The sequence below is a fragment of the Emys orbicularis genome, chromosome 9, assembly GCF_028017835.1.
Source record: "Emys orbicularis isolate rEmyOrb1 chromosome 9, rEmyOrb1.hap1, whole genome shotgun sequence".
In the NCBI taxonomy this organism is placed as follows: domain Eukaryota; kingdom Metazoa; phylum Chordata; order Testudines; family Emydidae; genus Emys; species Emys orbicularis.
In genome coordinates this window covers 68,720,530-68,779,796 of record NC_088691.1, presented here as the reverse complement: position 1 = coordinate 68,779,796, position 59,267 = coordinate 68,720,530, and the positions used below count along the sequence as shown (strand labels likewise).

Genomic DNA, 59,267 nt, shown 5'->3' with positions numbered 1-59,267 from the left:
CAATCCCCCTTTATCATTACTTAGAAAGTCACAGGGTTGCAGGCTAGCACAATAGCTGTAACATTCATTAGGGGGTTGGGGGAGACCCTTCATTATAAGTGGTCTGCTGAGAAGCAGGGGTTAGTGGTTTACATAGATACATTTCACACTGATTTGGGGGTTATATTTGTTCAAGGTACAGCTCACATGCCTGGAAACTCCGCCTTTTGACTCTGACTGGGGTGAGCATCACTTTAACAACCCGGTACAAGCCTTTAGTCTCCTCCCCCACAAGTCACTAGCGCCCAGCACAGTCACAGGGCGCTTTAGCGGGTGCAAGGACTGCAAGACCGGGCCCACAAGTGGCACAATCAGGGCTGGGAAGGGCGACCCGGTGCCATTCCCAGGGGGGCTGCAGTGCTTTGTCTGCTACGGTGCCCCAGCCCCTATAACGCGCCCCCTCCCGCACCAGGGCGCTGACTAGCCCGGGGGAACGTCCCACACGCCACCATTTGGGGTGGAAGCGTCACGTTTCGATCTACCCAAAGCCCTGTCGCCCAGCAGAGCCCTGAGCTCAGCGGCCCCGAGCCAGAGCGTGGGTGGGAGGGAGCCACCCCTCCCGGGCCCGGAGCCGCTGAGTAAGGCGCGCGGGATCGCCGGGGAGAGGGCCTGGCCCTGCACAGGCGGGCGGCAGCCGCTACCCCAGGGCCCTACACGCTGTCCGTTCACCAGCCGGAGCCGACTCGGCCGAACCGACCCGGCTGACGTATCGTCCTGCGTCCATAGGTGTCGTGGCTCTGCCTGATCTCACACCACTCACATCCTTTCTTTCGTTCCGCTCGCACGCCGCGGATCCCGCACGGGGAGAGCGTGTGCGAGCCGGCCACCGGGGCAGCGTGAGATGGGGAGGGCAGCAGTGCTGGTACAGGAGCAGAGGGAGACTCGGAAGATCAGGCGATGCTTTTGGTCAGCCCCAGCGCCTGGTTAGTTCGGCGGAGTCGGGGTCCTTCCAGCGGGCGTGTGCGGGAGGCGCATGCGCAGTGTGGCTATAGCTCAGCCTTCTGACATGCCGACGGTCAGTGTGAAGCGGGAGCTGCTCTTCCAGGCGCTGGGCAGGCGCTATAGTGAGTGCGGGCGGCCGCCGTGCTGGAGCGGGGGCTGGGCAGGAGCGGGTGGGGCCTGGCGAGCGAGGGGGGCTCTCTGCTGCTCTGGCTTGTCACCAGCTTTCAGGTCACTGCCACCTGGGGACTTAGTTGCCCCCCACCGAGCCCTAGCTCCGGTGACTGTCTCTGCCCTTGCTCGGCGCTTTCCCAGTTAGCAGCAAGATGCTGCCGATCCGGTGTCCTGACTGTAATAGCGGCCAGCAGTGAAACTGACAAGACTCTGGGTCGATTTCTCTGGGGAAGTCTGTAAGGAGCAGTATGTGCCGTGTGGAGTTGGCTGTAGGTAGGCTTAGACGTCACTGCAATAACTTACACTTAATGCCCATGTGGAAGTGTGTTTGCACAGCCATAAGGGCTAAAAACGCTTTTAATCAAAGCTTGGGTTCTTCAGAAGTTCATAGGATTTGCTTGGGAAAGCTTCTTGCTTGCCGTGGCTTGGTGGATTTTTCGGGTTCTGTGTGCACATACATGCTATTTGAGTCCCACTTACTGATAAAATATAGGTATACACTTAAAAATTACAGTCTAATTTTAAAACAGCATATTGGAGAAAGCAGTTTTTAAATTGCTTGGCTTCTGAACCCTGAGTTCTGGATTCTTTTTTTCATTGTAATAGTTAATGGATTCTGAAATACATTTTTAAAAAATTAGGGAAGATAGGTAGACCTGGCAGATAAAACATCTTAGCCAAATTACCTTTTCCCACAGCCCTTCCTTTTCCCCAATTTCTCTGGCAGACTAGACCTCTCCATAAGTCATAAGATGAGTTATGCGTCCTAATTTATACCCAGCTGACTGAATGAGAAGGTAATTGTTGATGCTAGTGCACTGCTTCTCATGGGCTTGTCTGTTCTTTTGCTGATGTGATGTGTTCCGGTTCTGTTATTGTTAGGGTTCCTTCCCCACTTTGAACTCTGGGGTACAGATGTGGGGACCTGCATGGAAGACCCCCTAAGCTTATTTTTACCAGCTTAGGTTAAAAACTTTCCCAAGACACAATTTTTTTTCTTGCCTTAGTATCGCTGCCACCACCAAGTGATTTAAACAAACATTCAGGGAGGGCCACTTGGAGCCCTACCTTCCCCAAATATCCCCACAAGCCTCTACACCCCCTTTCCTGGGGAGGCTTGAGAATAATATCCTCACCAGTTGGTACAGGTGAACACAGACCCAAACCCTTGGATTTTAAGAACAATGAGAAAGGGGCCCTCCAGGTTATCTGAGCTTCTTAACCCTTTACAGGTAAAAGAGAAATTAACCCTTTACAGGATAAAGAGGGATTTTATGCTACCCTTAGCTGTATGTTTATGACAGTTATACGGTGTGGAGACTAACCTGAAAAAAAGCTAATGGTACAACCAATTGTTCTCAATACTAACTCTGATATATTGTGTTCTAAATCTTTTGCTATGAATTTCACAAATCAATAAATACAATACGTATAGCAGAAATTGTTACTAAAATAAAAATAAAGATATAATTCAATATTCTTCCCCCCCCCTCCGAGCCCCCTTGCAAATAGCATTTAGTATTCTATTCAGTGCTTTTTTTCTGAGTTGTCTTCAGAAGTCTGAGGTCTGTTTATTGGAAACCAGAATTAACCAGAGTGTTTTTCTTTCTTCCTAGCTGATGAAGAAGTTGATGAACTTTGCTTTGAGTTTGGTCTGGAGCTTGATGAAATTGTAAGTAATATGTTGTCATTTATCACATTTACATTTGTCTTTAGCCCTTTGGCTGTGGGGGATTGATTGCAGTTCTGTTTTGATAGAGGGGACCAGTCTGCTGGGTCTTCGGCAGTTTAGCTGCCCTCCACCAGTAAAACAGCCTTCTCTCTGAACATCATAAGTAGTGTATAAGACACTACTGTTCTGCTGTATGGACCAAGAACTTCCAATGTTGGTAGCTCTGTGTTGCAAATACTTTACAAACTCTACTTTGGATTTATTTTTTTTATGCAAGGTTGTACAACTTCCACAAAAACTTAGTGTTTTGGGCATTTTATATAGTGACTGAAAAGTAGTGGTTGAGGTCTTGATCCTGCATCAGAATTTTCTAGTATTGGCACCCACATCTTTGCAGAGTCAAACTGAATCTGATATTGTGTTGGTGTTTTTTTTAATTTCTGGTTTAGTCTGAAGTGATTGTTAATCTTCTAATCAGATCATTTATATGTATTCAAAGGTTCTTTTCTTGTATGCTCTATTTCAGAATAGACTTCAGACATTACTGATGGGATACTGATTTACAGCCAAAATGGAAGAAATAATAAGGCCTAGTTCTGTACTGGGGTCTACTAGCCTAGCCACTTGTGCCTGGGCTAGTCTTTGTTTCCAATAATAAACAAATATTCCTTTGGGTTATTGTATTAAGACTTCTGAATCTGAGAGGTAGTACAATTAAGTACTTCAATTTGTACAGTTTCTGATGCTTTTAGCACCCATTTCACATATAAACCCACATTATGCCCTTTAAACCACATTTGTTAATGAATACTATTTATTTTTTTACATTTAAAATTATGCTATTTTCTAAGCACCTTCAATGCTCATTTATGCCATTATTAGTGACTCAGTTTTCGTTTAATTGTAGACGTCTGAGAAGGACATAATAAGCAAAGAACAAGGTGATGGAAAGGCAGAGGGTGCATCAGATATCATTCTCTATAAAATCGATGTTCCTGCTAACCGATATGATCTTCTTTGTCTGGAAGGATTGGTCCGAGGGCTTCAGGTCTTTAAAGAAAGGTACTCTAGCACTGTGAGGTTTTTATATTTCAGTATTTGATTAGACTAAACTCATACATTGCTTATTAACGTTAAGCAGCTGATTAATAAAAGTGCTATTTGCTTGGCCTGTGAGGGATCTCTGATCTATAACTTCACTGTAATTGCCAAAATGTTTTCTACACTCCAGCAAATTTTGTTCAGGGAGGCTCACAGCAGTACTCTTTCACAGAGTAGAAGGCAACTGTGTGTGATATGCATAGTCTGAGAATGACAGTGATGATTCCTTCTCCTAATTTCCTAAAGGAGGTCTTTAAGATTGTTGTTATTATTTATTTATTTATTTATTTGTTGATATTGTTATTGAAATAATATATAATGTTATCAAAATTTTCTCTTTTCTCAATTCTCGATTTCTCTGAAATTTTCTGTGTAAGTAATTACCATTAACATTAATGATTGATCTGGTTAGACAACCTGGGATTGATCCTGCAAGGTGCTAAGTGCCCTCACCTCTGCTTGAAGATAGTGGAAGTTGAGGGTGCTCAGGATCGAATTCCCTGTGACAGAACCAGTTTTCTACAGGTGTGTTCTTGTTTTCTTTAAGTCTGAGTTTTTTTTAGGAATCTTTGACTGCAGTGGAGTTGTCTTTTTGAGCATATATATTTCATAGTACACTATACTTAAGTTAGTAGGAAACTTTACATATATGTTAACAGTTTTTACAGAATTTTAAATACTAATAAAATTGATAACATTTTCACCATAAAGCGCATTGACACTTTTCTAATGTTTCCTCCTTGTGCTCTTTTTGGAAGAATGTTTCACCCTCAGTTGTAAACTTTTTATTTCCATTTTTGTTTTAGGATAAAGGCCCCTAGATACAAAAGGATTATGCCAGCGAATAGTGACGTTCAAAGGCTGATTATTACTGAAGAGGTGAAATTATTTGCTGATTCTTTGTCCGTATCTTGAAAGCTTCATCACCATCAAACATACTCTGTAATAACTGAGTATCCGAGGGGAGCCGTGTTAATCTGGATCTGTAAAAAGCAACAAAGAGTCCTGTGGCACCTTATAGACTAACAGATGTATTGGAGCATAAGCTTTCGTGGGTGAATACTCTCTTCATCAGATGCATGGCGGGCCGGGCCAGTTTGTTTACCTGCCGCGTCGGCAGGTTCGGCCGATCGCGGCTCCCACTGGCCGCGGTTCGCCGCTCCAGGCCAATGGGGGCTGTGGGAAGCCGCGGCCAACACATCCCTCGGCCCGTGCCGCTTCCCGTAGCCCCCATTGGCCTGGAGCGGCGAACCGCGGCCAGTGGGAGCCGCGATTGGCCAAACCTGCCGATGCGGCAGGTAAACAAACTGGCCCAGCCCGCCATCTTTATAAGCAAGTGTTAAGCACTTCAAAAAGTTCAAGATGCACATTGTTTCAATGTCAGAATTTAATTTTATAAATTCTGCATATATGAAATTTTTATCATTTGTAACTGTACCGCTCTTATAAATTGTAGACTGCCCAAGTTCGTCCTCATGCTGTAGCTGCGGTCCTTCGTAACATAACTTTTTCCAAGGATCGCTATGATAGTTTCATTGACCTACAAGAAAAACTACATCAGAACATCTGCAGGTTAGTTTTTAAATCCAGTGAGAATAAAGCATATGGTACATCACCATTTAGGTTGGCTTAATATTTTTTTATTGTGAAATATTTAATTTTATTCTTGATGTGGACTGCTGTTCACTTTTCCAAAGAGATGTTATGTTTACACTCATGCTTAGATAAATATTTTTCAGCAGTGCTCTTTGACATTCTTCATTTGTCTTGCTTGATACTAGCAATTCTCAATGCATTTCGCCATAAGGGGGTGACATCTGCTAGATAAGTAGTGGAAGAAGCCTCTTGGGTAAACTCTCTGCCACAGTCCCATTAGATTTACATTTGACTGTTGTGTGTGTTGTTACAAAGCCAATGTACCATGCATACTGGAGTCAGAATGCTACTACCTCTATGTGCTTCCACACTTGTAAAAATTGCTATTCTGCTTCAACAATTAGCTATGTGCATGTTTGAGACTGTACTGCCTCAGAGGACATGACCTCAAATGAACTCCAAATACCTATAGAAAAGTCATTGTTGTTTTGCCTTGTTTCCTTTGTAGGAAAAGAGCGTTAGTAGCGATTGGTACCCATGACCTGGACACAATCTCTGGTCCATTTACTTATACAGCTAGACCTCCTTCAGAAATTAGATTCAAGCCCCTGAATCAGTCCAAGGAGTATACTGCTTCTGAAATTATGGATCTATATAGGGTAGGTGTCCTTTCCAAACTCTTCACATGCAGTGCTGAAATCTCAATTTCTAGAGGGATTGCAAGATTTGGGATTGGCACCTCTGCAGATCTTGCCAATAGTGGTGGTAATTTTATGTTGTGGCCAACTCTCCACTAGGAACTGGAACTAGACCACAAGTTCATTTTATGCAGAGCACCAAACAGACATATGAAAAGGTAACTTTTGTTTACTGCTGATGTGAGATCACAGTCTAATGTACACAGAGCTAAATGTGAAATGGTGTACTAGCTAAAAGGCTCCATACCCAGTTATCTCAGTCCTGGAGATGGTTGTATGAAATATGACAAATATTTGATTTGAAGGATTATAACTGGTGTATTCAGCTGCCTTTTTTTTAGTTCCGCCTTAATATGCTCCATTTGTTTTCATGGAACAAAATAGAGGTCCTCCAGTTGTCACAAAAATACCTTAAAATTCCTATGTGTGCTCACCAAAATATAGTGAACAAAGTATCAGCCTCATATGTTGGTGGAACTGGTTTTAAACTTTGTTGGGATAGAAATTGTAATAAAAATACAATGAGGGTGTTTGTTTTTTTTAATTCAGTGTGATGAATTCTTATCACTAATAGAACATATCTGGATTTTACCTTTTTAAAAAACAAACCCTGAGAATAGTACATCTTTTTACTGTTGTGATGTATAATACAGCGTGATTGACTGATAGGCTAAATTATTTCAATCATTCTCCATTTGACTCCTTACAGTTGTTTTGAATTGAGCAACTTACGTTTCTTTCATATTTATTTGACATTACTCACCTAATTTCTGCAACTAGCTCTTAGGGTGAAATCCGGCCCCATTGAAGTCAATGGGAGTTTTGCAATTGAATCTAATGGAGCGAGCATTTCACCATTGGTCTTTGAATTGTTCATGAGCATTTGGTTGTATTTGATATTCAAAATTGTGCTGTGCTGTTCAGTTTTTATTACCCATATAAATCACATGGTATTGTTTTTTGGATAAACATAACTCTTGGAATCAGGCTTCTGATGCAAATAGTCACATTTATCAACACAAAGATTGCTTTCCATGAACATCTTGCCTTAATGCTCATGGTTCTGGAACATCCCATGAATATTCTAGGAATGAGCTTACTGACAGGAAACTGAACACATGAAGGGTGAACGCACAGCTGAAACAAATGCAGTTTTTTGGGGTTTTTTTTTTATTTGATCATGTATTTGCAGAAGATGTTGAAATATTCGCCTGGCTGTAGCAGGAGAGGGTGGCTATTTAAAGTGCTCAAGCTTAACAAGATGCCATTCTTGGCTCCCCTCCACAATTAAAAGAACCCCATGTGTGGGTCGATGATTAGTAGAAAGAAGTCATATCAAGTCTGTTTTTAAATAGTAACTTTTCTAATATGGAAGTGTTCAAAGTGTTGTCCTTTCTATAAAGCACCATGGGACACACAAGCTTTTCATAGCAAGTAAAGAGAGCCCCAATATGCTCTATCTAAACTGATGTGACAGGACACTGAAGGAGAGAACAAGCAAGGAGGAATAGAGAGGCTAGAAGGAATACACAGAAGAAAACTGCATTGTCTAGTAGAATATGTTTCATGTTCTGGCAACAGATGTTTATATTTAAAATAAAACACCCCCCCCCCCACCCTCCATATCATGGCTCTTTTAACATGAAATCATTTGGATCAGATGCTGGAGAGCATTTCAGTGTAAACCCATCAGTACTAAGAGACTAGAATATTTTCTTTTCTTTATTATTCTGCAGCTAACTTTTGCCACCTTTAAGACCAATTGCTGTAAAGCTGGGACACAGTTACTTTAGCATGCTTAGTGCTCTGTGCTTAGGACAAGAAATGGAAGTTCCTTTACGATGAACAATCATAGTGTTTGGCTTGAGTAAGATAGTGTGGCTGTGATCCTCCTACTCCTAGATTAAGAAGTAATATTTTGAAGTTAGTGTTAAAATGAGAAAATTATTTCTTGGCTTTCTTGCTTTTTTAAACAACTTTCTGTAGTGAAGTAATATCTGTGAGCCTAATCCTTTACTCAGGCAAAACTCCTGTTAATGCTACAGTTGAGGGATTATGTCATATGGTGATGGTTCGTGATTAAGATAATGTGAAATTCAACCTGTGCTTTATTTCTCCAGACTGACAGCCAACTTAAGCATTATTTACACATAATTGAAAACAAACCACTTTATCCAGTTATCTACGATAGCAACGGTGTCGTTCTTTCAATGCCACCAATCATCAATGGTAAGATTACATATTATTATTTTGTCACTATTATTTTTCTGATGGTGTAGCCAACAAACTTTTGAGTATATGTGGGTTGTTTCATTTTTCTTAAAATGGTGTCACGATTTTTTCATTTATTCTTCACTATAAATGCCATGTATGTTTCTGGTACCCTTGCCACTGGAAACTAAATGATGGACTTCTTTGGTGGGACTTTCATGAGCAACTATGAGATAAGCATAACAGGTACAGGCTTATTACTCATTGGTCATTTGGCTGAAGAGTTTTGTTCGAGGTGAATCTATAACTGGTAGAATTTGTATCTCTCGTATTGTAGGTAATAGGGGATGCTGATCCATTTGCCTGGGCGTGAATCCAGTGTAATTATCAGCACCGTGAATCAATTACTGTGAGAGCATTTGGTATACAAAAAATGAGTTCAGAAGGCTTTGATTAAATAAATAAATTTTGGGGGCTGGAATTTTTGTTGGCATGGTTTCTAACAAAGTGTTTCCTCTGAATATGAGAGGGACTCATGGATGATTTGGGGAAGGCATTTCTGGTGACTAGTGAAGTAGATCAATGATACTGGCAAGAATATTTCCTTAGACAAAAGTAGATATGTAGTTTCATTATGCCCATAATAAGAGTTTAGACCAAGAGTCAGTAACTCTTATGTAATCAGGATCTGACACTCAACAGTGACTGATCTGATGGCCAATGACATTCTCACTTTGGATGTGTTTCTCTAGTCATCCCTACAAATCTTAAACAGCTGACCTGAATCTTAAGAGGCAGTGTACTTTTATCTATCTCTGATGTTTGACAGCTGTTCCAAATTTGAATGTGTTGTCAGCCACAGTCTCTGATCCTTTTGGAAATGTTCTTGATTAGGCTCATTGCAGCTACAGATTATTCTAGCTCTAAACATTTCAGCTGCTTGCGTTTTAATAATTCAAAAGGCTGAATTAAATTTCATATATCTTGGCGTGTTTTAAGGCAGTGGTTCTCAAAGCCGGTCCGCCGCTTGTTCAGGGAAAGTCCCTGGCGGGCCGGGCCGGTTTGTTTACCTGCCGCATCCGCAGTTTCGGCCGATCGTGGCTCCCACTGGTCGCGGTTCACTGCTCCAGGCCAATGGGGGCTGCGGGAAGCGGCGCGGGCCGAGGGATGTGCTGGCCACCACTTCCTGCAGCCCCCATTGGCCTGGAGCGGCGAACCGCGGCCAGTGGAAGCCGCGATCGGCGGAACCTGCGGATGCGGCAGGTAAACAAACCAGCCCGGCCTGCCAGGGGCTTTCCCTGAACAAGCGGCGGACTGGCTTTGAGAACACTGTTTTAAGGGATGATGTTTCAGAGATGTTTCAAGGTTAAAGTTGATGCACCTTATAGTTCTTGAAATGCAAACATATGAATGCTCATTTTAGATTATTGTGGGAACATTAACTAGAGCTGGTCAGGAATTTTCCAACTAAACATTTTTTTGTTGGAAAATGTTGAAACAGAACTTTTTGCAAGTACATACCAGTTTCAACAAAACTTTTGTAAGAGAGGTTTCTCAGACCAAGGATGAATGGATGTGACTGGTGCTGAGGGGCAGAGAAAACAGAATAGCCAGTAGCCTGGTGGTTAGGGTACTCACCTGGGATGTGGGAGAAGCAGGTTCAAATTCCTGCTCTGTTATCCCAGGTGAGTGCCCTAGCAACTGGCTGTTGTAGGGTGGATTTCTCTCTGGTTTATCACAAAAAAAATTCAAAAGGTTTCAGGTTTATCCTGATATGGAATGGGAACATTTTTGAAATCTCAAAACTTTTTGTGGGATGGGAAAATTGTTTCCCACCCAGGTCTGATTGCAACGTGATATTATATTTGCCTTGAACTGATCCTAGAACAATTGAGTGTATTCAGTGTGCAGGGGGTATGACGGAGGCAATTTGGTAAAGGGATCACAAGATACACTGGTGTGTAACTCCTCAATCCTCCTCACTTCTTAACATGACCTCATTGTGAGGAATGGGGCCACACACACGACTTATAACTAACCATGGGACATCAGTTTTTCTGGAGTTTTGGTGCTGTTCCTGTAGTATTCACAAATAAAATTCATAGCCTTTCTGGGGAGAAATTGTGTGCTTTGGCCATGGCACTCTCTGCATTGTGGAAGCTTCAAATCCTTTATATCAGTCTGAGAGAGCTCCAAAATTTTACTTGCTCTTTTTTAGCTTTTGTGCTGCAAGTTGGGATCCTTCAAACAGTGAATTGGCCAAAAACAACAACAAACCCCCCTCAAAACCCCAGTAACCAATTCTTTCTTCTTGAAGCCTGTCTTGTCAGTGTTGTTCTGCTATCCATGTTATACAGCTCTCATTACCATTTTTACATATTTCTCCTCTCACCAGAGGTAGGTCAGTGCTATTCTCCACTCCTTCCCCCGAAGGGGAACTTAGACACAGACTTGACCAAGGTTACACAGGAAGTCTATAACAGAACAAGGAATTGAACCCAGGTTTTCCAAGTCCCAGGCTAGTGTTCTAACCAGTGGGCTATCCTTTCTCTCCACATGAGGCAGATAAATAAATATTGACCAATGTCTTTGGTTTAGATATGGGCTGTTTGTTTTCTCTCTCTTACTTTAAAGCAGGGAAGACTCTGTGTATCCCAATGTGCTTCCCATTAGGCTTTACCTAGGGCATGTCGAGAAAAAGCCCTCAGTTCTTCAGAGTAGTGACTTAGACCTTGCCTACACTTGTGGCGGCATGTTGGGTATGTGAAGCTACAAACCCCGGTGAAAGACCAGCTGCGTAGCTACACGTGGCAGTAAAAGGCTCCAGCAAGGCGGGGGAAAGGCTGTGGCAGCAGGTCGCTGCTGAGCCTTTCACCGCTGCCTCCTCACTGCCAGAGTTTTCCTCTGCTGCCAAAGTCTTTCACTGCAGCAGGGAAAGGCTCCAGCGGGGGAACTCTACACTGCTAAAAATAGCAGTGTACATGTGGGAAGCAGTGCTTGGTGTGTAGAGAACCATGAAGGGTCTATACGCTAGGGTTCAAGCTTGTCTCTGCTTGGTTCAGCCAAGCAATGCCTTACTGTCTACACTGCTCTTTACATCCATGTTAGCTGCGTGTGCAATTTCTGTACTCTACACGTCTCCACAAGTATAGACCTATCCTTAGGCTATTTGTCAATCTGAGTGATGTTTTAAAAATGTTCAGTCTCTTTATTCAGGGGTGCTTTCCTAACCCTGCAGCCTAATAAGCCACAATCATGATGTTGGCACTTGCTAGAGCAAGGAGAGCAAACCACATCCTCTGAGAGTGCAATGCTAGTTATGACCACGAGGTGGGCATTGTTTTGCTATTTTGCCTTCCCTGACTGGAGGCTGATATTGCCTTCATAGCACCCACAGACCCATGCAACCTCCCAGAAATGGGTTTCCCAAGTTCACTTTGGACCCCAATTTTCCACACAAGACAGTGTATCACTGCTATTATGCCTTCACTCTTGCCTCTTGATTTATGAGAGGAGACTCAAATTTTCTATTTAAGAGCTGTTGGTGCAGCAGGAAAAGTGATTTTCTGGCCAATGGAAGACAACAGCAATGTCACCGGATTATGAATAAGGTGAATCAATATGTGATGTTCTAAGAACTATGCTAACATCTTTTAATATGTGTGCGTGTATTTTTTTATTGTAGGAGACCATACAAAAATAAGCCTAAATACCAGAAATGTGTTTGTTGAATGCACAGCCACTGATATTACAAAGGTAAATGAAGCTTTACTGTCTTTGATATGCTGTCATATATGGTGTACATGTAGCTGTTTTCTTCTGGGGTAACAGGACCATCGTGCAAACAAATACTGTAGATTGGCATATGTTATACATTTTGGAGCAGGAAAAGTTGATGGGCCATTTGGGGAGTGTGTTAACCAGCTTCTCCTCATGCTTCATTTTTATTACTGCTCTGGGGATAACTTACATTTTTAAAACTGTTTCTAGTTCCATTTGTTCAGGGCCAGGCATATTTGTTCCTGCACGGATACTGAGTGTTCAATTTGAGAGTAATTCAGATTAAATACTCTTTCTTGTTGATAGTTGTTCTGTGTTTGAACAGCTCTGAAAAGTGAAAAATACCTTGATTATTATATATTAGCAGAGTTCTCTTTACAAAGAATCATTTTCCCCTTGACCTCTTAGCAATAAAACTTCTTGGGGATGCCTTTCTTCTTGATAATTCTATTCTAATTTGTTTAAAGAGAGAGAGAGAGCCATATGAAATTAAAGACCAAGTTTCCAAACATGAGTACACTTCTTAGTTAGGGGTACAGTTCTCACTGTGTCAACCCAAAGGCAGCCTTTCCCCACCAATTTTGGTAATTGCAAGTCCAAGCAACTTTTCTGGATGCACATTCACTCCTTTGAGAATTTTGGCAGAGTCTAACTTATGCTTTGTTAAAGCAAGAACACTTTTAAAATTAATCCATATACTGCAAGGGTTAAAATAGATTTTTGTGTGTTGGGAGGGCATTCTCAAGGCTGATAAATATAATTAACACATTGAGGGAGGCCTCATTTTTGGAAGATAGAATTAAGGAAGCTAATGAATCATCAGGTTGAAAACAGTGTGTTTGTGCTAAATAAGATAAGTGCATAGGTCAGCAGGCTAAGAAGACAGAATGTCTGAGCCAACTAAGACGAGGGAGAAGACCCATGGAACTATTTACTATGAACTAGATGACAAGGACAAAATAAGTTAGAAATGTGAAGATGAGGTAAAGAGGAAGTCGAACCATGGACAGTGCATGCTGCAAAGTAACCAAGCCAAGACAAAAACGTGTGATGCAATGTATAATAAATACAATGAGATGTGTAATGTATATAAAGGGAGAGGGTTTCTGTGCAACTTTGGAGCTGTGATGTATCCTGCATCCATCACCCCCTGCATTTGAGTCTGATCAACTCAGTCTAGCATTGCTGTATGACAAATAAAATTACCTGAGTGACAAAGTCTAGAATCGAACTGAGTTCTTGGGAAGTTGAGTGGAAAGAGGTCTTGGAGGGAATCCCAACAATAAACACCTTTATTGTGCTTTTTTTACTTCTTTACAACTTATGAACATTAAAATGGATGTTGTTCAGTATGTGTAAAGAAAATGTCTGCCTTAGGCTAGATAGGTATTTTGATGTCTCACAGAAACTGATTTGAATCTTATGACTCATTTGTTACACTAACTTCTCAAAATATCCTCCTCAAAAAACAGATTTTACAGTTTAAGTTGTTCTGATCCTGTTTTTTTACAGATAATGCACAGTCCTAGAGCTTATAAACTCTTTCTTCTTTTAACTTCACTGGGACTACTCATTAGAGTAAGTCTTTGCAAGATCCAGACCCATATTGTAATAATGGCTCTCATGTCTTTGGGAGCTGAAATTAGCTAAAATCTGAGTCTACTTCAGTGCCATCCAAAGCCTTCCATTTTTCATGTCTTTGAAGGGACTTCTTTGTTACAGAAGCCAAACATTTTTTTTCTTTTAATTGAATGTGACCCATGAGATGTAAAGCTGTATTTTGCATTCTAGATTTCCATTTTTTTGTTAAAGGAATAAACAGAGCAGTGTTCACTCTATTATAAGTTAAACATCTGAAGCATGACAAAGAAACTATGATATTTTGCGTCATTTAAAATAAATAGCAGAACCCATAGATTTTAATGTGGTTGTATTTCTTTATTCTTGTAGGCAAAAATTGTCCTCGATATCTTAGTCACGATGTTTAGTGAATATTGTGAGAAGCAATTCACGTGAGTAGTATAATCCTTTACTGTCAATGAGATCAGATTTGTTGGTCAAATCCCACATTTTACACACTTTGACTTTCCCCCCCCTCAGTGTTGAAGCAGCAGAAGTAACTTATCATAATGGAAAAACCTGCATCTATCCAGTAAGTATTCTAAAGATGACGGGGGGGAAATGGATTTCTATACCCATGAGGGTTTGGTAAAAGAGAGTGACACAGTCCTCATTTCCTGCAATCCCACTAGCCTTTTCCCTGTAAACATTCCATTTCTGTCAAAGCTAAAAATGTAGGACTGCTAAAGTAGTCTGATATCCCAAAAGAAGGGGAAGGTTTGAAATGGTTTGAGGTCACTGCTGTAGCTTAGAACCCATTTGAAATATATTATGCCTGATCCAGTAGTAAGTATAGCTACAATCAAGGCATGTAATCTAGGTCAAAAGCCCATAGAACTTGTTTTTTCCTGTAATCATTGCTTAGCTTGAAGTTTCCCCCCACAGCTGTCACCCACTATAAACTGATGGGCAATTGATATCATCCTCGGCTTAACTTTTTTGATTTATCAGATCTGGAAAGTTTTTGATGCCTTTCAGTTAAATAACTTTAATGTTGCTTTTTTGGTCCTTTGCTCTTGAAAGCTCCAATCATACAAGGAACTGCCCATGGGCAGATGCCCACCCATGGATGTCTCTGCAGGATTAGGGTGATAGCTAGTGCTTTTTTTTGCTTTGTTTAAAAATAAGCAGAATGGAAATGATCCCACGTTTTTCCTGAAAGCAGCTGTGGACAACTGGGGATCTAGTTAGGCTTAGCATAGATATCAAGCAAGTGAAATTTGGTTAATTGAGTTGAGAAGTGACTTTTATTTAGATTCAGACTTCTTATAGTGCTATATTGGTATCTTTTGTTTTGATGATGTCATTTTGACTCAGTGCAGTAAATGAACGGGGGTGGGGGGGAGGAGAACCCCCCCCCCAATCTCTCCCCTTCAAATTAAAGATCCAGTATCTACATCCCTGGGTCAGACTTCCAGCAAAATGGAGAAAGCCAGACATCATTCCAGATATTTCTAAAGCAGAACAAAAACCTTTAACCCCCAAAGTTTCCAGGCCTTTATACAGCAAAAAAAGAACTAACTCACCTTTTCCCTCTTGAGGCTACTGTTTAGGAGGGTTTGTTTTGTATTTAAACAATTTTACTAACAACTTTATCACAGGGTCTTGTTTTATTTTTTGGTTTGTGTGTGTGTTTTCCTGCTGTTTTCTGTGGCTGCAAGAGCTGCATTGAGTTTTACAGAAGCCTATGCCTGATCTGATTTATACATCTGGTAAAACAAGGAAGAGAGAATTCTGTCATCTCTTTGCTCTGCTCAAGGTGTCAGGAATTGCTACCTTCTTGGCAGTTTGATTTGCCCTACTCCCAGAAGCAGAATTCCAAAGTCAGTTCCAGGAACCTGAGCTCCCATGCATGACCATTAATTGTGTCAGTGCTTTGTTTTTGGTATTCTCTTTGTCAAATGTTCACTTGAAGACATTTCAAGGTGCCTATAAACTTGTATCTTAACTAAAAGTAACTTTATTCTAGCATATCAGGTTGTTGTTTGTTTAAAGTATATTACGGTTATTCTAAAATATTATGCCCAACCCCGCATTACAGACTTCTCTTCTGTGGCTGTCAGTGCTGTCAGAAGAAGTTGGATTAGAAAGATGTCACAGCTGGATCTTAGTAGACACAAATGTAACTTTCTGCGTAAACCTTTTTTTCCCCCTTGTAGGAACTGGCTTACCGAAGAGAAAAAGTGAAACCTGATTTAATGAACAAGAAAATTGGAATCAGGTATGTTATGCAAACCTATCTTTTATTAATTTAATTGAAATTAATGAGCTGTGGTAAAATACACCGGTTATTGTGATATTTTTATAACTTATATATTGTGTGTTCAGTTGAATTTTAGAATGCACTAAAAACTGGTATGCTAACTTGAGTAATTATATCAGCTACCTAAAGATGCCCTTCAACTAAGTGAGTGATTCTTCATTCCCTCCTATAATTATTGTGTAGTCTTGCTTGCTAGAGAATTGCTGTCATGTTTTATCTCAGAGGTGGCACTGATAGGTGATACATATGTATACAGTTTGAAAATACTTTGAGATTCGTTTGCATGGAAGGCACTGTGCAAATTAAAGGTAGTATCTTATTTAAAAGCTAATCAATGTGATGTAAAAGTCCCCAAATACTGACTCTGTTGTCTTGTTTTAGTGAAACGCCATCAAGTCTTGCAAAGCTGCTGACCAGGATGTGTTTGAAGTCACATGTCACAGGGAATGGGAACAGTATAGAAATTGAAATCCCTCCTACCAGAGCGGACATTATCCATGCATGTGATATCATAGAAGATGCAGCAATAGCTTATGGTTATAACAACATTCAGATGACTATTCCAAAAACATACACCATAGCCAATCAAGTAAGATTGTCCCCATAAATAAATCCTCTATATTGTCAGTAAATGACTAGTGTATGTCGGAAGGGTTTTGAGAAAAACAGAGCCAAAGAATTAAACAATATTTGGACATGCTTTGCTGTGAGGCATTTACCATGGATTGGATACAAAACATATGCCCAACTGATCTGAGTAGAGCCAAGACCAGTGGTGGTTGGTGCTTGGAAAAAAGACAGGGTTTAAGCATGGACCTGATATTAAATCTTTAATTGGGAGATTCATTTTCTCAGTCAGCTGGTTGATGCTTTTTGTTGTTGTTGTTGTTGTTTGTTTTTTAAAGCATGCAAGCAACCTTACTAGCAATATTCTTTGTAATGTAACATGCAGAATTATCCAGGAAAGCATCATAAATATTTTCAGTTTGAAGATGAAAACTGTCTTGTTTTCTTTTAGTTTCCTCTCAATAAGCTCACAGAACTTCTGAGACAGGACTTGGCAGCTGCTGGATTCACTGAAGCACTCACTTTTGCACTGGTACATTTTATTAACTTTGGGATTTTTTGGTTGTATGCTGAAACAATTAGGGAGCCAAATCAGAACATCATAGTCTTACAGTGTCCTGCAGTGTAAATGTTGTGATCTTGTTTTGGGACATGCTTGTTTGCTAATGTTTTGGTATTACAATATAATGTGTGTTGTGTGAGCTTGTGTCCACAGAGGAATTGAATTGCTGACTGGCATATATTTCAAAATATAGAGGTGAAATATGGATGCTGAAGTGGACTGTTTTAAGTTTCACTTAATATGAATAGTACCGAATTAGAAGACTGTCAGACTGTTTCCCAAGAGTGCCAGAGTTTAATAACAAACAAAATGTATTTGGTTACAATTTAATAATGTGGAAACAAAATGAATAGTGATACCCCATACATAACACTGCAGTTCAGAGTTCACAGCCATTCCATTCTGAACCCTTTCTTGGGTATTTTAACTTGTCTGAGAATGCCTGCTTGAGCTGTAATAGTGGTATGCAGAGCCTCAGTCAGCAAATTTTTTTTTTACAGATCTTTTAAAAGCATTTTTAAAAAGTATAAATTATGCATTAATTGTACTCTTATGTCCCCATACAACAGTCTCACTTCCAGCTTCCTGCGCAGATATAGACTGTTATAGTTGTTTATAGTAGTACTCAGACCCTTGCAAGGGATCAGGGTTTCACAGCAGAGAGTTACTTCTTACCACAGTTATGTCCGTAACTGCAGTTAGTGTAGTTTTGAAAACTGGAATTGTGCAGACAATTAGTTGATCATGCAGACTAATAAATGTTTTAAAAAAATATTAAATGTACATGACCATATTTAGTTTAGCAAATCAGATATCAATGCACAGCAACTCTTCAGAATAGATTTTAAAACAATTTTTAGTATGCTAAATAAGTTCTTGGGTGAACATAATGGCAGGTCCCCATGTGCTAATGTGGCCACAGAATTTGTACCAGATTGTGCCTTTGGATTTGAGTAGCTCTAGATGTAGAAAGGATTTTCAGAAATGCATGAGATTTATATAACTAATAGCTCACCCTGTATGTGGTGCAAAAAATACACACACTTGCACACACGCACCCTGAAAGTACACTCATCCTCCTTTCAGAGACTGTTATCTGATTCACAGTTAATATTTGGATAATATTTTCAAAATCATCTAAGTGGCTTATGACACTGACTTTCAATTGGATTTAGGCTCCTACAGCACTTAAGTGTCTTTGAAAATTTTACCCTTTGAAACCAAATACCATAATCCTAATGCAGAGGTGGGCAAACCTTTTGGCCCGAGGGCCACATCTGGGTGGGGAAATTGCATGCAGGGCTGGGGCAGTGGGTTGGGGTGCGGGAGGGAGTGCGGGGTGCAGGAAGGGGCTTAAGGTAAGGGATTGGGACAGAGGAGGGATGCGGGATGTATGAGGGGGCTCAGGTTGGGGGGTAGGGGTGCCGAGTGCAGGAGGGGGCTCAGGGCAGGGGTGCAGGGAGGGGTGTGGATTGTGGGAGGGAGCTCAGGACACAGGGTTGGGGTGCAGAAGGTGTGGCAGGGGGTTGGGGTACAGGAGGGGTGTGGCAGGGGGCTCAGGGCAGGGAGTTGGGGTGCAGGAGGGGTGCGGGCTCCAGGCCGGCGCCGCTTACCTGGAGCGGGTCCGGGGTGGCAGCGGCGCGCACTGGGGCCAGGGCAGGCTCCCTGCCTGCCCGCCCTGGCCCCGCGCCGCCCCCGGAAGCGGCCGGAACCACGTCCCTGGGGTGGGACAGAGAGCTCCACGTGCTGCCCTTGCCTGTGGGTGCCTCCTCCGAAGCTCCCGTTGGCTGCGGTCCCCTGTTCCCGGCCAATGGGAGCTGCAGGGGGTGGTGTCTGTAGGCGAGGGCAGTGCACGGAGCCCTCGCGCCCCCTCCCCCCCCCCCCCACACACACACTGGGGCCGCAGGGACGTCGTGCCAGCCACTTTTGGGAGCGGTGCGGGGCCCGCAGCACCACAGGGGTGGCAATCCCGCGGGCTGGATCCAAAGCCCTGAGGGGCTGGATCCAGCCCGCAGGCCGTAGTTTGCCCACCCCGTCCTAATGTAATGGGATAATGTAAAACTATAAAATTGGCTTCAAACTTCTCTTCAGACTTCTTGTCTCCTGACTTCCAGGAGGTTCAGATGTGATTTTTTTCAACTTTGGCCCATCTAACTAGTCCACAATCCCAGTGGACTATCCAGGATAATAGGTACCAGTTATTTCTCACTATGCCAATATGCAATGTAGTAAGATTATCTGTAGTAGTACAATGATAGGGGCCAGGGCCGGCTCCAGGGTTTTGGCCGCCCCAAGCAGCCAAAAAAAAAAGGCAGCGATCGCGATCTGCGGCGGCAATTTGGCGGGAGGTCCTTTGCTCCGAGGCGGAGTGAGGGACCGTCCGCCGAATACCTGGACGTGCCGCCCCCCTCCGGAGCGGCCGCCCCAAGCACCTGCTTGACAAGCTGGTACCTGGAGCCGGCCCTGATAGGGGCAGTACAATATGTGTTTCTGTGTTCAAAGCTTTCACAGATTTTGTTCATGTATTAATTCAATGAATGTCTCTTCAGTGTTCTCAACATCAAATAACTGGGATGCTCAAAATGCTGAATTTATATGCATCCAAGCAGTACATGTTATCTGATCTTTATGAATTGCAGCATCGTGTCATGCGTGTTGCACATCTGTGTTTCTGCTGTGGCATTGATAACTGAGCTCTGGCACATCACTGCCAGGTTCTTAAAACACAGATATGAAACACACCTATCGTTTCAGTATCATACATGCTGCACCATTCCGCAACCTCATGTTACATTTTGGATGAGATGTCCATTAGTCATTCTCACATGTAATCCATTCTTTGGTTTGAGCCCAAAACGATAGCTTCAAAAGAGTAACATTGAGTTCTGTATGATTTAGCAAGTGTGTAATCAGTCATGTCATAGTCAGCTAACAGTTTAGCTAGACATCTGAAAACACCTGATCATAAAAAATTCCTGCTAAGGCCAGCAATAATTGAAGATCACTTTTTTTTCCATTCAGAAGCCCACTCTTTCCAATAGTGTCAGCTGCTAATTTTGCTCACATTTGATCAATCAGCACCCCTTTTGAAGCACTGCCAACACAAATAGAACACTCGGGAGGATAGCAGAATACTGGCAAATCCTCAATTACAAGCAGTGTTCATGTATCAGTTTCCTAATGCATTAGTTGAGCTATAAATTCTGGAAATCTGGACTGTGAATCTTAGGCCATGTCTACACTAGCATTTATGTCTGCAAAACTTTTATTGCTCAGGGGGTGTGAAAAAACACATCCCGAGCGACATAAGTTTTGTCGGCATAAGCGCTTGTTGGTGGGAGAGTCTCCTGCTGACATAGCTACCGCCGCTTGATGAGCTGGTTTTATTATGTTGACGGAAGAGCTCTCTCCTGTCGACGTAACACGGCTACTGGAGTGTTCTTATAGCAGCACAGCTGTATTGGTACAGCTGTGCTGCTGTAAGCTTGTAAGTGTAGGCATGGCCTTAATGGTAGTTTCTGTCACTCAGTGTGCACAGATGATCAGTGAGCTCAATAGGTCACTTGTACTATTTTAGTAACTAGCTTTTTAAAGATACCTTGAGAGCCTAATGGAGCCATGATAGTTTAACGCTTATCAATGCACAGTAGTACCTTATTCTGCAAGTACTATAGTCCCAGTGGGATTGTTTTCTCTGTTCGAAGGCTCAGTGTAGGACTGATTCCACTGGGACTACTTGCACAGGAAGTTACTATTCAATGGAAATCAGAGTGGAAGAATTTGTCCTCTTATTTTTAAAATAGCTTTTATCATGGGTAATTATCTAACACACTCTTGCCTTTTCCTGTTAATCTAGCATTATTTTAGTTAGTAATTGATGCATAAATAAGCCAGCCCACTTAGATATAAGGCTGAGGCTTCATTCCTCACTTTCTTTTATGCTTACAAGTGAGTATTGCCGATCAGAGGGTCATGTTAAGGGGCAGCAGAGCTATTGCTGATCTTGCATTGTTTGTTCTTGATATCAAGTTCTATCATGGTTCTCTGTATATTTTAACTATTTAACTGTTGTTGGTGTTGTTGTTGTTGTTTTCTCCCCTCAGTGTTCCCAAGAAGATATTGCTGATAAACTTGGTGTGGACATCTCTTCAACGAAAGCAGTACACATAGCTAATCCCAAAACAGCAGAATTTCAGGTGAGTAGTTTAATTTCAGGTCTAATTGTTGCACTACCAGCTTCCCTAAACATCTGAGAGGGTAGTTACCAATCAGCAAGATAACATTACAAAAATCACATTTAAAGCCTGCAATTTGGGAGGGAACTTAAATATCAAAAGGAAAGAAAATACATAAAATGTGGTGGCCACTTTTAATGCAGTTAGAAGTCAATAGAGAGATTATGCACATGTAAAATACAGTTGCTTGCAGTTTCTTCGGAGGGCCCAATTCTATCCCCCTTATACTTAGTTTAAAATATTACTATTTAAATTTAGTGGAATGAGGTACTACCCAATGGGATTAGGGGCGACAAAATTGGGCCCTGTTTTGTTACAGTAATTTCCACCTTTAAATCCTAAATCTCTAAATGTCCATTTGTATCAGCAGAATCTAGAGTAGTTGCAGAATCCAAAATTCAGCAGAGAGATCGAGTTTCACTCAAAATATAGGTTAGTAAAGTCAGGCTTTAAGTGTTTCCATGATTTGTAAATTCCAGTGGAAAGTCTAGTCCCACTGAGCCAATCTGAAAACTGGGGCACTTTATTAAGACGGCATTTGAAGGCAGGGCACAGTAAATGTGGGTGAATTGCATTTGAAAAAACACTAATGTGAGTACGTGATGTTTGTTTCTTTGTGTATCTATCCTAGGTATTTCTGGCTGTCCATTACTGAGGTCTCTTCACATATTTTAAGCATATTACAGTGCAGTATCTTACAATATCACCTGTTCTATTGATAGTCCCAGCAGGCCTATGGATGCCTGTTCAGAAGTCACCTTAGTATTTACCTTCTGTATCAACAGGAATTGTCTTTATACGTTTAAACTTCATATATTTATGCCCTCATCAGTTTAAACTCAATTTTGAAATTTGAATTTAAACACGTATTTTAACTTCCCTGCGTACCTGGCTGCCACCTTGCCAGGTCTCTTGGCTGCTGCTTTTGCACCACTCATCAGTCATCTGGCTGCTGATTTTGAATTTTTAAGGTTGGTTCACAGCTGGCTCACAAATAAATAGCTTTCAGTTGTCCATTATATATCCACTACTGCAAAGCAAAGGAGCTGCTGAGCTCCTAGCCACTAGATCCTCTACTCTGGAGCAAGAATCCCTGGAGCTCACACCACTGACAATGAGAAGTAGAGGAAGCATCCCATCCCTTAGCTGTTCTCTTGCTTAAAAATTCACAAGGACCCTTGCAACATGATGACACGTTGCTTGAAAGTGTAACTGATGATACATGTCACTTTGCATCAGAAATATGTATGAATTGTTTTAGTTCCTTAGAGAATTTCTCAATCTATGTATTTGGAAGCAGCGTTACCTTGTAGTTAGAGCTGGGGACAGGGAATGAGAAGTCCTGGGTTTTTTTCCCTTCCTGTGTCATGGATGTGCTGTACAAACTCAGAAGTGCTCTGTGCCTCGGTTTCCCCTGCAAAATGTGGATATGAATGTTCATGCACATTCATAAGATACTTTGAGATCCTTGGGCAGTAAGTGCATGATATCTACATTTTCAGGTTTAATCATTCTAAAATAGAGAGCGATAAACATCTGAAATTACTGCATTATTTCACCTGGCTATTTTAAAACTAATTCCAAATAAGCAAACCCAGAAAAGATAAGGCACCTAAGCAATCTGCCAGGTTGTTTAACACATGCAATTTCATGTTTGACCTGTAGGTGGCACGCACCAGCCTCTTGCCTGGCCTCCTGAAGACCATTGCTGCTAATAGAAAGATGCCTTTGCCTCTGAAACTTTTTGAAATCTCTGACATTGTTGTAAAAGATTCCACCAAAGGTAAGAGAACCCCATTGAGCACACAAGAGTTTTTAATATCCTCTGTGCAAGGATTCATGATTATCTGAAAGAACCCTTGCCTGCTCTATTTTAAGTTGCTCCGTTTTAAGAGGTGCTACTTTTATAACTGTTTTTCTCTTTCTATGAAAACAGGTCCTACAGTGTTAGTGATTTTAATTTTTATAATGTCCAACCCATTAGCTGTTTTAACCTATGTCCTTCAGGGAATCTCTACTGTACCCAACTTCATGGGCAAGTGCCTCTCAAGAAATGCTTATTTACTTGATAAATAGTAATAGTGGGTAAATCTCTGCTCATCAAAAATATTTCGCTACAGAATTCATTCTCACTTAGCTCATGCTCACAGCACCAGGGTGGAACTCCCTTGCTCCAAAGGCCAGATTTTTAATGGTATTTAGGCAGCATGCAGATAGGTGCCTAACATGCACTGAAATCAATGGGCGTTAGGTTCCTGTGCACTTTTGAAAAGCTCACTAGGCACCTAAATCAAGTGATTCCAAAGTCTTGACTTGTCCCCCATAGAGACTAAGTAGGTCAGAGATCTATAAGAGAAGCTCAACTCATAGCCTTCTTGCCCCAGGGCAGGATCCAGGGCATAGTAAGTTTGCCAGTGAGAATTTGTCACTCATCACTCGACAGCTCAGACCATGCTACAGAAGTTGGGTTTGATGATTGCAATAGTATTTTTAAATCTCTATTGCACATCTCTACCTGGGACAGCCTTTGTTGGTGCTGAGATCCCGGTGGGAGGCGGGGAGATGTCACGTGCTGAACTACCATATCTGAGGCCCAGGTGGACCTGTACTGAGAGCATGAGACATAGGAGAGAATCCTATAGGATAATACCATCAAATCTGCAGAATTATAAGTAACTTTTTTTCCTTTTAGGAGCTTAGTAAAAAGTGATTATCTGACTTGACAGATTTGTATGTTTAAGTACTCTTCATTTTGTGACACCTCCCTCACTCAATAGCTAATGGCTCCTTTACCATTGTAATAGATCTGTAACCTATATTAGATCAATACTGGGCCTGTGCACACCCTCCCCTTGCAAGTGAATTGCTGTTTCTTGGTGAAGACTGGGGCAAGTCCATGTGCAAAAAAAAAAAAAAAATTCTTGGTGTTATAAAATTCCCACACATCTATCAGATCATCTTCTTGAGAGTATGTTCCCATTTTATGCAACGTGCTGAGATAAACATATCTCCTTTAGTATCAAGCTGCAGTCTTAGTTCGGTTATATTTTAAATAGACAAAGCAGACACTTCATGTTTCAAGGATTTTAATGGGATTCTGCCTGGTTGTAGGGGTCTGACTCCAGGATCGGGGCCTAAAACAGCATAATTTTTATTTGGAAAATATATAAAAGTGCAGTAAGGGGGGAAAAAAACTAAACTGTAAAAAAAAAAAAAAAGAGAGAGAGAAAAAAAAACCTAACACATGTTACTGAATCAGTTTTTCTTCACATGGTGGCTTGGTGCGGAAGAGTGTGTATATAGATCTATTTCTCTGCTGGCAAGACCTTGTGTGCTGAGTTGCAACCCTGGAGCAAATTTCTGCCCCTTCATAATGAAAAATGCTGACACTACCTTAAATACAGTAGCAGAAGTGAGTGCTGCTGTGTTATCTGGTTTCAGCTTTTAATGCTGTGCTTAACTTATTTGGTGTCTATGAAACAAAGGTTTACATAAGACGTAAACAAAACAGCAAGTAAATTGCTTTGTTGATGGACTTAATTTGTGGATTACTTTAAAAAAATTGCCAGGAAAAATAAGCAATTTTAGCAAAGCATGCAGACTCTTTATTAAATGCAGACAGTTTGGTGATCCAAGCTCATTACTTGTTGGGCAGGGAGGCTGCCAGCATGCACAAAACATGGTACAGATGGCAGAATAGCTTTAGCATTCTTCATAACTGGTGTAGGGGTTATTTATGTTGGAGGGAAGAGAGCATTCCTTCTGGCTGCATGAAATGTACTAGTTAAATAAATTACTGTTATTTCATGGGTTCTCACTGTAGATTTTTTTTTAAGCTTCCACTTAACAGTGTTATAAAAGCCTACTCTTACAGTGTACTTCAAGTTTAGCAGTAACCATTGCTGTAGACTAAAGATAAGTTCTTTGAGATAAGGGCTTTGTATTCCTATGTAATTTGCACAGTGCCCAGTACAGTTTGAGAATTACCAGAATACAAATAAAAAAATTGTTTTTTGGTATATATATTTTCAGTAAATCTGCTAAATGTCTTTCCCAGATTAATTTTTGGGCCTTAAATCTAAATGTGCCGAAATTCATAGTTTCAAAGGAAAAAAGGAATGAGAAACCAGCAACAGTTCTTTAGACATTAAACAATATGGGGTTGTCCTGTTTTCACATATGGAATGAGATTCCCTGTAGGACGCTTACGTTATCTTTCTGACTAACTTAATTTTACTATTTCATATTTTTGGCATGCAAAATTTCCAAGTAATTTAAAAAGTATGGATCAGAAGAGCACTGACACTCACCGAATGTGAAGTTGTCATTTGTATGTGAATGAATATAGCAGTATAAATGCATTGTTCTTTAATAAAAATATTTTTGCACACATTTCACCTTTACTAAGGTGAACAAAACATGCTTCTTTTCCTCACATATCAGACATAGATTTTGACTTATTAAATTTGGAAAATGCATGCCAGATTTAATAAAAATAAATCCAAATCTGACTCAAAAGTTTCCTTCTCAAAGGATGAGAGAGAGAGAGAATACAGGGTTGGAGTATGTGTCGCACAGGGCTGTGCACCCTCTGTAGAGTTGCATAGAATATTGGCTTGCGGGTTGGTCTTATTGTTAGGTTGGTAAAGTGTTCTCTAGTGCTATTACTGTGTTATTGCAACCTAGAAATCAGGTTAGACCAGTCACAGAAACCTCACATCCTCCCTAACCATGATGAAAATATACATTTTACCCTCTCAAAAAGTTCTCTGACCAATGACCTAGTAGAATTTTGCAAGTATGCAGTAGTCTGCCTCTAACATGGTTGAGAGAAATTGTGAATGCAGTTGAAGTTGTTTCTGTGCATTTTCTTGCAGGCCTTACTGTAATTATATAAAAAATGCAGATTTCTGTGAAATTGATTGATTGTGAGACTAGTGTTTAACTGAGCAGGGGTACTTTTTCAAAATCCCATCTTTTCTAAACCCCTTTAAGTTACTAGGGGGCAGCATGCACCACTGTTCTATCTTTCATTATGTTGTTTTGGCTTGCAGAGTCCTAGCCAGCTGCCCATACTTTAAGTTATTTTAGAGCAGCATCTCCAGGCAGTGCTTTGAAGTCGGTGAAATACATATATAATTTAGGCTGACATATTTGGCAGGCCCACAGAATTGTTTCATGGCATGACACAAGTGCTCTCTTAAATGATTTACAAAGAACTGAGGCATTTCCAACAAACCCCAGCTTTGGCATAAAGTTCCGAATACTTTTTTCCCCGTATCGTGCAGTGAATGCATTTCCTGTGATGTAATGTATTGACTCTCTGAAAGACTGAGCGTTACAGCACTTACAAAACTTGGAAGGGTTGAGTGAACACAAAATATACTCATTAGTTAAGATTTGTAGTGATTTTGAAAATTTGAAGTATTTTTATCATGACCACCTTTTTGTTCGGGATAACGATCTGAGGAAGTCATAAGTTACCTGAGTAATTGTGAAGTAAAATTCAACCTAACTTTTGTTGCTGTGGTTTCTAATAGCACCTACAATATGCTAAGCACTGTACAAAAAGGTATCTCCAAAAAGCTTGCATTCCCAAAGGACATAACAGACCAAGGGAATAGGAAATAGTAAACAAGGTTTTCTTCTTATCAGTTGTTTATATATGGCATATGTATGTACAAATTATCCTACAACCATGATGTTATAGTTACTTATAGGCATCAGGGAGAGGTGGGATACAAATGAAGAAAGTATTGGGTTGGAATGGCAAACCTTGGATACCCAGAGAAGAAATATTAGATGTATCAGGCATTAGATCTGTTTTGTCTAGGTTTGCCATTCCCACATTGGGATTTAACCCTAGTGAAACCACAGTTACTTATTACAAGCTGAAAGTGACAATTCTGGTATTTAAAAGCTTCTTGGATAACAGAGTACCCTTCACTGAAGGCAGTGTCTGCAGAGGCCTGCATGTCTAGCTTGTAGCAGTAGTGACTGGGGCGCAGGTTGAGAGCCACTGTTATAGAGTCTAGCAAACATGGTACTAGATTATCTGCCTTCTGCTTTGTAAATATCTTCTGAAGACATGAATGACTTTTGGTCTGCAAGGATGAGCTTTGATCTTGCCTGTGAGCTTTTACTCCTGTACTTTGTATTCCTCTTTAATGCAGTACATTAGCCACCTAGTAACTGATGGTTTTAAATGCCTTTTTTGTTGTTCACTGGGAGATGGTACAGTAGGTGTAGGTTTGCTATATGCCTGAGTTCTTGCCTTGTCGATATTAACCACTCTGAGTATGTCCAACATGTGGCAGAGTTTCTCTTTTGTTGTGTTTAGGCTTGGTGTAGAATAAGGAAAGAAGTCTCGTGAGATCTGTGGAGTACAGCTCAGATACTCTGCATGCAGATGTGATAGCTACCAGATTTGCTACTTTGTATTAGAAGAAGAATGACACTGAAGAAACAGGTTCAAATAGTGGTTTGATAATTTGTACCAGGATCAAACCAAAATCCAAGGGACCTACTTCGAATTTCCTGAGGATTTATCAGTGATGTTGTCCTCATGAATCACTTAACGTGAGTGAGATGAAATCCACCTGGGTTCTACTCCTATTATTGAGGAGACCGCTGACAAATATTTCCTGAAAAAAACTTAGTCATACCCAAACTGTAGGTATTCCAAGATTTGAATAATTTTTAGCCTTCTTCACTCTACTTGTTCTGTACTATTAAGTACTTGAGCTCAGTAGAGATCTTGGAGCATTCTGAGCTTGGAAACTTTTCCTGAGCCCATCAGGACTCTTGGAGAATAGCTGATTTTTTTTTTTAATTTTATTTTAATTGCTCAACCTCCAGCCGTTAGGGGATTTTTCAAGCTTCCCTTCATCTAAGTGCTTAAGGGGGCCTTGACACAGATGATCTTCACATTCCAAGAGATGAAATAGGATTGTAGGGGACAGCTCCTTCATGCCAGACAGCCCGGGCCTCTGGGGCTGGTAAGATGGTGTTAAAATTAGTCTCCAACTGAATTGTCTCCACTGAGGTAAGGGTAGAAAGGGATGGAAAAGGCTGACAGGCTTCATCTGGGTTCTAGTGTGGAGGCTGCTGCTCCTTGATCCCAACATCTGGTGAAGAGACATGAACTTCTAGTATTCTGTCTAGGCTTGGCAAGCCGGTCAATTGATCACACATTATTTGTCCATGGTCAAGTGTCATCAAGAATGCCCTGTTGTAGGCGGTGGCCTACCTTTTTGATTGTGGTATGGTCATGTCTGTTAGCAAGCCTACAGAAATGTCTTAAATCATTAACTTTGCTATACATTCATGTCACCGGTTGGGGAAAAAGATAAACTGATTGAAAGTTGAGCATCTTGATTGTCCTAGAAGATTCCAGCCAAACACTGTATATGTCTTTATTTGTATACCACGCCATCAATGCAAAGATATAGATGAAGCAGTTGAAGCTGATAAAGAAAAAGAAGATAATGAAAAGCAGGATGCTTGAAGGGTTGGCCTGCTGCCTACCTAGCATAACTGCATTTAAAAATAACTTTTTTCTTTTCTAGTTGCTATGGGTTTCTTCTATTTGTTTAATTTTTCTTTTTTTGTAACTCTTCAGCCTTGAATAACATTGACATTTAAATGCTAATCTAACATTGCTAAAAAAGATAATTATTCTTTCATTTTGTAGAACTTCGTTTCATTGTGTTTTACATTTTTCTGAGTTAAAATAACTCAGTTAAGTAACTAGGTTTTTGTTATTAGACATGAGTATCTACCTTACCCCTCAGGAGACCATAATGTCTTAGTCTTTTCTGTTACTGTTGTCACTGTTCTAATTAGTGTTTTTAAAATATTTGACCATTTTGGACATTATTTGACCAAATTTGCTGAATTGACCAATTATTTTTGGAGCAGTCGAAGGCCCAATCCTAATTCTGTCGGACAGGGGTTCCAAATCTCTTTACGAATGCACCTGGCATTTGAACGGCAGCCATTGTAGAGAGTGGAGCGGGTCAACCCAGTATACAGAAGTATGCACTAATCAAATTTAGAAATGATAAATATGTGAATCACTGCTGCTAGGTCTGCATCAGAGAAAAATGGACAGAGTTGTCTGGTCAGTGGATGGGGCTTAGGGGAATAGAGAATACAGTTCTGCCTACTGCTGCTATTTGGGCATCCAGGTGCAAAAATATTTTACCTATGGTAACCCTACCTGCTCTTCTTCTTCTTTCAGGCTTTGTTTCATATTGAGAACTCTGTCGTCCATGTTTGTTAGAAAACAGGCTCAGATCCTGATGTTCTGTGATTCCTCTGAAGTCTCTAGCGTCTCATGATCTCTCCCATTGGCTACACACAGATGTTGAATGAAAGGCACGAGGGGAAAAGCATGAAATATATTTTGCAGTAAAATGAGTCATCTTCATAAATAACTGTAACTTTAATTTTGGAGGCTTATAAAAACATGGATCAGAACGTATTTTCTCCAAAAGGAGGAGAATTAAGGGAACCCTCTTCTCCCACTTCAAGGGAGAAGAGATGGACTCGGAGGGGAGCAAAACCTAATCGGTAGGCTAAATGTTGGAGGACCCTCTACAGTCTGAAAAAATCCATACATCTTGTGTGGTGCTGTACAAATGATCAGGCTCTGGCTGGTATTTTGTTGGGAGCAAATTCTATTCTAGAAGAAAGGGACTGCCAATGAGGGAGAGTCTACACTACAGCACTACATTGGTGCAGCTGCACCAATGCAGCAGCGCCTCTGTAGCACATCTGGTGAAGATATGCTATGCCAACAGGAGAGAGCTCTCCCATCGGCATAATGATTCCACCTCTGCAAGAGAGTGGATATCATTATCAAGGCAGCTGAAGGTAAGAGAGGAGCTTTGTTGGCGGGAGAGCGTCTCCTGTCCACACAGAGCTGGTGTGGACGTGCTTAGGTCGCTGTAACTTGTGTCACTCAGGGGGGTGTCTTTTTTCACACCCCTGAGGGATGTAAGTTAGGTCAACTTAAGCAATAGTGTAGACCAGCCCACAGAGAGCCCTTCCTGACTTCTGCAAGGCCCACCTTTGTCACAGCCAACCAGCAAGCCCAGGGGTTTCTGCTGAATGCACCATAAGGGGAGAAGTCACTTCTGAGAACTGGGCTATAGATAGGCTTGGGAGGATTAGATTTTCATTAATAAATGCTGGTAAATGTTGATTTCACCAGACACACAGAAATTGACGAAAAAATATTTCTATCGATGATTGATTGAAATTTCAGACAGACAAAGTAAGGAAGATGCAGTGTGAGAAGTTATTTGTTTGATTTAAGGACATTTACTCTGCATATCTCAAAGTTTGAGATTGACAGTTTGTATTTTAATGGTTATAAAGCTTTAACTTTTTGAATCTCAACATCTACTGTCATTAAATGATTATGTCCCCTATATTGTCAATCCCCCCATAATTTCCCATAACTGAAAGTTTTAATTGATGAAGATAAAAAAGCTTAAAACCCATTTTACATAACTGAAAATTGCAATCAATAAAAAATAGGGGAAATGCTTAAAAATAAACATTGATATCTGTTGAAAATATATTTAAAGGAAAAAAAAAAAGTCTACCAAGCCTAAATATAGACAACTTAGCAGGGTGTTGTTATACTAACCAGTACCTTGAATTTCACCATAAGTGAATTGACAGATGGTGAGAACGCATGTATTATCCTTTTCCTCTCAAAAAATTAAAAAGCAGGATTCTGCATTAGTTGAATCTTCTGAGTAACCTTTGACAGGCCCAGGCAGAGTGCACTGCCCTGGTCTAGTCTGGAGAGACACAGGAATATAATGATACTGTAATACACTTGTGTGTCTAAAATGTATCCATGTGACATGAAAATGACAAATTATTCTGGTGAAATGAGTAGTCTAAGCAAAACTAATTTAAAGTAAGGGGGGGAGGCTGCTGTAGTTTTAGTGCTTTGTGTGAACACATGATATATGGTAATTAATTTTGGAAATTACGAAGCTTTTTAAAATATACATTTGAGCTCTTGTGAGGTGTTTGATTTGACAGTCTGAGACTGATATCCATAAAACAGGTGCACCACACGTAACTATAGTGTCTCTGCTCCACCAATATTTCAATCCTGTCCTCAAAGCTGATGTGAAAATACAGTGCACTCTCATCTGATCTTTGGTGGTTCTAGGACTACCAAAGAAGGTATCAATTGTGTGGGTGGCTTCTGTGATGTGGAAACCTGTCTGCTTGGAGTTAGACTTAGACTAAGATCTCTCTTCACACAGAGCCCCAAACATCTATGAGAGTATAACTATCTTTGGCTACTTACAGAAGTGGGCTTGTTTTGTACTGGTAAAAGGCTCTGTCTCCCCGTTTTATAAATAATCTACTTTCACCACCAGCGTTAAATTGTAAATGTTAAAAATAATAGATTCTAAGTATCAGGATCTTGTTGATTCTTTTTGAATATACATATTTTGGTTAATCTGCTTTTTAATTCCTTTAACCTTTTAATAACATGTTGGAAATATACTGAGTTCTGCTGTTTACTTGGCAAGATATTTCTCCTTACCACATTTCTTCTCCTTTTTCATCCTAATAAAGTACAGTATTTAAAATCTATGCAACATGATTTTTTCCAAATGATGGGAGACCTATGAGTTAAAGCGCTAGTGCCTATAATCAACTCTGCAGAGTTTGGGATGGATGTCTGTGAGAGAGGCCATTCTGCATTCTCAATTTCTCCCTGAGGTACAGATATCTCAGTGCACAACTGTAAAAACTGATGCAAAGGGGAAGGATAAACACGTGACAAAACCCAGAAGTACAAATGTTTGTTTCTTCTGCAGATGTAGGTGCAAGGAACCAGAGGAATCTCTGTGCCATTTACTACAACAAGAACCCCGGGTTTGAGGTCATCCATGGGTTGCTGGATAGAGTCATGCAGCTGCTGGCTGTGCCACCAAGCAAAGAGAGTGGATATCTAATCAAGGCAGCTGAAGGTAAGAGAGGAGTAGCGTGGAGAGGGACCTGTAAAGGAATCCTACAATCTCATTACTATGTGGATTTAATTTTATATTGTCATTAACTGTTGGCACTTCTGTACAAGAGTTGTTCTGAATGTGTGTTAGCATGCTGCAAAATACTGTGGGGCAAATGGGACTTTGTATTCTCATTGCCTCTTACACATTAGGGAATGGAATTGGACTTTTTTTCTTCTGGTCTCAGTATTTTTAGCCAGCTTCTGTGGTGGCGATCTTTACATAAGAGAGAATCTTAGTACAGTGGATATTTCTTACATGAGTAAGCTTCATGTGTATAGGAATGTGCTCTTCACAATGAGTTAATCTAGCAATTTAAGGGTTAGATGTCAGTTTATGAATGAGTTTTAATTAACACCAGGTATCTGCTACTTTCCTATTGCTAGACGTGCCTGGAAACAGACGAAAGATGACTTGTTACTCCTAAATATTGTAGCCTGAAACTTTACCTACTTACGGTGTAGCTAGAGCTGCTGCACAAGAGTGCTGTCTTCTAGACTAATGAACCTGCTGCTGTATTAGTAATATTTCTATAACAGGCCTCATGGTTCTTTATGCCAGGTTAGTTACATATAGGGGATGGGACATGAAATCCTTATTTACTCTTTATTCTTTGTGTATGTGTGTGTGTGCGCACGCGCAAGGGGGGGAGGTGTGCTGGCCCACCAGCAGAAGTGGCTGGGCTGTAGCCCCTTTAAAGAAATATTGCTGGAGACCCTCTCTAGGGGAGGGCTGTCCATCCACAGCCCCCTAGCTTCTACTCCAGCACCTGACCTCCCACTTCTGTGCTGCCCTTTGGCCGTGCATTTCCTGCAGGAACTGTACTGGCCAAGGCTCCTGAAGAGTCTTTAGTTGCCCTCAGTTAAGTGCACAGTTGCAAGTCTCCATCTGTTATGAAATAGAAACCTCTAAAGTCAGATATTACTCCTAGATCCATGTTCCTCAGTTGCTTGGCTCTGGTGCATGCATTGGAAGGGTTTTTCAAAGCTTCCAGAAAGTTTCCAGTTCAGGAAGAAATTATGAATTGTATGGAGAATTCTGTGTCAATTTCTAACTACTATAACCATCTCTCCCCCTCCCTCGTCTTCTACCTTGTCTTCCATGTGTTAGAGGAGGCGCTGTACACTCAGTGCCTAGCTGTCTACTCATTCTGATTCCACCCAGTTACCAGAATCCTCCAACCTTACAACCCCTTTTATTTATTTATTTTGTCTTTCTTTTAACACTAAGGAGCAGTTTAATTCCTATACAGAGAATCCTTGGTTGACAAAATTAGAGAATGTACCTCAGCCCCCCAAACCTTTCATAAATATATCTTTAAGGAGAACTTTACTCAAAACTTTCTCCTTGATCGGTACCATCAAACTTGCAAAACTCTGATGTGGGAGAGAGGGTTTAATTAAATAGGTGAGCAAAGATTCATCCTGTACATCTGCACCGAAGCAATTCATAAACCATCTTGAACTTGCAACAAGGCTGTCTCAATGCCGAAAATTTGAGAATTTTTTTTTTTAATGAAAGAGGTCATATCCCAAAGATAGCACTGTATAGCTCAGGGAAAGTGGGGATTGCAGCATTCCCGGGGCAATGTTGCTTTTGGGACTGGTATCCCATATTCAGCCCTTGTTCCAACATACTTTTATTAGCTGGAAACATGTTTGCTATCTAAATGACTTTCTGGTCTAGGAAAAGGCCTAGAATAGACTGAGATCTCTGCCTGTTGTATATTCTTTCCCACAAGAATTGGACTCTACTTGTTCCTCAATTTCTTGCCTAGGAAATTTACAGTGGAACTTTAGATCAGAAATTTGTTACTTGAGGATGATGGTGACTTATCTCCACTCCCACCTCTCTTTTCTGGTTTGTTGCATGAGTGTTTTTTTGTTTTTGTTTGTGGGAGGTTTAAAGGGGCCCAGGGACCAAAAAAATCCTGGTAGTTCTTGAGATTAGTCCTGAAGCAAGGGCTAGCTGTCTTCCAAAAAAAAAAAAAAAAAAAAAAAAACCAGGAATCTGTACAAAAGAACAAGAATAGGCAAGTCATCCATTCTGTTCCTTAAAATAATGACAAAATCAATATGAGAGAGAAAAACAAGACTCTGGGGATAGCAGCAGCTATTTTGTCTACTCACCATTCATTAGTATACAAGTATGTGAGAGAAATTATGACCTCTGTCCTGCTTGAGAAGTCTTAGCTCTGCATTTACTGTAACTAGAAACCCTGACACAACATCTTTGACAGTCCATAAGAGAGCACGTTTGTGTCCAAAGCTCTAAAGCAACTTTGTTAGATATACAGTAGAACCTGAGTTATGAACACCTTGGGAATGGAGATTGTTCATAACTTGGAAATGTTCATAACTCTGAACAAAACATTATGGCTGTTTTTTCAAAATTTTACAACTGAAAATTGACTTAGTAACATTTCAAAGTGTATTATGCAGAAGAAAAATGCTGCTTTCTCTTTACTTTTACATTTAAGATAGAACTGTACTGTATTTGCTTTTTTTATTTGTCTCTGCTGCTGTCTGATTGTGTACTTCCGGTTCCAAATGAGGTGTGTGATTGACTGGTCAGTTCGTAACTACGGTGTTCGTAACTTTGATGTTCTACTATATGTGCTGATTTTCTAGTTGTGTGTTGCTGGCTTGTCAACTTACTGAATATAACAGCACATGCAGTCTCCTAGCACTTATCCTTGATGAACATATACGTGCTCACATTTTTAGTGTAGCTTTTTTCCATTTTACTAAGTAATGCCCTTACTTTTACTTCTTGCAGATTTTCAAAAGATTTTGTAGCTGAAGTACTGAAAAATACAGTAAGAGCTGACTGTTGGCCAGTGAAATGTAATGCTGAAAGTACACCCTTCAGGTTGACCATATGGCTGTGCCATCAATCCAGTTCTTGTTCCCAACAGGGATAGGAGCAAGACTTCTGATTTCTTTTGTAGGCTGGTATTTTCAAAAGATCCTCAGGGAGTTAGGTGCCTAACTCTTATTGAGTTTCAGTTGGAGCTGAGCACCTAACTCCCTTAGGCTGTTTTTGAATATTCTAACTGTAAATTGTTATTGAACAGACATGTTGAAAGTGTTTGTTTTATAGCTAGAAATATTTCTAAATGTCTTGCGTTCTATACTGCATCCATCACCATAATGTCTGAGCACCTTACAAAGAACAGGAAAAAGATCACAATAAAGAATTCTTATACAATATATAATTCATTTCTTGATACTAGTGCCGTTTAGTATTCCTTCTGCCTCAGCACACATTATGTCCTTTAATAATTCCAGCACCTCCATAATGTTCTTCCTATATCTGCTTACTCTGGAGATAGCAAGTCTTAATCCATTCTTAGGTATGTACAACTGGCTGCAAACACTTTGTAGCTTTTGGAGGTTGATGAGTAGAATCCTGTTCTGTATGTTTGAAAACACTTCCCTCCTTCCTATTACAAGAGAGATCCAGAAACTCTTAGAATGACTTGTAGATTCCGTGCAATTCTAGTGACATTGGAATTTAACCTTGGTAACAGTGCAGATGGCTGATACTCTGGTGCTAGAGTGAATGCAGTTTCACTGCACCAACTTACTTGGAAAGTCTGTGACTTCGGAGAAAGTTGGAAGTCAAAGTAGCTTTTTTTACTTGCCTTTCACCCTACCAATTAAGCATATATGAGAGAGAGAATGTCAAGCCGATGATGGAGTAAGGTCAATTGTGTGGAAAAAAAGATATCCTATAACATCTTAAAAGACTGCAGAGTACTGAAGGATTCAAAAAAGAGTCGGTGCTCCTTGCCAGAGAGGTTTTAAATTGGGATATTCTACCATGTGTAATCTTTATTTTTATGGAGCAAACCGTTTTAGGAGTTACACCACATGAAAATTTGTACACTTTAAAAATGGGTTTACCATATAAAACCATTTCTGAGCTGGAAGGAGTCAAACATTTTTTGTTTGTGTAGTCTTCAGCCAAATCTTGAAACTAATTTGTGGTACAATATAAAGATTTGTGTTTTAGTCCTTTGATAGTCCTGTATTCCTTGTTTAACTGATTGCAGTGGTTTTGATTTAATTTGGAACATAAAGTACTGATTTTTATTTCAGAAAGTGTCTGAGAAGACAGTTCGTTGCATGTTTAAATATAATTCCCATAAGGCTTCAATGCTGCTTCGCCTCCTTTCTGAATTCACCAAGTAAAGTGAAGTGCCTGTTCAGTTCTTTACCATATGTGCAAACCATGGTTATTTAAGCACCTTCTGTTATACTAACACCTTAATGCCCATTGACTTGACCTTAGGGTCATAACCTTTTTGCCCCTGTAGCAACACCTGTGGAAAAATTACAGATGCTGGAAAATATGGGTGAAATTGTGATGTTCCTCTGGCCTTCACACCACTCTTTAGTGTAATCTGAGCTGTACAATAAATGGAACAGAAAAGACGTTGTGAGCAGCCTTGCAGAATAGGCTGTTTTTAAGTGACTAAGTTGAAGGATTTCAACATATATCTGATTCTTAGTGATTTCAGTTTCTCAAAGGATGCTATGGCCAGTTAATATTTTCTTGCTACTCCTAGTAATATTAAAATGATACATTCCTAAAGGAGGAAAGTTGAAGTTCTACCCCACTTTGAAAGTGTACAATACTGACATGTCTGTAGGTTAATTGCTCCTATAACTATTGGCATAGAAAAAATGTTTTACTTCCTTTTGTAGCAGATAACAATTCATACATCTATTACCAAACTTTAAATGGATTAAAAAGAGAAGAGTTTTGTATTGGTCCTCTAATCTGTTAGCTCTTTAGTGCTGTTTCTTTATATAAAATTACTTTATTGACACTTTAGCCAGTTCCATGTAATTAGTAATATAAAGATCAAAGTTTATGGACTGTACAGTCATCACAGAAAAAGAATCAATAAGCGGTCTAAACCCTTTTAGAGTAAGCAATCTATCAAGGAGAAGTAACAAAAATATATGAGCTGAGAAGAGCCATCCAGTGAACCTGGATATGAAATGCCCTCATTCCTGATTCATTTCTCTTTGTTATGGTTTCATGTCTTGAAATGGAAACTAACGGCATTTAGATAGATGGATTGAAAGGTGGTGTAATGTGAATGCAAACTTGTAATCTCTGCTTAAACCTAAAATAATTCTCTCCGATAATACTGGTCATCTCTTGTTCCTACTGGACCAGTGTACTAGAAAACTATTTTTCTTCCCTCCAGTAGCTGAGGCCAGTATCGTAAAAGATGATGCTGTACTACGGCTCCGGCCTATGCTAGTCTGTAGTGGAGTCCTGAAACTTAAAAATACAGGTTTTTTTATCCTTAATTAATATCAGCATAATGTTCTGCTTCAAAATCCTCAAACACAAGGTGCAATAGTATTAAAAATGCAAAGTATTTACCAGCCAGGGACACCTATGGTACTATACTGAGCATTATTAAAATACAAATATTTAAGATTTGTGTGTGGAAAATAACCCTTTTTAATGTGCCCCTCCAGCGTCTTTTATCTGATTCTCCAAGCGTATGACAAACTTACAACTTTCACATGGGTAAGTGGGGCACAGAGGTGAAGCGACTTGCCCAGTCTCACAGAAAAAGTCAGCAGCAAAGCTAGGAATAGAAACTAGATTGCTTGACTCTTCGTCCCATGTGCCTTCATAATGAGATTTATCAGAAAGTCTGGGAATAGTATTTGCTTCAACAAAAAGTTTTTAAAAAAATCTGCTGTCTGTGTTTGAGAGAGAGAGAGAATCCACAGCACACGCTGCTTTTGTACTCTCTGAAACTTGTATGATTTTTTTGGTGTGTACTTCAACAGCTTTCACAGGGCCTTTTTAATAAGAGTTCAGTTCATGTCAATCATTCTTGTAGGGCATGCAACAGCTTAATACTGTAGATATGCTGGGAAACGAGCCAGTTTGGATTCAACTTAAAAATTACATACTTACAAATCTTTAGTTTTGCTTCTGTCACTAATTGACAGTTGTGTAATAACATTTAATTGTTACAAAGACTGCACTACTTTCCTTCACCTGCCCCCATTTAATTAAATGAAAGGTGTGGTAAAGTGTAGAAAATTTTAATGACACAGTAAATCATAGTAATAGCTTTTCATCTAATAAGGTTTGGCTGTGAAATTATAGAGGTGTAAGTAGCTATCGCGGCATAACTAAGAATGCGATGAACATTTTTGTTTTTTTTCCGTTTTTTACAATAAATATGCAACAGACCTGAAGACTCTCTCTTGAGCTTAGTTGACCTTAATTCACAGTCTGTCCCCTGTCTGTAGTGTGATGCCTGCAAACCTCTTCAGAGAGGAAGGATGATCCAGTGGTTAAGTTACTAATTTAGGCTTTGGGAGAGCCAGGTTCCATTTCCTGCTCTGCTACAGACTCCCTGTGTCATCATGACTAAGTCATTTAGTCTCCCTATGCCTCAGTTCCCCGTCTGTAAAATGGAGTAATGACACTTCCCTTCCTCACATGTGATATGAGAATAAATATGTTAAAGATTGAGGGGTGCTCAGCTGCTACTGTACTGCAATGGGGGCCACAGAAGTACCTAAAGTATTGTAGGTATGTACAATAGCTAGATAGCTTGTGTGCAGTGACCACTGCTTAATCTGCAGTTCATAATCATCTCATTGTTACCTTGCGCTCCTGTTTGTTGGTGATATCTGCCTGTTATTCTCATGACTGCAAGGTCTTTGAGGGAGGGAGTGTCTTTTCATTGTGTATGTACAGTGCCTAGTAGAAAGGACCCTGACTTCTGACAGTACATCCAGGTGTTACTACAGTGCCAATATAAACATAATAAATCATGTTTATGCCTCTACTAGTATAAACTATGCCCTTTCTACTTAGATAGTTCATCTTGTCTGTTAATATGTAGAAAATGTACAGTTCCAGTGTTGAGACTATTAAATAGTACAGCATAAAGGAACAAAACACAAAGCTTGTCACGGGTACTAGATGTCTATCCGCTATTAATGAGGTGGGGAGCAGGTGGTCTCCATGCACAGCTTGACAGTGTTCAAATAATGATGACCTTCATTATTACTAACATGAAATCACTAGTTCTCAAACCTTCTCCAATTGTGGGCCACTTTTTAAGATGGAGGTCTCGCGTGCCACCGCCCCGCTAATCTCACAATCTTAATTCTCTTGAGTAACTTTCCTTATGGCACCAAGAGTGCTTGGTTACATGAAAAAGTAAGATTACGACCGTTTTAAGAAGACGAGATGAAACTAAACTCACTTTAATTAGATGGGTGTGGCTGCTCGCTTACTGTCCCATTTTTAAAAATCTGTTTATGTCCTCTTTACATTTACACTTTAATACCAAATTTTCCCTTCTTGCTTCATGCCCCAGCTGCTCTAAACTTTTCAGGTTGCCGTCATATTAATTTGACCTACTGTGTATGTACTATCCCTCCGGGTTGGTGCTACCAATCTGTAAATTGGTTGAATTTACACCCAAGGAAACACCTAACAAAGTTGTGAAGCAACTGCACTGGGTGTGGAAAGTTGTTTTTGTGTTTTGTTTAATTGGCTGAAAAGCCTCTGGACGTTCCAAGAGAGACCTGGATTACTGCAAGTAGCAGGAAGCTTTGCAACTTGACTGGCAGATGTTTGAGTACTGTAATGACAGTAGTTATGTCAAACTCTGTGGAAAGGGCAGTGGTCCACTGATCACAGCCTCAAAGCCACTACACTATAAAATTATCTGTGCCCTGTAGTCACTTTGATTCTGTCTGTGAAATTCAAAACTTTTAATGTGTGTGAGAACCTAATAAAAATATGCACCATCCAATGCAAAAAAAGATACTGCATTTAGTAGCTTTATACTATACAGCCAGTCATAGATACTCCAAAAGAAGTACAGCTAGGCGCTAGTGAGACTGTTTTTATCTTGTTTCTAGTCTGCCTCTGAAAGTTTTTGATTGGAGTATTCTTGTCCTATACTTTCCAAGTAGTCTGGCTGTAGAGGTCTCATCTCAGAAAGGAAAGCTGTGTCAGGTAGGGGAGAGAGGAAGAAAGGTTTTTATCCCAGCCAAACACAGAACAATAAAGGGCTCTATGGAAATTTTAAAAGATAACGCTATCAGCAACTTCTTACAGTGATATACGTGAGCATGATACCATCGGTGGTGTGGGTGGGTGTTGTGGGGTTTTGGGGTGTTTGTGTGTGTTGTGGTGTTTTGTTTGTTTGTTTTTAAGACTGGGGGACAAAAGTGCAAAGGGAGAAGAAGAAACTGTGCCAAGATAGTTTCTCTCTTAAGCTAAATTGCTGTCAGTTGAATTGGCCTGTTTAGTAATAACTTTCTATGGTCCAGCAAGGGAGTGGCAGTGGGAAGCATCTGAGCAAGGACTTCTGGTGAAAAGTCAGTAGAAAAGGTGTTTGTTTTTTGCTTCATTGTCAAATCACCTTTTTGAGCTGAAAAATATTTTTCTATCCCCTTCCTTCTGTCATAAGTGTGGTGATAACCAGATGGGAGCAGGAACAAGGTATTCTGCATGACTTGGTGGAAACATTCAAAAATATAAAATTCTCCTTTACATCTAAATACATTGAAGCAGTGATTTCACTGTCTACCAGTTCCATGTGAGAGGTCTTTCTTAAGAACATCTATGACCCTGGTATTCCTAGCTCTGACCTGGTTCTCAAGATGTTTTTCTTCTCTCTGCCCTTTATTCTTTGCTTCATTGCTGTTTTTTCATTGTGGAGACTTCTGGGTTTAATCCCTTGCTTTCCTAGTGTGACTATCTTTTTCTAATCGTACATCATAAGTAGTGTCTATTCCTTAGTCTCAGAAGTCTAGAACCTCCAGCCTGACTTACATATTAAAATATTAGTTTGTCACTATCTTCCTCCTTCAAATGGCAAACTATTTCATAGCTAGACCAGATACTGTATTTTCAACTGTTTTGTGTCCCCACCCCCCAAAAAAGATGATTTCTATAGGTAGTTAAACATCAACGATAGCATCCCGATACAAACCTCCCTTCTTTGGGGAGGCAGCATGGTCCAGTGGCTAGGACAATGGACTGGGTTTCCAAACAGTTGAGGTGCAGTTCCCCATTTAAGTCAATGATGAAACTCCCGTTGACTTCAACAGAGCCAGCATTTCATCCTTCAGTTCTATCCCAGCTCTTGCACTAATTTGCTGTGATCTTATGCAAGACGCTTCCCCCTCTGCTTTGTGCCCCTCCCCCCATCCAGTCTGTCTTGCCAATTGACATTTTAAGCTCTTTAGGACAGGGACTGCATTTATGTATTTTGTGCATCATCTAATACAATGGGGCCCTCCACTGATCTCAGCTGAGACCTCAGTGGTCTACTGCAAAACACATGTAAATAATGGTCATTTTTATGTATCCAAATTAAAAGTCCATAAAATGGGTGGATGTAAAAAGCAGTTGTGTAAGTACTGTTTGTTAAAATAGTTCTAATTTTACTTAACCCTGATTATTCTGGTTTTTTGTTTTTGGGTTTTTTCGGTGTAACTTTTTAAGAACTGGTGTAGACCTTTTCCCACGTATGCATCTGTTGTGACAGAAATGTAGAGACACATTGGTTGCCATCTGTCTTGTGAGATTCTGATTTTAAAGTTTGGGGCTCATCAGCCTGAAGTATGCTACAAAACACAGCGCCAGGCTCCTTGTAATGCAACATACAATTAAACAGTTGTTATAATTCAAACAAGATTTTTTTTTTAAATAAATGTCTGAGGAAAATCATTCATCTTGAAATTGCTGTAGAATTCCAGACCTAAGTAGAGCCTTTCAAATCTTTCTCTTTAGAACACACACATGTTTCTCCTGCACTTAACTGGCAAGTGTTGAGTTCAGGATTCTGTTCTGCAAAACAAAATCATTTTCAGGAAAATCTTCCCTTCAAGCTTGTTTTGTAAAGAGTAGGAAATGTGGACTCCGGTGACTGAGGAATTGACTTTACGTTCACTTAGGGTATGTCTACACTACGAGAGTATTTCGATTTTACTTAAATCGAATATGTGGAATCGATATTACAAAGTTGAACGTGTGTATCCACACTAAGGACAGTAATTCGACTTTGTGAGTCCACACTAACGGGGCAAGCGTCGACATTGGAAGTGGTGCACTGTGGGCAGCTATCCCACAGTTCCTGCAGTCCCCGCTGCCCATTGGAATTCTGGGTTGAGCCCACAATGCCTTCTGGGGAAAAAAATGTGTCGAGGGTGGTTTTGGGTAACTGTCGTCATCCAACAGTCACTCCCGCCCTCCCTCCCTGAAAGCGCCGGCGGGAAATCAGTTCGCACACTTTTCTGGTCAGTGACAGCGCGGACGCCACAGCACTGCGAGCATGGAGCCCACTGCGACCATCGCTGCAGTTATGGCCGTTGTCAACACCTCGCACCTTATCATCCACCTTTTCCAGAGGCAGATGCTGAGAAATCGGGCAAGGAGGCTACGGCAGCGCGGTGAGGACATGAAGTCTGAGAGTGGCACAGACCTGTCACAAAGCACGGGACCCCGCGCTGTGGACATCATGGTGGCAATGGGTCATGTTGATGCTGTGGAACGGCGATTCTGGGCCCGGGAAACAAGCACGGACTGGTGGGACCACATAGTGCTGCAGGTCTGGGATGAATCACAGTGGCTGCGAAACTTTCGGATGTGGAAGGGAACTTTCCTGGAACTTTGTGAGTTGCACCCAGATGCGAGCAGCCCTGAGTGTCCAGAAGCGAGTGGCCATAGCCCTCTGGAAGCTTGCAACGCCAGACAGCTACCGGTCAGTCGCAAACCACTTTGGCGTGGGCAAATCTACCGTGGGGGTTGTTGTGATGCAAGTAGCCAACGCAATCGTTGAGGTACTGCTGTCAAAGGTAGTGACCCTGGGAAACGTGCAGGTCATCATAGATGGCTTCGCCGCGATGGGATTCCCAAACTGCGGTGGGGCTATAGATGGAACTCACATCCCTATCCTGGGACCGGACCACCAGGCCAGCCAGTACATTAACCGAAAGGGCTACTTTTCAATGGTGCTGCAAGCACTGGTGGACCATAGGGGACGTTTTACAAACATCAACGTCGGATTACCGGGCAAGGTTCATGACGCTCGTGTTTTCAGGAACTCTGGTCTGTTTAGACGGCTGCAGGAAGGTATTTACTTCCCAGACCACAAAATAACTCTTGGGGATGTGGAGATGCCTATAGTCATCCTCGGGGACCCAGCCTACCCGCTAATGCCCTGGCTCATGAAGCCCTGTACAGGCGCCCTGGACAGTGAAAAAGAACTCTTCAACTACCGGCTGAGCAAGTGCAGAATGGTGGTGGAGTGTGCTTTTGGACGTCTCAAGGGGAGATGGAGAAGCTTACTGACTCGCTCTGATCTCAGCGAAACCAATATCCCCATTGTTGCAGCTTGCTGTGTGCTCCACAATCTCTGTGAGAGCAAGGGGGAGACCTTTATGGCGGGGTGGGAGGTTGAGGCAAATAGCCTGGCTGCTGATTACGCCCAGCCAGACAGCCGGGCGATTAGAAGAGCCCAGCGGGACGCGCTGTGCATCCGGGAGGCTTTGAAAGCTAGGTTCCACAGTGAGCAGGGTAACCTGTGACTATTAAGTTTGTTTACAGAGAAGCTGAACCTGCCCCCGTTTCTTTACCCAGTGAAGATTGACTATCCTCTCCAGTTACATACTCCCTTCACCCCGTTCCCCCCCTTCCAACACACGTTTAAAAATAAAATCACTGGAAATTTGTTAATGAACACAGTTGTCTTCATTACTGTTTTCACGGTAAAGTGTTGAACCTGGGACGCAGACTGTGGTGGGGAGCGGGTGTAGTGTAGTGATGCAAAGGACGCTTCTAAACTTGAGGAATGACAGGCTCCGCACTGGTGGACTGGTTGTTTCAACGGAGCCTGCCACCCCTCCTGTTCGGGACTCTGTGTGTGGGGGCTATGTGACTTTGTGGCAGGGGGAGGACGGTTACAGATCCCCTGCTGCATGGCTCTGTAATCCAGGATAAGGACCGCTGCATAAGATCTCTAACCGCCCTCCCCCGCCACAAAGTCACATAGCCCCCCCCCCCCCACGCAGAACATGAAAACCACCTCCCAGACTGACCAGGGTGCCTAGTGACTGCAATGTGTGTGTGACCTGCTGCTGAACCTGCCCCCGCATCTGTACCCTGGTAAAGGTGACTGTCCTGTTCAATTACCAGCCCCCTTTCCCCCCTTCAAACAGACTCTCCTCAGAAAGAACATGATGGAAACAGTAATTAACAGGAACGTATTTTTTATTAGCAACTACACAGTTAGGGGATGAAACTGGGACGGGGGCTTGGGTGAGGCGGGAAGGAAAGGACTTATCAAATTTTGGGGAATGACAGCCTTCTGGTGCTTGAGCAGTCTGCAGGGGTGGAGTGAGAGTTTTCACGGACTCTGCCACCCCTCCTTCTTGGGACTTTGGGTGAGGGGGGTATGGGACTTTGTGGCGGGGGAGGGCGGATACAGATAGACTGCAGCGGGGCTCTGTCCTCCTGCCTCCGGTCCTGCAGAACATCCACAAGGCGCCGGAGCGTGTCCGTTTGCTCCCTCATTAGTCCAAGCAGCGTTTGAGTCGCCTGCTGGTCTTCCTGCCGCCACCTCTCCTCCCGTTCCATGTGTGCTCGATGGATTTGGGACATGTTCTCCCTCCACTGGGTCTGCTGGGCTGCCTCGGCTCGGGAGCAGCCCATAAGTTCTGAGAACATGTCGTCTCATGTCCTTTTCTTCCTACGCCTAATCTGCGCCAGCCTCTGGGAGTGTGATGCCAGGGTAGGTCGGGAGACAGTCGCAGCTGTGGGATGGGAAAAAGGGAGTGAATTCCTCAGAAAGATAAATTTTGTTGTGAACAAAGAACATAGTCTTTCTCTGTGAACAAGACCATGCACAGCAACTATCACATGCGCACTCAGGACAAGGTTGAATTATCGGCCTTCGCATTCAGTGCCTGGGGTCTTGCATTGCAGATCAGAGAAGCGGGGCAGGACAGCGGAATTTGGGTAGCAGGCTGGCATGGTAAGCCGTAGACTTGTGGCTGCTTAAAACTTTAATAATAGCACTGGCCTCCTTTCACGGTCAAAGCAATGCTCCTAGCGTTGGCCAGTTCCTGCTGCCAGCAATCCGGCAAGCATGAACTCTGCCCCTGTCCCACCCCCTCGCGGCTGTCCCAGGGGAAGATCCCTGTATGCTGCCCCTCTCCCGCCTGCACCGCGTGGCTGTAAACCGCCGGTTACAGTTCTGTAAAGGAACAGGCAAGCAGTCCCAATACTAACATTCCCCTGCCTAATTCAAAGCAGGTCACCATGAGCGACATCACTCTGATGAGGATTTCAGAGACCGAGAAAGAACGGCTGCTTCGGGAAAGCCTGCAAAGACCAGGGCCGTATGCCGCCCTGCTCTGCAAGACAATGATCCCGGAGTACTTGATGATCTCCTGGCGCGGAAACGTTTCCTACTACGGAGGACACAATAAGGCCGCTCTCCCAAGGAACCTCATGCAAAGGCTTTCCAATTACCTCCAGGAGAGCTTCATGGAGATGTCCCATGAGGATTTCAGCTCTATCCCCGGACATATAGACCGAATTTTACTGTAGCTGCACTGGCAAGGACTAAACAGTAGAGCGCCTAGGGCAAACAAATCATGAAAAACCCACTGTTAATATGAATGTTCTGTTCAAAATAAATGTTTACATGTTTAAAACACTTACCGACTGATCCTTCCCCTGATTCTGGGTCAGGGTTAACCTGGGGACCCCCTGGGGACGGTTTGTAGGGGATCTCTGTGAGGGTGATGAAGAGATCCTGGCTGTCTGGGAAATCAACGTTGTAAGCGCTGTCGACTGCCTCGTCCTCCTCATCTCCTTCCTTATCTTCCCCGTCCGCTAACATCTCCGAGGAAGCGGCCGTGGACAATATCCCATCCTCAGAGTCCACGGTCAGTGGTGGGATAGTGGTGGCGGCCGCACCTAGGATGGAATGCAGTGCCTCGTAGAAACGGCATGTCTGGGGCTGGGATCCGGAGCGTCCGTTTGCCTCTTTGGTCTTCTGGTACCCTTGTCTCAGCTCCTTGATTTTCACGCAGCACTGCGTTGCATCCCGGCTGTTGTCCTCTCTCTGTCATGGCTTTAGAGATCTTCTCGTAGATCTTTGCGTTCCGTCTTTTCGATCGCAGCTCGGAAAGCACGGACTCATCGCCCCACACAGCGATCAGATCCAAGACTTCCCGATCAGTCCATGCTGGGGCCCTCTTTCTGTTCTGAGATTGCATGGCCATCTCTGCTGGAGAGCTCTGCATCGTTGCCAGTGCTGCTCAGCTCGCCACGATGTCCAAACAGGAAATGAGATTCCAACTGCCCAGACAGGAAAAGGAATTCAAATTTTCCCGGGGCTTTTCCTGTGTGGCTGGTCAGAGCATCCGAGCTCGGACTGCTGTCCAGAGCGTCAACAGAGTGGTGCACTGTGGGATAGCTCCCGGAGCTATTACCGTCAATTTCCATCCACACCTAGCCTAATTCGACATGGCCATGTTGAATTTAGCGCTACTCCCCTCGTTGGGGAGGAGTACAGAAGTCGAATTTAAGAGACCTCTTTGTCGAACTAAATAGCTTCATTGTGTGGACGGGTGCAGGGTTAATTTGATTTAACGCTGCTAAATTCGACATAACCTCCTAGTGTAGCCCAGGCCTTAGAATCACTGAATTTTCAAGTTGAAAATGGTTTATTTCATCCTTAACATAGCTAAAAATCTTAGTCCTAATAATCTTAAAAATCCCCTTAAAGATGAGTGATGGCTGAGGTCTTTAGTGTAATGATATAGTATTCTGCAGGCTAATTGGCTAAGCTGTTTTCTAAATAGCAGGAAAAGTGACAGTCATGAAAGTCCAATCACAAGTGGTTCTATGAATTTCAAACCAGGTAATGTCAGCAGATCACAAAAGAAGATGACTTACTCTGGGGCTTGAAATAAAATAAGCCAAATAAAATAGCATTTATTTAAGATGGACAGAAAAATGTCTTTCTGATGCACATGTAGACTTTGACTTGACTCTAGCCTTATTATTATTTAATATTTATATTTTGGGTTGTGCCTAATGGCCACAAATCGGCTGGAGCCCCGTTGTGCTAGGTGCTGTACAAGCATATAATAAATTAGTCTCTGCTCCAAAGAGCTTTAGAAAATTAGACTTAATACTCTTTGTTCCCCATTCTGTCTGACAGATTCTAAGGACTGTAATGTTTTGGGAGGGTTTCCTTCCTTTTGATGATCAAAAGGGGATGAAAGGTAGCCATTGAATTGGGGGATTAGGCTTTCCAATATTAAAGACTTTAGGTTCTCGAAATATTTCATTTCAAGTGTAAGTTAAATGGTTATAGATCTGAAAAAAGTCCGGTCTTTATGATTGTTTGCAGTTAGGAATTCTCCTGTCTTATAAATGAGCAATGACATAAATAATACCAGCTTAATGTTTGGATTAGACCGGATGTAAGATTTCAGTGAACTTCAGTGCTAAACCACTACTTAATCATGTACAGTATTACTGAGATATGGATTTCAGAATGGTCCTTAAAAATAGACAAAGGTGTAGCTGCTTCATAAAGCTAGCTTATAACACAGGTAAATTCTGACCCAGGCGTGCCATTTTTCCTAATTGCTGCACCAAAACAAATGCTGTGAGCTTAGTGCATTTACTATGCACATGTGAATTCCTAAAGAAACATACAGAAGTGGTGGGAGAATTCTCGCAAGGATTTGTATTCAATATATACTATACTCAGTATAAATTTTTCCATGGGCATATAATTTTAACACTCATTCTGTTCCGCCTTCAAAGAATAAATTAAATCCTGTCATTGAAATCAGTGATCTGAATCACTCATTTCCCTTAGTCATCCTCAACATTCACACAGATAATCAGGCTCTTGTGGGAGTGGTAGGAGTACATTATTTTTACAGATAATTTTTAAATTACATTGGAGGTACTGTATCTATATGTACAACAGTGTTTTACTGCTCCTATTTTGTCTCCTGTCTGTTATATTTCTAAGCTACCAAATGACAAAGTTAAAATACCAGCAGCCAGTTTATTCTAGCACTCCAACTACTACTGCCATAGGGGGAGCAAGAATGAACAAGAATTCTAGACTAGAGTTTGGAGTAGATGGGATGGAAGTTGCTTGTGTGCTTCAGTACAACTGGAAGAGAAATACTGGTATAGAGACGGCTTTGAAGCCTATATAAATAACATGGTTCCTTGGCATGGTTGTAACCATTAACGGTGGGCCCAAACAGCGTTATGACTATGGACTGCAACTGTGTTTGAAAACTATTTCAAGCATTGTTAAAAGCCAGAGTATGGACAGGAACTAAATAAACAGAATTTCAGCCAACATATTACAATAAAATATACCCAGATTTGCTGGGAGGGTTTTAGAGCAGACATATCCATAGAAATAAAATTATTACAAGTAACGGAGATATACTGTTATATAAAAGTGTAAGCTTCTATTTTATCGAAAGATGATTTACGAATATATTATAGAGTTGTATTTGTATGTTGGGGGTCTGGTGACATACAAATGATTTAGCTTTTGTCTGAGTGCTTCTATTTTCACACAAAAATAGTTTGATAAAAATGTAGTCTCTTATTTAAAATTTGCATTGTGAACAGAATATTTTTGTTTGCTGATAATTGCAAGTATGTCCAGGATTCTACAGTCCCTGGGCTTATTGTCCTCTCTCAAGGGTTTCCAAGCTGAGCCCTATTTGCGGGTATCCAGTATATCACACAAGTAGATAACTGACTGTGCCATTGACCTTCCCTCCAAAACCTTTTGTATTAATACCTGTGAAAATGAAAGAGAAAACCAGTATGGTAAATATACATTTAACTTAACACACCAGGCTGTGAACCTTTTAGATCAGTGTGTAGTTGCAGGTGGCTGTGTTGATATTTAAGTAATTGTAACTTAGTAATTTTTGTGGCTTTGCCTTTTCTCCCCTAAAATTTTTACATTTAATTTTACCTCTTAAAAAAAAAAAAAAAAGTGTGTGGGGCGGGGGGAGGGCGAAGGTGGCATGTAAAGAAACACACTTAATGTGATCATATTGATTTGTTTGTCCTATTAGCCAGGTTTGACAGTTGTCATTTGGGGTATCCTGTGTAATGAGACATCTTGTTGAGAAAGGTCAAGTTTTTCTAAACCAGGAGCTTAAATCTGATGGACCCCCAGCAGCTGCCATTGGCCTCAATAACTAACTGTATTCACTAGCTGTGACAGAGGGGTTGGTGACAATGGGTTGACTTTAATGGGAGCTCTTGGAGTCTCAATACTTCTGAAAAATCAGGTGGAATTTGGGAGCTTCATTTTAGGCTCCTATTTTTGGACACCTGGAATTGTATCATGACAAGATGTAACCATGCAGGATAGTGTATTTTGAAGTTTAATATTTATGCAGTTTATACTGCATACAGCTATACTAATTTGTGCCGATAGATTGTATATTGTTATATAGATCATGTATTGTCTTAATCCGATGATCAGAAATACAGTATTAGTAAATCTACCATTTTTAGAATAAACCAAAATAGAGATGAGTATAGAAACTTATTTTTCTCCCTGAAGTAGGGAAGATTATTTCCACTGACTCTTTGTTATATGTAGGTCTAAGTTTATGGGACCTGAACCTGCACAGAATGCGCAAGGAATGTCAGTTTGTCTTTTCAGATGTTGACTTGTCAGGTATTGGATCATGACTTTTTTGTATATTTGCTAGAAAAAAAGCAAATCTATAAAGTAAAGAACATGACTTAAAGAAAATCTGCAAATATAGAGAGCAGATGAGACACTTAAAAAGAGGAATCAAGGATGAGCAAGTAAATGGGCAAATAAAGTAACCAATGGGAATTAAGATGAAAGACTTTAGAAAGCCACATGCTCAATAACACAGCTCTGCTGCTTTTAGAATTCAAGGTCCACTCAGTTACCCTCTTAAGCTTCGACTTCCGAAGTTCCCTCAAATTATAGGAATGAATTGGTATGTTCTAAAGCTTATCCTAACTCTAGGCCTATAATATTACCTTAATCTTTTTTAAAGGAGGGAGGGGCCAAGAATGGGCAGAGAAAAGAAACTGTGCAAGGTGTTTGACAACGAAGAGCATAGAGAGCTCACCAAGCCTTTTGAAGGTCAATTAGCCAGAAAATGTGCTAAAGACTAGGTTCTTCATTGGATTACTGGCCAAAGAATTACCCCCAAAGCAATCAAAGTGGCCCTACTGTCTGAGCACAGAAAGACAATTATAGATTTTGAGGAGATGCTACAAAAGCTTTAATTAAAGGAATTATTTCCACCTCACTGAGTGCTGGAAATTAAATTCTTGTTTGCACCTATAAGATATGGCTTTTGTCTGTTGCTTGCATGTAGTACGCCTACTAAGACATTACTGGCTTTAGAGTCTCTTTTTGTCAGAAGGCATTGTATTGCATTTCATCCCACCCCCTGTCATAGCTGCTGGTTATAATGTTGACATATTAAAAGATGATTTTCTCCCACTACCACCTTTTGTTTGGCTTCTTCTGACATGTTAGGAGTCTCTATCAGCAATGACAATTAGATCTCTAACTGGATTTCAAGGTGAATTTTAGACACTTGAACTGGTATTTGCAAGTGAAGCTTTTTGAATTTCTCCTAGTTAGACATTTTTGTTTATAGAGCATGAGGGGATTAGTTAAATCAGGAGACATTGTTTTTTATCTAATGTTAATCGTGAAAGTGAATGGAGTAGTAAATTACAATCTTTAACTAAATGTGGGCTCTTAATAAGCTTATGGCACAAGCAGCCAGGATCTCCTTTAGGAGACTTACAACATAATTGCTTCAGTAATTATTGATGTGAAATCTCACCTAGCAGCAAAGGGTTAAGGCATGGTCCGTATGCTAGCTGATCATTACAGGTAATTTAGAGGTGAAGTTTAGTGACTGCTTAACTAGTAAAACCTCTCCTCTAAAGAAACTTGGACTTAACAACTTTTCACAACCATAAAACTCTTGAGGTGACTGTGTAGATAACCTTGCCACAGATATTACCGTTGATTCTATATGTCCACACAAAGACCACAAATCGCCTGCTGCTAGCTTTGCTGGGAGAATGCCATTTGGACCCTTTTCTGCTTTGAGGCTGTGTTAAAATTAAATTGAAGTCAATTTTCAACTTCATATATGAACAGTCCAGTTTAATTCAAACAAGACAGGAAACAGTGCCTCCCCACTGCAGAGTTCAACAGTTGACTGGTCCAAGAGAGCTCCTGAAGCTTATGACTCCAACCCCTTTGTTCTCATTGCTTATTTACTATAGAATCTCATCTGTTATGTGATTTTTCTTGTTTGTAAAGTAGGCTGCACACCTATTGCATTTGACAAATAATAGACATCCCAGACTGAGTATGATCAGAAGTAAAGAGCTGCTATGGAGGGTTGAATTCTCAGCACCATGTGCTGGGAGTCCATGACATGACCCCTGTTAATGGGAGTTTTATGTCTAATTCCTCACACTGATGGCTACATGGAACCTCAAAGTAAGATATGAAATCAGAGTACATTCTCCAAACTTAGCCGATGGGAACGAGAGCAAGACACTGACAAACAGCCTGAAAGAGAACCCCCAGAACCACAGTGAGTTCTGTTCTATTCTCAGCCAGTGATGGCTAGTGGGACCACACCACTATCAGAGTTCAGGTTCTAAGCTGACCTTTTTTCTTCCTGCTGGTGCATTCCTTTACTACGTTATTGCTCATTACCGATGTAGTGCTAAAGAAATGCCTTTACAAAACAAGGATAAACTCCCTGCCCTAAAGAGTTTACAAACGAATACTTGTACAATACTGAATTTTAGTTATTGCTTTTATAGGAGGTTGATTATGGTAAAATTACACATTATTGCTTGTTAGAAAAAAGTAGCCTGAGTTTTAGAGTTTCAAGTTTAGAGTGTTAGTGTTTTGGGGAATATCTTTCTCAAAAACACGTATAATTTCATTAATAATACCACTTTTGGGTAGGGCAAAGCTGGGCATAGCAAACTTTTTTTCCCCACCTAACTGTTGACTAAGTTGTGTGCATATTAGAAATGCCTGGCTAGTAGAGCATTCCTATGTAAACCAGTTTCACACAATGGGAAGCAGCATAAAGCCTGAGAAACCACTCTTCATTAAGTGCCCCTAAGCTCCCCGCAGACTTATAACAGCAAACACTGTAGCAGTCTCAAGGAAGTCCAATAAAATATTCTACATGTAGCATGGCTTACTGCTTTATATTCTGGAGAAAGTGTGCCATCTTCTAGAATGTGTATTGGTCATATGATTCTAACTCTTCTGAGGCAACAGTTTTAGAACCAAAACAAAATACTGGCGTGGCACTGGATTACTTTATGGAAGCTTTTGCTAATAACTTTGATACCAATAACACTGCTCTACAGCCAAAATGCTTCTGAAATAAATGTAGTCAAACTTTACTAATTCTGGGTCACTGAGAACGAAAATGATGCTTAAAATTGTTGATTGGCTCTAGTTTTCAAGATATGCTATTGGGTCAGTATATACGACCCTTGACTTGGGAATGGCGGAGGATAAGTGCGTTATAAAGGGAAGGGATCTCAATTTAAACCAGAAATGACTAAAATACATCTTTGACTGGATCTATGAATAAATCTGACTGGGTTTGGACAGTACTTGCTTTTTAGGCAAAACAATGAATGATGCAATCTGAAGCTGGTATTGCGTCATACATGATATGAATTGCATCATGTTATTCCTAGAAGTCATGGATGATGCAATCATAACGAAGCTTACATCACTCTGCTGAACAAATTGCCCTGTATCAGCTCTAGAAATCATACAGTGTCTGATTTTGCAAAGGGACACATTTCTGTTTAGCCAAAGTGATCAGAGATGCCTCGTACTTGTGTGAACAGTGCAGATAACTTCTGCTATGTTTGTGGTGAAGTGACTCTTGCATCACAAAAGCGCAGTATAACCACTATGGTTCAGAAAGCCTATCACCTTTATTTTGGCTGCAAAATTGGAGATCAGGACAAGAGGTGGGCCCCACACATATGCTGCAACACTTGTGCAACAAATCTTCGCCAGTGGTTGAACAGGAAAAGGAAATCTATGCCTTTTGCAGTGCCAATGATTTGGAGAGAGCCAACAGATCATACCAGCAATTGTTACTTCTGCATGGTGCCTCCAGTTGGGAAAGGTGTGTCAGAGAAGAAAAAGTGGACTGTGCATTATCCAAACATTCCATCAGCTATACGCCCAGTACCCCACCGAGAAGGACTGCCGGTTCCTGATGCACCAGAATCATTCTCACTTGAGTCAGACGAGGAAGAGGAAGAGGATGAAACTTCTGGTCCTGAACCATCAATGTCACAGGACCCACATTTTCTCCCATTCTCCTCCTCTGAACCACACCTCATAACACAAGGTGAACTGAATGACCTTGTCAGGGATTTGGAACTACCCAAGAGTAAGGCAGAGCTGTTGGGCTCCAGACTACAGCAGTGGAATCTTATCATGTAAATCTTATCATGAAATATTATCATGTAAAGCAACCATAAACACATGAAAAGACCTAGGTTTACAATTTATGATTAAAACTCTACTATCTACACAATATACATAGACATAAAATGTAAAAACTGAAATATCTTAGAAACAGTAGCCAATCCGTTGTTTTAATTGTCATATTTGAATTCAGCACATCAAAATACATAATAAATAGCACATTTTATCTCTGAAGCAGACGACTTCTCAAAAATTGTAGAGCAGTGTAACAGCCCTCTTCCAGTAATGCAGCTATTCTGAAACCAATTACTTCAGCAGCCCCGCTCATTATGACCTCTAGCAAAGGAGTATCCAATATACATATGCCTTTTTATAGTTGGGACTCTATGCGACTACTCTTTGCTACGCAAATGAATAAGTCAGAACTCCCAGAGAGAGATGTGGTATAATATGATCCTTATTAAGCCCAGTGATGATCAGGTCCCTGCATAAATACATGGCTTAGTATTAACTCATTGAATACCATAGGTTATATATCCCTCTTCTAATGAAGGGGCAGTTTGAATAGCCATGATAATGATGCAGTGACAAAAACTGATTTTATTTTAGGGTGACCTCAGTACAATATTATTATAGCATGATCCAAAGATCTCAAAGCATGTTAAAAACAATTAAACCTAAGGATGGAGGGTGGTGTACCCAGAAAACGGAGGCACCAGAGGGTTAAGTAACACACTTTTCTACACACTGAGTGGCACAGACAGAAATTGGCGGAATAGATATCGGGAGTTCTGACTCTGTCTCCTGACTATCCACTAGGCATATTGTTAAACAGCATTTTTTGGCTACAGTTTAATGACCTTGACACAGTCTCTTGCTATAAGACCATATTGACACATTGCTCTTGTGCTTGTTTAAATTTAAAACAAGTCTTGAAGAGAACATCACTGTATCCTATTCAAATAAGTTGGTACAATACCAGCTTTATACACCAAATGGGCAACTCTGTCGTCACTGACAGCAAGCATACTTTATTTCTTGATTAGGTTTTCATTGAAAGTGGAAGAGAGATTAGTATACACTACACTTGTTTTGTTTTTCTAAATTTATTTTGTCAAGTTTTACTTTAAGGGACCATTTTGGACACAAGAGTTAGGCGGTAGAAAGAGACTGTTTAGCTAGATCAACATTTCAGTAGAATTTAGGGTGCACATAATTTCAGTTTTAAATGTCCAATATAAATACATATACCAAAGTTGGATTGTCCTTATAACTGAGACTGGAATAGTGTGATTAGATTTAAAGACACTCTCTCATTCAAAATATTTTTAAAAGCATTTCCTTATTTACATTAGTATGATTGTTTACTAACACTTTCAGTTTTAAGAAACAGTACAGAGTGAAATATACATTTACATTCTGTTGGTATTTCCCACAGGTTGGCTAATGAGAGCAGAATAATTGATTTTTACTTTCAGATTCTTGCACTTGTAAACTTTGTTTACAAACACTGCAGGGGGACTTTTCAAAATAAGTTCCCATTGATGTTTTAAAGAAGAAGAAAATTTGGGGCCCAGTGTCTGTTGGCCCTTTGAGTTTCATAAAAGATGAACCTGAGGTTCTGGGCTGAATTTGACCTGATGTTGCCATTTTAAATGTCTCTTCCTAAGCACATTATAATGACCTGAGCCTATTCCCGCCAGAATTTTAATAGCACTTTTAGAGCAACCAAAGAGAAAACTGCCATTAGGGAATCTATCTCTGGCCTTATGCAGGGCCCAGAGCATGTTGGCCCAGGGCTCTGGTGGGAGCTGAGTCAGTGCAGTATCAATAAAACTGAGACCCCCCCCCCCCGCCACAGAGGATGTCTGCTGAATGACCCCTCAGCACAGCATCTGCAGAAGTGTGGGGGGGGGGGGGGGGAGGGGGCAGGAGCTTTCTCCCCTGCTGTGTCTTCCCCTGATTCTCACTGTACAAGGAATGCTCCATTGGATTTTCTTGTAGAAGGTGTTTTGTGGGATTTTTCTGTAACACAGTGAAGAGAAGTGTAGGGAGCAGTAGAGTTTGGGATTGACCACTCTCTGTGGTACTGTCCCCTGGTGACTCACCAGAGTTCTGAGTGGAAATCTATTCAAATATTAATATAGCTGAAAGCTGGACCTCCCTCTGGGTAGCAGCAGAACAATGTGTGCGATCAATGGAGTTGAGAGGCCTTGCTTACTCCTTATAATCTCCCCATTCTTGAGGGGACTGTACACAAGGAACTCTGCTAGAGCTACTAGCTACCATTCTTCTGGTCCCATTGGGTAAATCACTCTGGTCCAGAGTTGTATGCTTTGATTCCAGGAGGTCCCAGTACACTAGGACATGAGTCACAGGTCTCATTTTTAGTAATTTAAGATGAGATCAAATAGACCATAGACCCTCGCAGGTTCCTTCTGGTGTAATAAAATAACTCCCATCTACTGGTGCAGTTTAGTGCTTTGTTTGTGACTGACCTGACAGGAAAAGAGAGGGAAGAGTTTTCTCCCAGTATTTTCCCTCCCTTCTCCACTTCTCCCTAGAACGTGTTTTTCCTGAATCTAAAGAAAGCATTTTTGGAATCTTAAATCTTACTAACTTGGAAATACTATCCAGTAATGTTTGCCTACAGCAGTCACGGGGAAGAACTGTTGATGTTTGAATCCTGCACATCATTACTAGAGAAGATAGAAGGAAATATTTATCAACTGTTTCAGAAATTTGTTAGCAGAGTAGAACTTTCTGCATCTGTGGCATTTAAGGCTTAAGCACACAGGAAAGTTTTTTACCAATTATATTGGTATAATTATATAGATATTGTAAACCAGTGTAGTTATAGCTACACAACTCCCCATGTGTATACTGTTTCCAAGTATAAGAGTGACTCTTTTCAATGTTGCTTAAAACCCTTCCAAAGTGACATGAGCTAATCCAACACAAAAGCCACTTTTATAATGTGGGGGGATAGACCTGTGTAACTATATTGGTTTAAATTCACTATTTAGCTTATAGTGGTATAACTTTCCTATGTAGACAAGACCATAATGTCGGTGTATAAGTTCCCAGACAGTAAGGGCTCCCAGTGAGAAATCCTCATGTTTCTTCCTTTGCTGACTTCCTCTATTACTGTTACAATTAATTTTTTTTAAAAACTACCAAATAACATTTAAAAACGTGGTGCTTGATTTGAGATATATAGAGGAAGATCTCAGGCTTCCTTTGAGTCAGTCATTGCTGTGGTTTTACAGTATACATGAAACTGCTTAAAAGCTCTTCTCCAGATAAGGAATGTAGGTCATGTTACTAGTAATGTGGCATGTAATCCAGCGTGACATTCCTGCTCACCCCTTAGATGACAGCAAGCTTTATTTTCCTAAACATAATAAGGTGGGAAACTTTTGGGTTTTGGATAATACTTGAAGAATGCTAAATTTCTTGTTAACTTCAGTGTGTGTCTGCTGACTTTACTCATCTGCGCTGATTTCTATTATAGGAAAAATGCTTGTCAAAACAACTTTAGAGTGGGGTAAAATGTCCACATGTTAGGGCTCCACATTTTATTTTTAACTTGAAGTGTTTCCTTGTTTTGTCAATCATTGCACATCTATTAATGCTAGAAAGTGAGAGAGCCCATTCTTAGCAGAGAAAACGGTTGAATAATAAAAGCTTTGTTCTCACTGTTAAATGTCTATTAACTTTTTTAGCCTGAAGAAATATTGATTTTTCTCTCACTTTCTTTTCAGACTCTGCTTTCTTCCCTGGCCGCTGTGCTGAGATCCTTGCCAAAGGTCAAAGTATTGGGAAGCTTGGAGTCCTTCACCCTGATGTTATCACCAAATTTGAGCTCACCATGCCATGCTCTGCCCTAGAGATCAATATTGAGCCCTTCTTGTGAAGACAAGACTATGTTATATCACCGCCAAACATCCACTTCACATGCAACCATGCCCTTTAGTCTCTCTCTGCAGAGAACATCCACTTATACTTCAATGTTCTAATAAACTAGAAAAACACGGTCTGGCTCCATGCGTAAATATGTTCCTTACATTACAATTAGGCTGGCATCTGCAGTGTAAGAATGTGGTAACTAGGGCTAGAATGTGCCATCAATGTGTTTACTCTCCCCCCCCCCCCCAAAAAAAAGTTGGGTAAAATCCCAGTGTATTACAAGAGAAATGTAATGGCAAAGCACATGATTAGTTTTCAAAATCAGAAATGTTCCACCGACAGAGCTTCATACTGTAACTGATTATGGCTGCATAACAGGAATCTCATTCTTTTCTTATTGCATGAAATAAGATAATTGATTAGCACAAATGTTGAACGAATGTGAGCAGAACTAAGGAATTGAGCTTTTATTCTGTACGGTTGTCATTTGCTTAGCAGTGGTTGGGGGAGGGAAATAAACTTTTTCATGAAAACCAGAGCTATTTTGTAAGCAAGACTTATACAATATCTCCTGCAATGCAGTAAGCAAAACCTTTGATCTCTTATCATTCTAAAGTCAAAGAAAAATCAAAGTTGGAATTATTTCGTGGTAGCAGTAAAGCCTTATCATTTTGAAGCTCCGCACTAACCAAATTGGAGAGAGAAACTTAAAAAAACAAAAAGTAGACTGACCTTTTTGCTTAGAGTCCAAAAATATTGATCAAAGGTTTCAGGGGATGGAGGCTATGATGTATGCCTGCAGAACTTGATACATTTCATGCTGCACTTGCATAGCCGTAGCAATGGATTTCACAACTCCTGCTGCAGCATATGAGAGTGGGCATTGATACAGTTGTTTTGCACTTCCTTACCCAGCCTTGTGCGTATGCTGTAATGACTGACCATCTGTGTTACCTTCCTTGTCTTGCCAAACCTTAAGGCCTCTCAGTGTGATTGTCATTTGCTCTGATCGCCTATTGGAACCTCTCAGTATGACACAAGTATTGCTGTTGATGTAGGTCAGTTTTTACAAGGGGGCACAACAGTTTTCTACTTTATGGCCTCCACTAGCTTGGAAAATGAGCCTGCCCCAAGCTGCAGCATTTCTCCAGATATCCATTCCCACATAGAACATCTGAGTCCGTAGACTTCTTGTGTTGCTTTGAAGCAAGCTCTCTACTCATATTCTAATAAACTTGACAATTGTTCACACTGC

At 40.9% G+C, this 59,267-nt stretch overlaps 1 protein-coding gene across 1 annotated transcript; it reads left to right on the top strand.

The window, feature by feature from the left end:
• The first annotated feature begins 1,012 nt into the window (after positions 1-1,012).
• Positions 1,013-58,126, top strand: FARSB (phenylalanyl-tRNA synthetase subunit beta). Its single transcript, XM_065411368.1, has 17 exons — positions 1,013-1,103; positions 2,769-2,824; positions 3,732-3,886; positions 4,732-4,804; positions 5,382-5,497; positions 6,030-6,180; positions 8,340-8,448; positions 12,116-12,186; positions 14,161-14,222; positions 14,311-14,362; positions 15,990-16,051; positions 16,475-16,682; positions 17,112-17,192; positions 21,326-21,418; positions 23,123-23,240; positions 32,317-32,469; positions 57,868-58,126. The coding sequence occupies exons 1-17, from the start codon at positions 1,013-1,015 to the stop codon at positions 58,017-58,019; spliced, it is 1,803 nt and encodes a 600-aa protein (XP_065267440.1). The 3' UTR covers positions 58,020-58,126.
• Positions 58,127-59,267: the final 1,141 nt, after the last annotated feature.

Coding starts and splice junctions, on each gene's coding strand:
- FARSB (XM_065411368.1), top strand. CDS start 1,013: ATGCGCAGTGTGGCTATAGCTCAGCCTTCTGACATGCCGACGGTCAGT. Junction 17,193..21,325: donor AAGCACTCACTTTTGCACTG/GTACATTTTATT, acceptor TTCTCCCCTCAG/TGTTCCCAAGAAGATATTGC. Junction 23,241..32,316: donor TGTAAAAGATTCCACCAAAG/GTAAGAGAACCC, acceptor TTTCTTCTGCAG/ATGTAGGTGCAAGGAACCAG.